The sequence below is a fragment of the Calypte anna genome, chromosome 2, assembly GCF_003957555.1.
Source record: "Calypte anna isolate BGI_N300 chromosome 2, bCalAnn1_v1.p, whole genome shotgun sequence".
Lineage (NCBI taxonomy): Eukaryota > Metazoa > Chordata > Aves > Apodiformes > Trochilidae > Calypte > Calypte anna.
Window position 1 is genome coordinate 127,000,579 of NC_044245.1, and position 72,089 is coordinate 127,072,667.

Here is a 72,089-nt window from a genome sequence, read left to right on the forward strand (position 1 = left end):
TGTGCTCCTGAGGCATGTTTTGGTGGTCACCCACACAGAGCAAACATCTCATTTTGGTCCAGAATATCAAAATTGAAAAATTATTATTATTTATTGAAACATTCTTTCTGGTTCCTGAGTCTTACTTAAACTCCTTGCTTCATGTCAAACATGAATTTTCTGAACAGAGCTCCTTATTGAAGATATTCCACCAGTAGTTATTGGCACCCTTGTTTATGATTATGCCTATTATACCAGATGTCAGTGAAGAGATGCATTTGTCTGCTTAGTGTATAGATTTGCAGTTAAGAGTTTACTGCAAAGAAAAATGAAGATTTTTTTCTCCAGTCACTACCTATTTGGAATAAACTCCAAGGACATTAAGTCTGTACTCTCCTGGATGGGTGAATTCACATAAAGAAAGAGGAAAGAAGGAGGTTTCTCTCTAGTGGGGAAGTAATAGTTCACTTTAAGGTAGGAGATAAAAAGGATTATGAAATTTTAGAAATAATTTCTTTCTTCCCTCTGGGCTGCCCTCATTTTGCCTATGGCATCATTCCTAGAATATCCAGGCTGCATGCAGAGCTGAATTGTAATTTTCTGTCATCACAGTCACACAAAGTAATATATGCATGCATAGCCCTCGTTAGGAAGAGTAAGGTCAGATCCTTACCTGACTGCTTTGAATGCCATTGCTGTATGACCTCTCACACCAAGGAAAATCAAGGAGGAATCCTTCATTCTGTATCAGACCATGATCCATCTCATGCTAAATTCACTGTTTCCACTAATTAGACATATTGGTGAACACTCCAGAGCACGCAGCTCACTTCCAGAGCCTTTGTACACACACAGTCCAGTTGTCAAGCATCTCTGACTTAGAGCACAAACATGCAGCACAGAAAGCACTCCAAAGACTCAGCTCTCTGGTAATCTTACCACTTCACTGAATGCTCTCTTCCTGGCATGTCCAAGCTGCCCTTTCAAATATTTTGGATATTTTTCCCCCCATCTGTAACTAAACTACAAAAATAATTTATTTGAAAGCCAAATACCTGCAAAACAAAGTGACAGTTTTCAGAGTTTGATACAGTAAATGGCTGACATGAGTGCAGGTTCTCCACCAGCATTGCTGAGGCACATTAACTTCTGTAACCAAAGGCATGGTAAGGCAAACCGATGCTCTCATCAGATGGACTGCAGTTCCTCACTCTGAATGATGCAGTCAAACATTTCTTACACCTCAATTGACTGGGAGCAACCCTCAGCACAGACCAGGAGTAAGGTATGAACTCGTGCCTCTGATCTAGAGAACAGTATTTGAGGCATTTCAATAACACTCCATACACACTGTAAGAATATTACACTCCATACACACTGTAAGAATATAAATTAATAATATCAGACTGAGGAAACAACACTCTGAGTTGAGTTTACTTCATGATCATTGCCAGCCTAAGAGAACTTTTGCTCTCTTGGACTGTTTCTGAGTAAGAAATTAACCTCTGAGATTAAAGTGAGAAAATGAACTGCATACAGGTATATCAAAAGAACAGGGAAAAGAGCTGGACAAGCATCTGGAAAAAATCAAGTTCACCCCTGCTTAGATTCTTCCAAAACAAGATTCTTAAAGTTTTTATTGGGCACTTGAGAAATGTCTCACAGTCATGTTTTTCAGCTGGTGGAAAATGCTGGAGGTGCCAGTTGCAGAATAGCCATCAAATCTATCACACCTATTTATTTTCTTGTTCTATAGGCAAATGGTGGATTGATATTTCTAGAGAACTCTCCTACTTGCTAGAAGTTTTGTTCTCTGTTTTGTGGCCCTGCATTTTCATTAGGACCGATTTTTTCTCTGCAGCACTGGCAGTAGCTGAGTCCTCTATAAGAGAACAGTTATGGACCATCCAGATACCTGAGTGATGCAGACATCCATGTTCTAACCCACTACCCCGTGCAAGGCTTCAGATATTGGACAGATCAGTGACATACACTGGCTGCCTATGAATTTCTGGGAAGAGATGTAGTTGCCAGAATTTAAAAACATTGTGCCTGAGAAATTACTGTGGTGCTAGTACTCCTTCCTTTCCCTCAGGTCTGCAGAACTTCAATGTGCTGGCTTGATCTCCCCCTAGCAATTTTCACTTTGAGTGGGAAAATCATTTCAGAAGTGCTTATCAGCCTCATCAGTTCACCATCAGCCTCAATCCACTTCCATTTATCATATACTGTCCTGACCAAAGATGTCTCCACCAACACCAGGTCCCCAGTCACAGAGTTATTCTGCTCATTTTATGTTAGTTTGGGTTGGTCACCAAGGTGTTTTTGTTTTATAATTCAACTGAGACACTTGAAGGCAGACATAAAGAACAGTTTTCAGACAAGCATTCTGGCGTGGCAGCCTCTATTCCCACTGAAGCAAAAGTGAGTTTTACAGATTTCACTGAAGACACAGATACACCAAGAACAAATACATCCAAACACCTCACCCGAGCTGTCTTGTCTTGTAGGTGAATGTTCTTCCCTTTAAAGAATAAGATTAAGGGGACTAAACATATACGTAAAGAGATTATCTCCTGTGGCATGTGTGACATCTAAGATGAATGAATAGAGGGTACTTAAATTGAAATTCAAGAAAGCATTGAATGACTCAGAGCAATTAATTCAAGGTCTGCCGGACCAGTTAGCCTATGACCCCTTAAACACTCAAAGAGAGGTAGACACAACATTTAAGTTAAATACTTATAATGGGAATCTTACTACTTCAATTGATTCTAGAGGGAACCACGGTCTGTTAGTCTAGGAAAGAAATCTAAATCAATCACTGGAATAGAGACACTGATGTACACAATCCCCAAAGATCCCTTCATCAGTTTGAAAAGTATGCAGATCAAGTTCTCACCTCCTTTACACCTTTGGCTGAAAGTCTGGGTCCCAGGAGATTTTACAGCTATAATAGAAAATAATATAAAACATTGCACCATTAAAACCACAGCTGCATCTTTTTCCTTCTGTCTTTTCCCTCTTTCACATTTTCCTTGTATTCTGTTTTAAAATACTGTAAATGTTTACACATGAAAATTTCATGGAGATTGTTCAGTTCATCTAATTAATTTTAGCATTGCAAATTAAAAAATAAAAAGATGTACAAATTTGTAGTGTATCAGGAAATCACTTTTATCTTCCTATACAATTCCATTAAAGGTATTTTTGGTTTCTGTTAGTTTGTAGCTTAGACTTCTTTTTTTCTCCAGGAGAGCATGTCCTAAATACAAATTGTTACAACTCAAGCAGATCCACAAGCAATCATCTAAAGGAAAATGTTTGCCTAATACATATTCAATGACAAACCAAAGTGTTCCTGTGTAACAGCTACATAATATATATTTCAATAAATTATTTAAGTGTGTTTTCATGTAGAGGTTCTGAACAGCAGGAAGAGTACTTCTCTGGTTCATGGATGGATGTCCTAGTCTGGAGAAGAGAGCAACTTGTAGCTTGGGGCTACAAGCTTCATTGTTTCACATCCTCTCCCAAAGACAGGTGGCTTCCAAGCTACTAAGGCCTGAGGATTCCTTGTGTGATGTTAGGACATTCCCTGCTCACCTCCTCACCACAATCTGTTTCCTCTTCCCTGTCTCCTTGTGCCAGGGTATCTGGCTGCATTGTCCTGCCTAACTGCCTGCATTATTTAGCCCTGTCATTGCACTTGGTGGTACACATATCACCTTCCATTTCTGTGCCCCAAACTCTTCCCACTATCTTTCCTATTTTTGTGACAATTAAACCATGCTAGATGTCAACACATGCCATAAGTAGGATGGTACAGACATTATATAGATTACAGAAGTTATCCAAGCTGAGCCAAGGATGTTGCAGCTGACCACATTTTAAAAATCATTAATAAACCATTTCTCTTCCAACTAGAACCCTTCCATGATTCTTTCCAGTCTTATGCTCCTCTGACTTCAGGTGAACAAGACAGGTTTTATGATTTAACTTTGCTTTTTCAACTTTTTTTTAACATCCAAATCCATGACAGATTTTGCATCTTTCTGCCAGTCCCTTCTCCATTATTCAACATTAGTGAGACAGATAAGACTTGTTAACTTAAATTGGTGCAGCGTGGAATATTTAGGTTGATGTATAGAGATGTTGCTCACAAAAGCATGCACAAGGCCTTGACAAAATCATGCAACCTGTTTTCTCCAGGCAGTTTAAATATTTTTCAGTTTAGCCAATGACTAGACTTATCTACTACTTTATTCATGAAAACAGTGTCAAAATGAGAAATAAGGGCATTCTGTTTCCTCCCCTAATTTGAAATATCATCTTGAATTGAAAATGAAACAGCTTAAAAGAAAAAAACAAAAAACAACTTACATGCCTCAAAACCGTGTTTTTGTTTTTTTTTTAAAGCAGAGATATCTAATTTCCTCCCCTCTTTCTAACTGTGATTTTTTAGACAAGTGAATTTTTTTTCCAAATGCCCTCAACTCCCATGAAATAGTTCCAAGGAATCCTCTCCAGTTATGTCAATCAGCTTCAGGCAGTCTGCAAAGAGACATGACATTTCATAACAATGACATATCAGACTGGGAAATGAAAGGTGGGAAATAAGCAGTTTTCTGAAAATAATCTCATTCATTTACACAACTTCATAATATATATAAAAAATGCTACCTTTCTCCAACTTAGCCAGGTAAAATGAAAAAAAAAAGAAAATAATAAAAAAAAAAGAGAATTAAAAATGGAAGGGCTTGCTACCTGGGAAAAGATTCAGGTTTCATAAGTAATGAGTGGGAAGAAAAAAAAGTCTGATTTCTCTGCTGCTCATGGATATTTTGATTGAATTTAACACATCTCAAGCTGCCAAAAGCTCATGCTACTCTTATGAAGCAGTACTGCTTCTCCAATTAAAAAGTGGAAGCGCAGCTGCTTCCAGGCAAGTGGAAAGGAAAGTTGGCTTGAGTGGCAGCAAAAGAAGAGGAAAAAAAAAAAAATGGATGTGCTAATTTCTTATAGGTAGCTTTTTATTTGGTTGCTTCTTAAAGCAGCTGACTGCTGTGGTCAGGAGAAGCCAGCAGGACACATGTGGAACGATTGTTATCATGCATTACCACAGGACACATGGAAATGTGAACTCCTTCCTTGTCCCCCCTTATTTTCTTTTTAACGTTTTTACCAGCTTGTAGCCTCACTCTTGTTTCCTCTCTCTTTTCCCTTCCTGCTGGGAAAAAATGTATATATTGGACCCTTGGAGTTCACTGCTTAAGAGTGAAAAGATGAACATAAATTTCTTTTTGAGATACCTCAGAAATAAGATATGTATATATTATGCATACTCTTCCATGGTGTTTGATCAAATATTAATATTTTAAAGGATGGAATCCAATCCATCTAGAGTACTGGTGTTTTTTCATCTTTACTGTTTAACTGATGTGCAGCCTAGATCTACTTGCTAGCTGATCTGTCAATATTGTACTGCAATTTGTATACAACATGAACTGTGAAAAGCAATAAATTTTTCTTCACTGCATGATAGTACATAGACACTCCTAGCATCCAAAACCAACCACATGTAAATTTTATTGTTCTGTTATTAATTAACATACCAGTAAAAGAGAATAGAAAGTAACCAGCTATTACATCTCTTTTTAATTTCTTTTCAGACTGCTGGCTTTATGTGACATAAGTAAATTTAAAAAATAAATAACACAGCCTAAAAGGGAAACCTGCAAACAATTAAAGATGGGTACAGACACAAGATTAAAACATTCTCAGATTCTAGAATATATGAGAAGCTGGAACTCACAAATTGCTCTGAACATTCCCAAATATCTGCAAATCATTATTGGGTCAAATTTTAGAACAAAAATATCTTTTCAAATTATTTGGAATCCAGCTGTAAGTTTGACTGTGCACCCCAAGGGCTGGAACATCCTTAGATTACTCTGAGTTGCCAGATCACTACACATTAACTAAGCCAAGTTATATGTGTACTTTCATTCTTCACCAAATGTGAAACTGTTTGAAGAGGTTTAAAATAGTCCCCATAACTTTGCAGTCTCCATGGCCTGTGTCCATATACGTAGAGTTTATCAACATCTACTAACTTGTAGGCACTTATGCTTTGACAACAACTCTGTTTTCCAAGCCTGAATTTTGAATTATGCATATAAATACCAAAATAGTCCAAAGAATAAGATCTGTACCAGATAATTTCTGGTTGTGGAAGATGGATCAGGTATTGTCCTACTTGACATGGGTTCAAGGTCTAAGAAAGCAGACAATAGATGCCCTTCACCTAATTGAGCTCTCAGATGGACTGAACTTTCAGAACTGCCTAAATCATACAGGAATTTACACTGCAGCTAAAAACCGTGGTGTTATTGTCCAAGAGACAGGGTTTTCTAAGGAAATTTGGCATTTAACATTGTAGATAGATGTCGAGTGGTATTTTCAGAAATGTCCAAATCCTACTGATATCAATGGGACTGAAGTCAAGTCCCACTGAAATCAATACCCAATCAATTCTCAAATGTTACTTTGCAGTGACAGGCAACCTTTCCAATAGCTAAATGCAGAGCTGAATTCTATGCTAGGTCTCTTATGCCAGTGAATGTTAAATATAAAATAACACAGACTATGTAAAAAAGTTAATTGCTATCTACCTCTTGATGGATTTAGAATATTCTGCTAGCATGAACTGGTAAGAAAATAAGTATCTGATAGCTTAGAGCTAGGCACATAGCTAAAGTAAATCATACTATTGCCATATCAAATAGTGAAATTAATTGTTATTAGAGTTAATATCTAGACCAAAGAACAATGCAGCTGTCTTATCCGGAGTAGTAAAATGGCAACTCAAGCTTTAGGTCTGCTTTGCTGTACCAAAAATTCAACAAAAGACTTCTGGATGAAGCTTTATAAAGTCAAAAGAATGAAAATGTCAAAACTTTTCTTCTCTTTTGTTAATTAGATACATATTACCATAAAAAGTCTCCATTAAAATATCCACAACCGAAAACCAACAAAATATTTCTAGTAGTGTTTCTGGGCTTGTTACTGCAATTCTACTTCTGTCATGACAACCAGATGAAAAAACAAGAGCAGGATAATAGTACTAAACAAAGTTATTGATAACCAATATATTCACCATAAAAAGAGACTGGAATTATTTGTGAATTTAGCTGTCATTCTGAAAAAAAAATTGTGATAAAAACCCAAAATCAACCAAACTTAAAAAAAAACCACCAAAAACCCTTATTGACCAGTATTGTGTTATAACTAGAGCTTTCAGCTCACCTCCCTTGATACATGGCAAAGTTATTTTATCAGCTGTAGGTTTTATTGATATTTTTATTTGCTGAAATGCCTCAGGTTTTCTTTGCCTTGATCTAAACCAAGATTCTATCCCTAAATTTTCAACCCTATTGCCAAATTAAAAACAAAACCATAACTATTATCCCTCGCCATTAACATATGTAGATTTAATGGAGACAAAAAGTAATTAAAAACACACATTTGTATACTATGAAAGTAATTGTTCACAAATCTGAAGCCTTCATTCTTAAGGCATTCTGTAGAAATTCTGCCTTGACAATATTTTATCTGAAACAGTGTTAGGAGTAAATTTTTCAAAATTACCTTGGTAAAGTGATGCCCAGACTTCTAAACAGAAGGCCCTACACCTTGAACTGGTTTATAGAAAGCCATTTTCAGTTAAAGGATTTTTACCAACTAGGGAAGCTCACTTTTGCAGATATATAATCCATCTATTGGGCTGTCAACGAAGCTTACTAGAATTGGTATCCTGACAGAGACATTTAAATTCAAACCTGGCTTAAGACCCACTTAGGAAATAAAAAGATTTCCTGGCAAAGCTCTATGAGAGACCTTTCCAGTGCAGATGTGATGAGTATTGACAAGTATGCCTCACCCAGCCCTTGGATGAGACAAACTATGCTTGCAGAAGGATTTGATGTTTCAACTAAGAGTATGCTAGAGAATCTGTCTTTGTAAAAAGTGTCATAAAAAATAAATTACTCCACCAGCTCACAGAACTGTATTAACCAAAGTTAAGAGCAGATCTGGCCTGTGCAGAGCAGAGGATCATTTGGGGAGGAGCAGGGGAAGTTATTTGAGATAACTTCAGGTGAAACAAAGCAGACCTCAAGAGCTGTGAGCCGGTGCTAGGCAGAGCTGCATGTTTTTTTCTCTCTGAAGCAAGAGGCATTAAGGCTTCATGCAACTTCATTAGTGCTGGGATTATGATCTGACCTTGCTCACCAGTCTGAAAGCCAGACCCAGACCCTCACTGTTCATCATTACAAGCAAGGTGTTATGAGATTTAAATAGGTACCCTCAAAGGAAAAGAAGATCAGTACATTAAAGCATTATCTCTAGTTTATTTAATGTGGAATGACCAAATGGCAGGCCTTTTTTATGTTTGAGGCTAGAACTGTAAGCAATTATATCTATACCATTGTAACTGATACAGCCAAGGCTGTGTACTTACCAGAATCTCTTTCATCCTGTTCAGTTTATATAGCATTATCACCCCTACGAGTTCACATTGCTTTCCCAGTTTTCTAATGCTTTATAGGCATATTTGGTATCTAGGGATGAAACAAGGAACAGAGAATTAATAGTCCTGTCTAGATATGGGTATCTGCCTTTATCTGCTGCTTTAACACTGCTGTGAATTACAGGGTACTTTTAGGGCTTAAGAAAAAATCTGTATCAAAGCAACACCAGAGTAAAGTGGCAAAAACAGTGCCTAATTCCAAAGTCCTGCTAAGCCAGATCTGAGAAGGGTACACTAAAACAGAACTAAAGAGAACACAACTGAAGACCTTCTCTTTGGTGCCCAGCTGTAGATTTATTTTCATCCCATGATTTGGGGAGTCTGCAGAAAGCAAATGTTATCCAGCTCCCATTCAAGCCAGCTCTGCTACCAAACCTGAGAATTTCCCTTCATTTCACTGCCCACCTGAGAAGTTATTCGCTTCCCTAGAAAACTCTAGGGGTAGCCATGGAAATGGTGCCTCTTTCCCCAAAGCTGTGTTCCAGCTGCAGTATAAAATACAGCCCCTTCCACCAGCTGTATTGCTCCTTTTGGCCCCACCAGGACTATCCTCCCAGGCAGGATGGATAAATGCCTTCTCTGCAGGAGCTGCTTCAAATGAGTTTAGCAAACCAGGCTTGTGGTACTCAGCTCTGAGCTGCTGCAAGAGGGAAGGGCACTCATGGGATGAGTAGCTCAGATCCCAGTGAAGAACTGCTCTTGTTTCCCCCATCACTTTTAGAAGCATTTCTGACATGACTGACAGTGCCTGGCACCCAAACTTTCTGGAGTATCTTCTTCCTGTCATGAAATGGAAGATGTTCAGGGAAGGAAATATGGGGAGTAGATAAAGTGTATCCTGTGGCTAGTGATGTGTTACCACCAAGTGACAGCCCCTTTTCAGCTTTTACCCACATCTCAGAGCTTTTGCCTGAAGACTTTCAGTTGAGGACTTTCTCTCATAACAGTGGTAAAATCACTTATTCACAGGAGAAATGCCAGACAGCTGGCCATACTATTCAATAATTTGGGAATGCATACCTCACTGTCCCCACAACAGCCTGAATGTCTCCTCAACAACACCATTCACAAAGGCTTCATTTGCCAGAATGGCTGAGGCCTGTGAATACCTTTGTTTTTATATACAGATGAATGTGTAAATAGTTCTTCTACTTAGGTGCACATCACTTGTTTTTGTTTGTTTGGTTCTGCTGTGTGACGAAGCTGCTTACTTTTCTTTATTCAAGTGATCCTGTCCTAAAGATTAGTGGGCCAAATAATGATTTTATTTCTCCTTTGCCTACAATTTCAGTAGGAGCTGTGGCTTCAGGATATGAATCCAGGAGGCTGCAGGTCTATCAGAAGCCAGTGCAAAGAGAAGCCACCCTAAGGCTGCTCTAATTTTTGGTGTAGAGCACTCATGGCTCTGGGACCTCTCATGAGCAAGAAGTTTGGTACTTTGCTTTCTGCCACACACTGTTCAGTCCCAGCTGAGGAGATAGAAGAAAGATCTGCACTTGTTCAAAACCAGCAAACAACTGCTTTACACCCTCATTTCATACCTGTTTTTCTATTTCTCATAGCCACAAAGTGGAAATTCACTTTTAATTGTCTGATTAAATTGAAACCAAATCCCCCTCTAAACTTCAGTGTAAGTTCTCATGCCAACAGGCATCAATGCGAGGCAAGCTTGTAGTTGGAAAACTGAAATCTGTCTGAACAATGTGAGAGCTGGAGTATCCAAACATACATAAAATAAGACTGTAAAAGTAAAAACCTAGACTGATCAGTACAGAGATCTTCAGATGGTTTTGTAAATCAATGTATGGAGTTGTACTTCAGAGTGAAGCGACTAGGAAAAGGAACTTTCTGTGGTATGCCTTGAAAAGCTTTTCAGTCCTGAAAAGAGTGTTGTTATTATTATTATTATTTATTGTTATTGTTAATATTAAAAGTAAGGAAAGAAAGGAGGTATGTACTTTTTTAAACTTTAAATGTAACTAGTGTTCTAGGTAAAAATGATGATGCAGGACATGTAACAATTAAAAAGTATTCCAAATAGCATTTGTCACAAATGATGTGTCTCCCATATTGTATGTGGGAGACTGGCAGGGACCACTCCATTTTTCTCAGAAATTAATGACCATATGACTTTCAACACAAGCAAGCACCTCTGCAGCACAAAGTAGCCCTCTGACTTCTTGCACACACTTGCTGACTCTGACTTGCTACACACCCCTACAGAAGAAAATCAGCTCTCAGTCACATCATTTTTAATGTACTGGTACATGGAGTCACACCAATGTATACTGTTTTTTAAAGCACTGCATAAGAGATGGGAAATGGGACTTTTTAAAAAAATACATGGAAAAAAATCAGGATTTTATTGACCCAGTAAATCTTTATTGTGGTTCTTATTCTTCTGTATTGGTTTAATACCATTAGCAGGCAAGCAGGTAGCAGGTAAGGTAAGTTCTGAAAGTTCAGAACATCTTTCCTGTGGCCAAATCCTCAGGCACCTAAGACATAGTAAGTGGCAATATCAATACTCATATCTGCCAGCTCATTGAAAGGCCTGATAAGCACCAGAGTTGATCCAATGAAAGAGGGAATGCTTTCATTCATAAAGGAGCTGGCAAAAAGGAGAAGGACCTCCTTGGCAACAGTGAACTCTTAGACTACCATAAGCTCACCCTCAGAGAAAGGAATTTAAAAAAATGGCAGAATAAACAAAACAGCAGCAAGGTTTTAAAGGTGGTGGTGAGAACATATTGATGAGGGAAGACAGACCTGGCTGGATTAAGATGTCCTGTTGTTATTCACCCCAGCTCTTGCACTTGGATGCAAAAAGGGCTGCTGAGCAGAGCAGCCTCAGAGGGAGCTGGGAGGAGGGGGAGAGGGAGGGAGCAGGAGGGGCTGCTCTGGTAAAACTGATTCTGGACAATTTCTTATATCCTTTGATAGAGGAAATAGCCTCTCTAGGGAAATATAGAGCTTTTGATATTTGATGAAAGTTCTTATGAATATTTTGGTATTTCACCCTACCAGTGACTTCTATGGGCAGGAAATGTCTTATGGGAAGCAGAATAAAGCAACTTTTAGAGCAATCATCATCATATTTCAAGCTGTACTAGCTAACAGGATTCTCAAGTTACTAAAAACTTTCCTCTGGCAAGTAGAGAGCCTATTAGTGAAGTATTATATTATTTGTCAAGAATGTTTTATAATACTGTCCATGCCTACCTACATGAGCTAGAAAACTAGAGTCAGCAATTTGCTGATTTAAATGCTGATTTGTTGTTCACAACCTAGGAAAATGGATTAAAGTGTTATGAAAGAAGACACAACCAAGCAACCATCCAGAAGCTGAGCACAGCTTGAGTGAACTGACAAGATGGTTTGTACTCTTGCTTCTGGTGACAGCTCTGAACTTGCAACAGTCACCTCTGGGGTGTCTTCATTCTCCATCTACTTCTCCTTCATGCCCATCTGTTGTTCTGCAACGTGTTCTGCTGAATAGTATCAAAATGGATGTCAAGGCCAATATCCAGAATATAAATATTTATTCTTCAGTCCAACCATCTCCCACTTTAAGCTTGTATACTTTTACTAAACTTGATCTTCTTCTTTCTGTACTGCTGGTTGAAGCAATGCTACCACACATATATCCCTATTGTTTTGTTGTTGTTCTCTTGTATATTGCCTCTCAACTTTTGCTTACAGGTACCAGGTAATGTAGCAATTTTATCACAGTGGCTCATCTTCTCCTATTGCATCTACAAAAACAAAATATGCAGCATTGGAGAAGTACAAGTTTTTAAACCCTTTTAAAGGTTTTCAGGATATTCTTAAGATTTATAGCATTAAATAAGAAAACTGATCAAATTATTTTAGCACTGTCACTCAGTATGAAAGCACATGAATTTTGGTTGCTTTATTAGCTAGTAGAGAGGATTAATTCTCTTTAGTAAGTAATGGAAGAGAATATGGGAAACTCAGATTCAGCCCAGGCTCTTCTGAAAGGACTGTGCTCAGCCAAGAGAGGGTTTGTAACTCTAGGATCTATTCAGGGGCCACCAGTTCAGAAAATAATTTTTCTGAAAAAGAAGGAGAGTGAATTAAAATACCTTTTAATCACACTGATTGCAGCACTCTGCTGCAAGGACAGCGGTGATACAGTCCCTGATCTAATTAGTGTTAAAAAATGTAACGGATCTGAAGAAATTATTAAGGTATTATTATAAGGTAGTATAATTAATGCCTATTATTTGTAGTAAGTATTAAGTATGTGGATGCTTTTGGGATGATGAAATAATCAATCAGGGATAGGATTCAGATTTTGTCTTCTAAGTATCTAAATTAATCATTAAAACTTTTCAAGTTCAGGTGTCACACCTGATTTTAGTCTCACTCTGTGGGTACATTATGCATTTTCCATACAAAAGGGAAAGTCCCTGAAGATCACCAGCACTGCAACATGCCCTCAGCTCACCCATCTGGGGCTGACAGAGCACACAGGTGTTCCCAGCTGCAGAAATGGTGGGACCTGACAGGGGCCTGGGTGCCTCTTTTTGGCTGGAACTCAGAAAGCACTGAAGGACAGATCTTGGGGGATATGTGGTGGGGTCTTGCTGCTTAGACATGAACAGGTCCAGATAGGCAAAAAAAAGAAAAACCCTTCACAACCAAACAGGACTTATCTGGGCAAAAGCACTCCAAGAGGCTGCTGAGACAGTTTGTTCTCCAGTGCAAACCTGATCCATGGTACACTCAAAGAAAAGGTGAAATGTGTATTTTTAATTTAACGTCAGACCCTTTTTACAGCAAATCACAGCTAAAAAAAGCTGGTGAGTTGCTTTTGTCGAAACACTACAACACCACAGAACATTGATAGAGCTTGTAAAGCTACAGTGTGACATCTCAAATGTCTTCACCAGTACCCAGCTTTTGATTGCAAGAGTCATAGGAAAGCTTTACAGAAAATTCAGCAGCTTTGGTGATGACTGCTATGGAATTCTGTAATTATTTCTGTGTTTTAACCCTCATACAACCTGTGGTCCCACTCAAAGTCTCATTGATGGCTTCCTTGCACAGGCCAAGTGTCACTTCTGGGTGTACAAACCACGTTGCCATGAGCCACGTGTGTCCTAGGTACCCCTGTGGAGCAACAAAGGGAAACAGCAACCCAATTTTCATCTTGAAAAGAAAAATGAAGTTGTTTTAATTGTTTCATGTCCCTTTTCCTGATGAAAGTTTATTTTTTTTCCTGTATGTCTGTTACACAGAACATGAGAAAAACATTTTGGAGAACAGTACAATCAGGACTGAAACTTCTTCAAAAACACCAATCATAGTGGTCATGAGTTTTCAATTGACATTTTGATAATACAATTGTACTGATATTGCAAATGACCAGCATGTTCTTCTTCACACAGTTTTGAATCAAACATATTCTTGTCAAGTGGCATGGAAGCATACATCAGCAGTAAATGCATCTGGATGTATTAAATGCTAGATCTTATTTATTCAAGCAGATTCCCTTTAATCTTAGGTCCAAATTTTGACAGAACTGAATTATGCATGAAATTTTATGTATATAAAAAAGTTAAATTGCTTTAAAGCTTGAGAATTATTATTTTTTCATACCTCCCCAGGTGTCTGGTTTGAGCAGAGGTTTAGATTTTGCCTCAGAACTGTTGTAAAATGTTAATTTAAGTGAACTGCTATATTCATGAACAAAGAGACTTTTTACACTCGTGACGTGAGTCATTAATTGGACATCTCATTCATCACAGACCCTTACCAGAGAAAACAAAGAACAAGAACTAAAACAGGACTCCAGCTTTGAAAAAAAAAAAAAAAAAAAAGTTTCAGGAATCTGCATTTAATCAAAATGTGCAAAACAATCTCCAGATACTGTCTGGCAACAAATTTAGGATTTGCAGAGCTAAAGTGTTCATTTGCTTGGCTATAAATATTATGTTGATGAAAGACAGTCCTAACTCTGTCTTCCTCCACTTCACTTCTGATAGGGAAGTTAAGATTTTATGTGTTTGCTTAGAAACCCATTAGATCTAACCTTTCCAGGAAAACTACAAAGGGGAATGATAAATGGTCATGTATCAGTTCAGGGGAGGGGGAGTTTTCATCTGGGGTTCTGCAGGGGTAAGTACTCAGTCTAGGCATATTTGATGTTATCATTCATGATCTAGCGTATAAATGAAAATTCAAAGATTATACTAAGGTGGGAGGAATTGCTAATGCTAGTAAGTAAAAAACTACAACATTTTAAGTGACATCAAGTAGTTCGGAAGAGGAGCAAGAAAATAAGATTAAAGCTGCAAAACTGCAAGATACCATAGCTGTGAGAAAACACTCCAATGAGATGCTTAGTGGGAGGACAAAAAGAGTAACACAAGAGGGCTGAAACTGAGCAGAATATTAGATATACATTTGCAACAGGGAAAAACAACAACAACAAAAGCTCCAAATGAAGTGATATGCATTTAAAGGTCTTACCTTATGAGCTGTGGAATTAGTAAACTTCTTCCATATGACTTGTCAGCAAAAAAATTTTAGAGAAAGGAGGTGATCTGTAAAGTGTGTGAGCAGAGTTTTGAGTAAGTATAAGCAAGTCAGAGGTTGCTGACTCTTGCTGACTGGTAGGTTCTGCATCATTTTGACAATAAAATTTCTAGCTATGCAAACCTTGCTTCAGATTCCTCCACAAAAAGAGATTAAAAGGCTGTTTAGAAACAGAGAATTTGAGATTAAATCTTTGCACAGTCCCTTCTCTTCCTCACTATAGACTTAAACCCTCAGCAGACATAGGAAAGAAATAAACCACAATTCACACAGCTACTAAAGTCACAAATAGTGTCTCTTTGTTCTGTGAACATAGCTGCATGAGCTTTTACACTACTAATTTTAATATATTGGACTAAAACAATATCCTTAGAGGAGAACACCATCAAATTACAGTTTTTAGAAATTGAATATTATTGTAATGCACATTCTTGGTAAAAAACAGGACAATAAAATGCCAAATTAATTTAAACAGTACCTTATTATGTAAACCATAATATTTTCTGAAAGAAACATCATAAACCAGAAGAAAGTAAATGCTAAAAAATCCAGGAAAACAAAACAAATAAAGAGATCTTTCAATTGATAACACCAAACCCATAATCATGATTATTGCAAATATTTGCATGGAATCAGAGCATTTGAAAAGCAGAATATTTAGAACACATACACTATTTTCTCCTCCTTAGCATTAGTGTCTCCTATAAAAAAAGCTGCATGAAAGAATAGTAATTTTTCTCTACTCAAAGATAAACTTTTATACTTGTCTAAAATTTTCCACACATAAACCCCTGGTCATATTTTATACCATGCTACATATTTAATAAGTACTCACAAGCAACCTGGGACAATAACACCAGTTTATCAGGAACTGGCTCAACTCTAAAAGATTATCAGAGAACACTATAAAACCACTGCTGCTTGTAAGAGACCACTAGGAACAGTATGCTATGCCCTGTAAAGCAACCAGGGCAGTTTTATTAAGGTCAGATGGCATTTGAAGACAGAATCATGAAGAAACATATTGAAAAGGCTTTTATAGAATGGTCCTGTTGTGAAAACACCTTAGGGACTTAAGCACATGCATACACATGTTTCTTGTTTTTATTTCCATGACTTCATGTATAGTCACCCAGTTTACTAGTCAAAATGTTTCTTTCCTGTCACTGCTGTCCTAAGCCTCTACTATACCTGGGTCCTGAAAGTATGTATTCCCTTCGGCATGAGCATTAATTAAATTTTTACCAAGCTTGTTGAATTAAAAAAAAACACAAACAAACTAAACCAAATAACACAGCACCACTGTCCCCAGTAAGCAACAAAACCAGATCAAAGAACAAAGTCTTGAAATACAGAGTAATTAAAAAAAAATTCTATAAATCATTAATAATTAACAAATAAATTAATTAATTTCTAGGGCATTCAGGTACAGATGTATTTAAATGGCCATCCTTTTGAAGACAGACACTGAGCCCAGCAATCTGGCAGAGCCTCCAAGGAGCTAAAAGAGCAAAACCAGGGAGCCAAGACTTGATGGATCAAGAGCAGGGAGTGGGGAGAAACACACAGCACTGCTCTGGCTCAGCCCTGCTCCCCAGCTCCTGGCTGGAGCAGACATATATTAGACATACATTGGTTCTGTAGTCAGAGGCAGCCTAGCAGGAGGTAAAAAATCCTGGTGAAGTCTTGGGCCAGTCCTCCACTTTTTTTAAGGTACATCGACAAACACACTTCTTAAAGCTGGTTTAAAGACACAGATGTTAAGGAAAATGCAATGGCAAAACCCTCCTTGAATTCTATATGGTTTCTTACCTAAAAATTTTTACTGCCAATTTGGTCAGTGTCCAGTGAATAACTGCACCATTTCTTATAATAGCTCTTATTTCTTGAAAGTTTAAGCCATCAAGTCATTTCCTAAAATTGCCTTGCTTTTGCTAAAAAGTTCTAGATTGCTAAGAATCACTGTAGTACAGAATTATTCCACCTACCAGGCTAATTTTGTACTGACTCTCTGAACATTTTCAAATGTGTCAGTTTGCTTTTTGAAGAATAGTCTACAATAATGGAATGACATATCCAGCATTAATCACAGTATGACTATCAATATGGCAACATCCTTCCACAGTTTGTATATCCCAAAGCAGCTTTACATCATGCTGGTAGTTCATGTAGAGCTGGCTGTTTATACTAATATCCCCTCCATCTTTCCTAGTCCAAAGGCTGTCACAGGCTTCTAGAAGGAAATCCTATTTTAAGACTGGATTCTTTGTTCCCAGAAGCATGACCTGAAATTCAGCTTTTATTCCCAAGAAACCTAACCTGGCATATTTTATCAGTCCCTGACATTATTTTCTGTGTACCTTTTACTTTTTAACCATTTGCTAATGTTACCAGGAATGTTTTTATTTTGCTTTTTCTCACCACCACTAAGAACACTGTATGTAGTCAGAGAACACATCCAAGAGTGACCTACTAGAAACCTCCTGTCAAACAATGATTTCAATTTGCAATTGCATATTATATTCCATAGGTAGCAAAGATTAACCTGCGTAATACTCGCTGTATGTATTGCATTTACTGTATTATGGCAAAATATTGTAAGAGATTAAGCCAGGCTCTTTACAAGTATTTGTTTCAACACACTTTCTTTATCAACCCAATTCACGAATTTATTAATCCAGTTTTTGACAGATCTATTTTCATTGAAACCTTGCTGTGAATGACATCAATAATTCCATTCCAATTTCTTTCCTTTTTGTTTTCATTTTAGGCTGGGTTGCCCAAATCAAAATTTCACAGGTCATGCTATTTACTTTTTTGACAGTAAATGAAAAGCAAAGAAAGAAACCAATGCATAGGTTAAGACAAGGAAAGATACTAGATTAAGATAAAATGAATGGATTTGTATTGAGGGGTTTTTTTTTAAGATATAGTTTTAATAGTAAGTTCATCTTCATTACCCAATACAGACCTCAGAATACTACTTTAGTACTACAGCAATTTATCTAGAACCAAAAATAAACTTATATTTTAGGGATTTTGGTGTTGCTGAGAAAAAATTAATATGTGTGTACATATATTATTTAAGTGGAAGGCATATATTATTTAAGTAGATTTAGAACATAGCATACATTTAACATGCATGTTCTTTAAATGTATTAATTCTATCAGAAAATGGAGACTGACAGTATTTGCCAGATGACAGTTTTAAATATGATTTTTTTGTGTTACTTTGGACAGGACTTAGACTTGAACTGCAACACACAGAACAGCACTGAAAATGCCTTTATTTAAATTAAATAATACTATTTGCCTGTTCTATGCACCAACTTTTTGGAGCATTCTTTGGAGCATTTGGAGCATTTTTTCCCTCATCTTTAAAAACTGTCTGATTCAGGAAGTCTTGTTTGTGATTAATAATTCCACAGCATCAAGAAATATGTTTACGCTTCATCACCTAAGCAGGACTGTCAGCCTTGACTCCTTTTGCTTCTCAGCAGTCTTGTGATGGCTGTAAATCCCTCAATAGTGTCATAACTCTGAATTCTAGCTGTCTGATGATTTTGTAGGGAACAGTCCTAAGTACAGAGTGATTTATACCAGCACTGTTGTGAGAGTCCAGCTGACTGAATAACATTAAATATTATTTGTCATGTAATTATTACAGAGAAAAGTTTATAAATAGTGAGAAAAAAAAGATGAAGTTTATGAAAATGAAAAAAAAAGGAAATACTTTTAAATACTCCTTTTAAATACTTGTGAAACAGAGATTATAATTTTTTCATTTCCTCCCAAGAAAATCTAAAAGCAAAGTTTGTACAAATATAAAGTTGTCAATATTAGAATTATACTATACAGTGTTATAATGCAAGAAAATCTATTATCACTTATTTGAGTTAATCACAGAGTTTTCTTACAGTGTTGAGATACAATCAAGAGAAAAAAGATGAGGACTTTGGGAAAAGAAGCAGACTGGAGCAAATTTGCCTCCAGTACACTCCAGAAGCAAACTTACTTGGCTGGACTTCACACCAGGACTTTACTTCTTTCAGCTCTGTCATTTGCAGTCACAGATCTCCATAGATTTAATCAAAGGATCCTAGGTAAAAGTGTTCTCACTGAAGTTACAAGACATAAATGTCACTTTGGTGTTGGACATAAGGGAGATCTCCTTGATGCAGGATCTAAAGAAGTCATCACTGCCTGAGGTTTGGTTTGAGCACACAGACACTGGAACTAAACTTGTGGACAAACTCTCTTTGGCAGCATGATGTACAGAACCTTAAGTTAGGTTTTATTCAGATGGGTGCACTGCCACTTCCAGTTTTACCCCACCTCAGAAAACTGCATACAGCCCACTTCGTCCTGCTTCTTTCCTTTGATGCCAACTTTGCACAGCTCATAGTCACAATTCTCTGGACACAGGCAAACTGCTGAATTTAATCTCAAACATACATAAATCCAACTGCAGGCACTTTGAGCAATATTAAGTTTTAATTTACTAAAAATTACATTTTCATAGAATCATAGAATCATATAATTGGCTGGGTTGGAAGGGACCTCAGAGATCATCGAGTCCAACCCTTGAACCACCATTGCGGTTGCTAGACCATGGCACTGAGTGCCACATCCAGTCTCTTTTTAAATATCTCCAGGGACGGAGAATCCACTACTTCCCTGGGCAGCCCATTCCAATGCCTGATCACCCTCTCTGTAAAGAAATTCTTTCTAATATCCAACCTAAACTTCCCCTGGCACAACTTAAGACCATGCCCTCTTGTATGAAATACCATTGAAACAATCATTTACTTAGGTTCAGCTGCTGGTATTGTCTTTAATCTCTTTATAACTTTCCATTGCACATGTGGTTTTTTTTAAATGATATTTGGCATTTTGTTAATAATACATGTATTATAATGTTAATAATACATGCATAATAATAAAGCATTTCTATAGCATTTTTCAAGTTCAAAGTGTTAATTAATTTTTTTTTTTAAGTATTACAGAAGCTATCAGTTCAGTAGACAGTTACAATTGCCTTACAGAGAAAGGCAGTTGTCTCACTCACTTTAAAGAGAAACTTTATGTCCTCTTGAAGAAAAAAAACTGCATTGTGAACAGATAGGACTTGCAAGGGATTCTGATGATTTAGGGGATGGGAATCTCTTGCCCCCCCAAACCAAGAATTTAATTTAATTAACAGGATAACACAATTTCCAACATTCATTTAAATTAAGCCACTGAGCCAAAAAAAATTATTCCAGAATCCTAATTGTGGCTTCTAACATACTTCCATTACCTGTGTTTATATTTTGTGTAAAGCAAGAACATGTGATTATAATCTTGATTTTGGTGCCTGATAAATGCATCCATAAGCAAATGAGGAGGCAGCTGACTTGATTAGGTGCTCTTCAGAAGCTGAACAAATCATAATTTCTGCAAAACAAGCCAAAAACCTACTCTACAGCAGCATAACGCTTGGAAAGTTACACTGTGCTACTGTCTCTTTGTTGTGGCTTGGGGTTTTGGGGCAACACCTTGAAACTGGCAGAGCTTTTATGTGGTGTTGGACCTGGGGTTCTCTTGTGATTGGTGTGTGTCTTTTTACCAGTGATGATGCTGGTACTGATTTTTTTTTACTTTTAGGGGAATTGCACCTATAATTTCACTAGAATCTGCCCTATTCTTTGTTCCTCTCCTGTTTTTCCTGTTTGCTTTTCACAGCACCAGAGAAAAACCTGCAAGGACAATGTTGCACTCTTTCAGGCAAAGGAGCCCCTGGGCTGCAAGGTAAAACTAAGTATTTCAAGTCAAGAAACCTCATTTTATTCCTGGAGAGGTGTTTCTGCAGAGACTTCAGGGGCAGGTACATTTGGAGAGGTACTTATACCAAATAAAGAAATAGTATCACTGTCAAAATAAATCCTCATGTTTTCTGAATCCATAACAAAATTTATCAGAGCTTTGAGACAGAAATATCTCTCAAGGACTTCCTGGAGTCTTATCCAGGATCTGCTGGGGCTCAGAAGGAAAATCACTCGTGAGTTTTTCAACAACACTCAAAAATTTAAAGTTTATGATAAAGTTTACATCAAAATCCAGACAGCAAAAGTATACTAATGGAATCTGGGGCTAAATCAAGTTACTATACTGCTGTATTCAGCATCTTACAGGACAGTGAAAAAAAACAGTTATTTGAATATTAAACTTGATTTCAGTTCCAGCATCAGAAAACTCAGATTTCTCACAAGATCTCTTCAGAAATTTTCATTTTTTTAATTCAGTCTTTCAAAAGTCTGCCACAAGACACATGTTGGGATGGAATAACAGAAGTTTTTTAAGGTGTATTATTTTTAATGGGATTTGGGTGCCTAAACTGTTTGGAAATCTTACTCAATATTCCTTGCATTAGCAGCATATGGTATTGGTATTTTATTTTTTTTTAATAATTACACTTCCTCAAATATTTATTCCCAGTGTGAGCATTCAGACAGCACACTGGATTTCGCAATATCATAAATAGCTGAAAAAAGGACAACAGTCAGTCCACAAAAACTTATGTCTTAGTGCCTTTTATCAAAAGCTTTATAATATACTGTAGATTCAAATAAAGAACAGCAAAGATATTATATCCTAGAAGGTTTGTTGTGAAGTCAAAACATGTTTATAATGCCAGTGAGCACTGAAGTGGAATGCAATCAAAGGATCCAGATATATTTTTCTATTAAAAAAAAAATTATTAATATTATTATATATATAAAAATAAATTAGTAATACTATATCTAAAGCAGAGTATAAGAAAAGTGTTAGGGGGGGGAAGAAAAAAAAAGCACAAAAATATTTACTGTCCAAACCAAACATTTGTCAGATTATTTCACAGTTTGGAAGCTGATCAGTCATTTCCAGTTTTGCTTTGTTTTTTTCCCCAGTTTTCCTCTCAGCATAAAATTTATAAAAGAGGAGGTGTAAAGAATGAAGTGAGGGAAACATAATCCTAGACACTCTGAAACATGCCCTACATCACATCAGAAGATTCATGGAAGGGGGAGAGGAAAAGGATACCTCTGAGACATATAGCATGTGTCTTTAAAAGCAACACTAAAAAGCAGAGGGCCTTTTAAAACTCATGAACACAGAAATTATGACAGCCTGACTTGGGCTTTCTCTGCATATTCAGATGTTACTTAGAGGCACACCAGCATCTTCTGCATCTACAAGATGAAGTGTATCATGATACACAGCAGCTACAGCTCAAAATATAAATTGATTTCAAGATCTGGACAATGTACAGAGAGAGATATGTACCAGCAACTGAACTATACCCAGATGTCAAGACTTCATGTCATAATCATTACACTTCCAGTGTCCAAACAAGCCAGGTGACTCTTTAGAAGAAATAACAAGTGTACAACCTATGCCAGACAGACACAGAAGGTTTGGGATGGAGGTAAAACATAGCAGCATTTTGTCTTGTTTTCCAATGACTTTATCACCAGTAAAGTTTGTTTAGCAGGGACTTCATCCACATTAAATATGGACACCTATATTAGGAGAAATTTCTTCACTGGAAGAGTTGTCAGTCACTGGAACAGACCATCCAGGGCAGTAGTTGAGTCACCATCCCTGAAGGTATTTAAAAGATGTGTTGATGTGGTACTTAGGGACACGGTTTAGTGGTGGACTTGGCAGTGTTAGGCTAACAATTGGACTTGATGATCTTAAAGGGGTTTTACATCCAAAACTATCCTGTGTTTCTATGAGTGCACACCAAGTGCTTGTTCCTGGGTGCAGCTATCCCACAGGGTCCCTGCCTGCCGGCAGAAGACCTCACCAAGCCTCTCTCCACCATTTATCAACAGTTCTGGTTAACAGGAGAGATCACAGACAACTGGAGGCTTGCCACTGTGACACACATCTACAAGAAGGGCAGGAAGGAGGATCCAGGGAACTGCAGGCCTTGGTAGCAGGGAAAATTATGGAACAATTAATCTTCATTGTGCTTACACTGAAGATGCAGAACAGCCAGGCCATCAGGCCCAGACAGCATGGGTTCAGGAAAGGCAGGTTCTGCTTGACCAACCTGATTTTGTTCTATGACCAGGTGACCCACCTCGTGAGCAAGGGAAAGGCTGTGGATGTTTTGCACCTGGGCTTTAGTAAAGCATTTGACACTGTCTCCCACAACACGCTCCTAGATAAACTGGTGGCTCATGGCATAAAGGGGTATATTCTTCACTGGATGAAAACTGGCTGCATGGTTAGGCCCAGAGAGTTGTAGTCAAAGGACTTAAATACAGTACTTTGGGAAAGGACCAGTTAGGCATTTAAATGATGTTGATAAACACCAAAATATGTGCAACACTTAAAACAAGCTGGAAAAAATCAAAAGGAATAATCTGTTCTTATTAGGATACACAGAATCTTTCCCACTAACTTCTTATTTTCCCTTTTAAACCCTTTGTGATTAAATGCATTACAAACAGATCAACATTCTTATTCCATTCACATTTTTAAAGTGTTAATAACCCTTTTCTCTTTTGCAAATCAACAAAATAGAAATGGTGTACAAAATCTTTCAGATTAAGAGATTAGGATGTTGAGCCTCACACTAACATTTGGTCGGTTGATCTAGCATTAACAATAATCTTTAAGAAACAATTTAACAGCCTCTAAACACAGCCTTGTAAGTATTCAGCGTATGTGTTACGTATTTCTACTATAGTTTATTTCCAAATAAAATATTGCTTTATTTGTACCTAATAGCAATAATAAATAAATTCTCCTTTTTAACAAACTAAGGTATCAGAACTGCCACAGAGAGAAAGAGGGTTCTTTTTCATCCCTGCCATTAAGACTGGAAGATTTCTGACATTAAAACTAACTGCAAGGTTACTTAATTGGAACCACAGTTTGAGAAAGGGTCTCTTGTACTGATAGAAGGGATCTCTTGTATTCATAATTTTTGTTATAAAATATAGACTTGACTATTACCTGAGAGAAGCTATTTTTAGATAATTACATTTGAGCTGGGTCTAAGGTCCCTAAAAGCCCACTTTAGGATAAGAAAGACAAGTCAGCTATTCTCCCCAGTGTACCCTCCTTCCCAATAATGTGGCAAATCAGTCCTTGCTTATTTTTTTTTTTTAAATGTAATCCTTGGCATTTTTCTAAGACATGTAGTTATGCTTTTTTCCAGAGTCAGCCTTGGCCCTATTCCAAAACCTGGAAGTTACTCATCCTCCCCAGACCCTCTGCCATCATCTTTAATGGCTCAGCCATCACCTTATAGGATGCCTATAGGATAAACACTGCAGATTGGATTGCATCAGTCTCAAAATAGTGTAAAAAAAATAGTTGCTCTCTACAGTTTTCCTACAAAAGTGATAGAAGCTAAAAAGAGGAGTCAGATAAAATGGTTTATGAGGTAAATATTCAAAGGTATATGGTTTGGTTAAAATGAAAGCATGCCCCAAACAGTACAGAAACATAGAAACTAAGGATCTCTCAAAATATATGGTTCGGCTCCTAAAATGTGTATGATAATTTATCTTCTCATATAGCAAATAATATGAGAAGGAAATCACAAAAGTTACACCAAACTACAGTGATGTGAAGGAAAACTAAGTGTAGTAGGTTTTAAATTATTTTAGCTTACAAGACTTTCAAATTTTAATGTGTTTGAGCGAAGACATGAAAACAACAGGGACAAGTTTAAGAAGTCTTGTCATAGCAGTTCTACGCTGACACTCATAGAACGGTTTGGGTTGGAAGGGAACTTAAAGATCACCTAATTCCAACCCCCCTGCATGGGCAGGGACACCTCCCACCAGACCAGCTTGCTCAAGGCCCCATCCAACCTGGCCTTGAACACTTCCAGGGAGGGGGCAGCCACAACCTCCTTGGGCAACCTGTGCCAGTGTCTCACCACCCTCACAGGAAAGAATTTCTTCCTAATGTCTATCCTAAATGTTCACTCTTCAAGTTTTAAGCCATTTGCTCTTGTCCTCTCACTTACATACTTATGTAAAAATCCCGACCCCAGCTTTCTTGTAGGCCTCTTCAGATATTGGAAGGTTGCTGTAAGGTCACTTCGCAGCCTCCTTTTCTCCAGGCTGTACAACCTCAACTTCTTTAGCCTGTCTTCACAGGGGAGGTGCTGTAGTCCTCTGATCATTTTAGTGGCTCTCCTCTGGACATGTTCCATGAGCTCTATGTCCTTCTTATGCTGGGGACTCAATTTTAGCATATCCATTTTCACAGGGCATCATGTTGAGCTTGATCCACTTACACAATATAAGACTTACATTGTAAGAGATTAATTCCTTTATGAAATCCCACCTCACCCACTGCATGTGGCAGAACTTCACCATTTGACTGAGTTTAAATCCCCCATCTCATGTATTTCTATGTGAACTACATTTTAAGTTGAGGAGTTACTTAGGAAAAGCAAGAGAAGCAAAAGTGTGCGAGCTCATTTAAATACAGTCTTGTGATATAATTTGCACGAGTATTCTGTCCTCAGTGTGGGAAAGCTGCTTCAAGTATTCAAACAGCACGCTAAAAAAGTTGTCACAGATGTTTTATGAAATAAAAAAAAAAAAGAGAGAAAAATTTATTCTTTCATCTTCACAACTCTCAGGTTGGACAGCCTATGATAGTGACTATGGCTTTCTAATGAGCATGTGAGATGTGCATAGATTAAATGAGATGTGTTTCTGACCATTGCAAGAATTCCTTGTGTGTGTTATGACCCTTGCTGCAGGCTCTCTGAGATGTGTGTATGATACTTGTGGGACTCTAACAGGATTAAATGGGGTGTCTCCATCTATCTGCCTCATCCACAAATCAGTTTCAAACACAGTGGCCCATTTGTACCTCCCACAATTAAATTATCTTTGTCAGATAATTACATAACATGCATATTCTGAGAGAATCCAATACAGAAAACATGCCCTGCAGACAACTTCCCAACTTTCTGCTAGTTCATAAATAAGTCTAGAACAGCAGCTCCTAAACTGTCATCCACAACCAGTCAGAATCACATCTGGTAATCTGGCCCACAGAGTGATGCCACTTTTATCATGCTTTTAAAATAAGTAACAATGATCAGGGTGCATGATACTTTATGGAAAAGATCTGGTTTTGTCAGGGGGCTGGGATTCCTCTACCTCCACTCTACCACATAAAACAGCTCCCCACTCTGTGCTGATGAATGTATCCAAGGGACTCAGTGATGGGTTTCATTCAAGGAAGGTATTTTCCAGAGACCTGTGGGATATGCCTCTTCCAAATTTGGCTGGCACTTGCATGCCAGTACAGCCTGGCTCAACTGCAAATGGAAGCATCTTGATGGAACATGCTGATGGGGAAAGCCTGCACCGGTGTTTTGACCTGGCTCACTCAGAACATAAAAATTCATAATCACCCCAGAGCATGTGGAATCCAACAAATCATCTCCAGAGTTAAAATGTCCAAGGCATTATAGACCTCACAAACAAATTAACAGACATAATCAGCCAGATCATCAGCTGGTATAAGTTGGCAGAAATCCACCACAGCAACGTAAGTTTTGTAAAGCTAACCTGAATCATACCAGCTGAAAGACTCAGTTTATTTTTCTGCCATTGTGCACATTGGATAACCTGGGTATCTTAAGACTTTCTTGCAGGGTTTTTTTTTCACTTGGTATTTTTGTATGACTCTTGTCTTTATATACACAGACATGCAAATAAATTAAAGGGTCAATTCTCCGTTCCATCTGCTCTGCAGCAAACCATTTGTTGCTCTTTAAATGACAGCTGCTTGGCCCAGGAACAAGTTTGGCTGCCACTGTGATACACACGTGTGTGCTGCTGGCACAGCAGCAGAAATCCCCATTCCTGCTGGTCTGCCCATTCCCAGTGCCTCCTTGGGGGGACACAGGGTTGGGTGTCACTGGAAGGTGTTCTTGAACAGGAAAGATTTCTCCTGGTTATTTTTTTCCACCTTCTATTAGTAGTAAGAACAGGAGGTCTTGGCTTAAAAACATGAATGTGTTACAAAAATAACAATGGTATAAGAATCACGTTAACAATGTCTAGGACTAGTTTATAGCTTCAGGTTTAGGAAACTCTAAAAGCTTTATGAAACTGTAGTGATGGTGCTTGCAACAGGGGGCTTATCAAGTTTCCACATTAGGAGTTTGCCACTAAGTTTTATTAATTAAAATTATCTGCTCTCACCTTCTTGAATTAATAAAAGGTGGCTGGCATTCATTGTAATATTACAGGCCATGGTTGTCAGGAAACTATTGTTGCTAGGATACTTTCATTATTTCATTGTCACATTATACTGGCCAATTAATTAATGAAAAAACACTCAAGTTACTTTTCAGCATATCTAAACACATTCCTGAGGTGTGACTCCCCTCATCTCGTGTGACACTTGTCTGCCCATTCACCCTCAGACCACAATGAGGGAAAATAAAAACAGTCACCAATTTGTAAACTGTAGTAATGGTGCAACTCTTCCACTTGGCCTTTTCTTGTCTTTGTTAAAAATGAGAACAGAAAGCCAGATGTTTTTTTCACATCCAATATTTCTCTGCTGAACAGACCTGAAAAAATTATGCTTTTTCAGGGGCTATTTCCCAAGTCTATGCATTATCCATTTAAAACTTTTTATCACACAGCCTCAGCAGTATAATGCCTATTCAAAAATGAGATCCTGCAAAAATATGTATTTCTCAAGGCAGTTATCTAATAAAGTACATGAGGTATTCTCATTAGCTACAAGGAGGCAGCCAAGGCTCTGGAAATACTCATTCCCAGAACTGAATTTGTTTGAAAGTCTGATGCAATCTGAAAGACTACAATGGAAACTCACCTTGGATACACATGCTAAGCATTATCCTCTGCAGGAACACAGAGCCTGTGCAATACAAAACTCCTGACACTTACAGTCTAAATGGAAATTAAATAGCAAGCAGGCATTATACAGACCTCCTGGTACACCAAATTTCACAAGCAAAGCAGAGCGCACCCTTCACATCATTCCCAGAGCAGGACTGGAAAGTTGGAAAATATTCTGGCCAACAAGCAGTTAGTGAACACCAAGAGGCAGAGAATAAAAAACAAAAGATATATTTTAAACTGTTTGACCAAATCTACTGCAATGATCAAGTGAACAGAGTGAACAGCTACTGACATTTTCAGACAGATCACCACGTCTAAACAGCTGATCTATAAATAGCCTGCTCACAGTATTGCAGCACATGCTGACCACACAGATGTGATCTTGCAAAGCAAGTACCAGAGACTGTACACAGCTGTTTTCACTTGGTTAATGCCTGTGTGGTCTTTCCCTCCAGGACAAAGAAATACACTCTATTTTTAAAGAAAAATTAAAACGACTGCTGCATGGACTAATAGATTTTATATATTAAATAGGTTCATTTTGTTCTGAAAATTATCAGTGGTTCAATAAGTAAATAAAAGCTCTCAAAGAAACTAGCAAAAGATGTTTTCATAAAACATTAGGAAAATATTTCCAAAGCACTCTAGAAATTTCACAAGATATTAATAATTTGTCATGATTATGTATGACTTGTTGAACACACAGCCATGCTTGAGCAGACAAGAGAAAACCTATGACTGCCTGAGAGGCACTATCTACAAGCAGGAGCCTGACTTTTCCGGGAGCTTTGTGTGAAGAAGTACTGAGCACCCCTGATTCTCTCTGAAACCCCGGGGAGCTGAGGAGGCTTGGGGCATTGCAGATGATGTGTAGGGTACTGCAGAAGATGCTCAGCATTTAACAGCTCTGGTATCTGGACCAAAATTTGAGTTATGCCAATCTCTTCCTGGAAGCCTTAAGAAACGTGGTTTCACTTTTCCCATGAATTCCAGGAGCAGCTTTAATACCCTCCTGTATCTATGCTGATGTTTGGCTGTTGGTTGTGGAGGAAAAACAGAGCCTGATGAGAAGAACCTCATGAGCCTCTCTGTGCTCAGAGGTTGGGGTGTGTTACCAGATCAATGGTGTGCACTGATCTGCTTCCTTCTTTCATGAGTCCCAGCCCATCAGCTTCGTCTGTCATGAGCTACTTCAGAATAGCCCCAGACCTTGTGCCCATGTACAGTCATGCCCACCATGTACCAGGAACATGGACTGATGATGGAGCATCCTGGCATAGGTGGCTTCCCTCCTAAGACATGGTAGAGGAAACCCACTGATTTCTGACATGTCCCAGGCCAAATCTCTAATCCTCTATATGGCTTCCTTTACTTATCCTTTACTGCATGTAATTCTCAAGGCAGTTATCTAATAAAGTACAACTCATATACTCATTTTATATCAACACGTAACAGTACTGGGGAGAAGGACAAAATAATGCCCTGGTGCACATGATAAAAACTTTATTGGCTAGCAATTGGCTTGTCTGTTTCTCTCCCAAATGAGAGAGCCCTGAGCAGAATATATATCTATCATCTCAAGCAAGTGCTGATTACAGATCCTGCAATGTAAATGAGCTGCACACATAGTTTGCTGCCTTCACAGTATTCCACCTCTTCCACTGGTCTGTATGTGCTCTTTAAGCTATTTGCATTAGGATATGTTCTCCACCTTCCTGTGGAGGCAGCTCTTCTGCCCTTTATTTATGTCATGCCCATTTTTCTTTCATCAGGCCTTAATTACAGCCTATGTGTATAACTTTCTGCCTTTGGCTGTTTACAGAATTGGTTTTCTGCCTGTCTCTCTCACACACACACTCCACTCCTATTCTTCTTTAGATCTCAAGTTCTATATAGTCATCACCTTTTGAAAGTGCAAAGCAGAACAATTAGTCATTGCAACAAGTTTTCCAAGGCTGGAAGGTCACATTACAATGCTTAAACTTCAGTGGTTTAGATGTTTGGAGATGCAATGTGAAAAATGTCTTTGATCTTTTTATTGCCTTGGTAAACTTTTTATAGGGCAATCCATTTACCTAGTCCATTAGAGACCCCAATAAAATATTCTGTGCACAAAAATACTGCACTTCACCAATTACGAATATATCTTTGTTTTGTAAAATTTACACTCTATGCAAAGTTCTAAAATATTTTATGAATATGAATTATTTCAACCTCATAACCCACCACTTCAGCAAATTAGTCACTACCTTACTTTCTCAGCACTTTTAATCCATGGTATTAAGAATCCAATTTTGAAAGTCATACCTCCCACTTACAAAAAAAATAAAGTCTTAAACCCAATGCTGGAACTGCAAATACAAGCTAGCTACTTATGTATGAATCCAAACAGATCCAGTGTTTCTCTGGTCAGCTCTTATCCATTTATAAGCCAAATTAACCCCCAAAAAGTGCCCATGATGTGCACTCACTCTGTTCTTAAAAACAAACTTCAGGGATTAGTCCAAACTCATAGCACAAGCTGAGGCTGGAGTCACCAGTTTGGACTCCTTGTTGCCAGATTCAATATATACATTGAAAGTGCAAATATATACATGATACTGGCAGTGTCATCTTCTCACACGTCCAAAATTATCTGCTCTTAAATTGTAGATATCAGAAAGGAAATTGCTGGCAATTACAGAACGCTGGACCCTGTTGACAGTGGACACTTTGGACACTTTAGTTCAGGTCCCTCTGTTTGTGCAAATTCAGTGGCATCAAGTAACTGCAAAAGGATCTTTACAGCTTTGGGAAGTTTCCTCTCCTAGTCTAAGGAGTAACCTCCCACAACTCCTGTAAGAAGCACAGAAATGGGAAGAATATGTATTACACCTTCTCAGAGTGTAGGAAGCTAAGTTTTCCTGCTCAGATGATTCCTGGGCCAAACAGAAGTTCCTAGGACTGGAAACAGAAGAGTGGTGCCAACATAGAAGAAAATTTGCTATTCCTGTTGCAAAGAGCAAGGTAAAGGTAGGGATAGGCACTGGCACTAGCATCAGGGTCTACTCACCTTCAGCTCCTTCAGTAATCATCACAGTCCCAGACAGCCAGGTCCTTTCCTGGTGGAAGCACCCATGGCAGGTCCAGAGAAGGAGTCAGGAATATTGCAACTACTTGGAGTCAGGAATATTGCAACTACTTTACTGCTTCAGCAATCACTTACTGTAGACAGGTACCTAATGTGTTTCTTTGGCAAGTTTGATGTGAACAGAAGGTCAATGTAGCCTCAGACAAATTCCTGATGACATCTTTAGGTATATATTTGAGTAACATACTGCCTGTCCAGGGATTGTTAAGGTGGCACCAAGGTGTCCTTGTCCCTGTTGTGCACTGAGGATCATTTCTTTGTCCCAGCCCAAGCATATAACCCCCTTTCCCTTTCCCTGCCACTGAGCTGATAGGATACTTCTATCCCATTCTTCCATCTCTAACTTTCTGCCTTTTCTCTACCATTATGACACCACTCCAGGACAGGTCCATTTTCATCTCCATCTCCACATGTTTTCTCTCCAGATGGGCCTCCATATCACCTCCCTGCCTCTGACCACTTTCCCCCAGCTCTCTTGAGCTCACTCATCCACTCTCTATCTGCTTTATAAAAGTTCAGCCCTCCTGGGTGGGGAGCATGGGACATGCAGGGGGTTTTGCTCCCTTGGCTTTTTTGCCTGGTTTCAGACTTACACTTATCTGTCTGCCTTTTCTCTTACTGCAACATATTCCCCCACCTGAGGTGCCTCCCTCCCCTTCACTTGATCTTAATCCTGAAATTTCAGTGTCAAAGAGGCCTTTTTCCATAAGCCACCTCCATGTTAAAGGCATCCATATGCATTCTCATTCGCACAGTTCACACAATATGTTCCCCACCCCTTTCCTTCTTCTTTCCCTGGTACTGCAGCATTTCACCTGCATTATAGAGATGTGTTGGCTGCAGAGGAAACATGGTGACACCAGCAGTCATTTAATTGGTTAGGTGAGAGGATGAACTGCAATTATTTCATGTGTCCAGCTAATTTTAGGAGGCAGGGATTCTATGGAAAGTAGGACACCACAGAAGGTCACAACAATTCAGTGTTAATGACTTAGATACATGTGATACTTTTATTCCTAATGCTGCCAGTATCATGAACTTTTACACAGATTTACTCAGCAAACAAAAGAAAATAACAACAGTCTAAAAAAAATACCTCCATTAAGAAATGCAACCTAACAGCTATAGCAATATCAGTGACCCAGCTCTGCTACTTAAACCATGAAGATGCTGTGGTACTGGAGAAACTGAACAATTCCTCAGCAACAGTGAACAGCAGCATGAAGCCATTAATTGAAAGCCTAGCTATGGTCCTGCAGTACACATTGTAATCCCACTAGGCATCATGTAAAATTATTTTTATAAAGTCAGAAAAGGATTTGAAAAGCTTAGAACAGCAGGATATAAATCTAAAATTACAGGGTGATATTTTGCAGTACTCAGACACTACATAAATACAATTTTAAGGCCTCTGAATGTACTCTCTGAATTATATTGACAGTATAGGAATGGATGAACTCATTGGTTTCAGAGTTTAAATTCGTGTTTTCTGACAACAGAAAACTAAGCTCAAACTGAATCTGAAGAGATAATTCTCTGTATCTGTGAGTACCACACTGTATGTGTACCAGATTTATCTTCAGTCCTCTTCATTGACAACATCCATGTGAGAGATACAGGAATTGCTTACATTCACAGGTGGCATCAACATTTTATTTCATATAGAAAGAGTCTGTCAGTCCCAGTCAGGTGAAAGATCTGGCGAAGCTGACCAGTTTATTTCAGACCTGTGAAACTGATTTTTGCCTGTAACTTACCATCCAACACTTCATGTTAGTACTAAAATACTACTCATCAGACCTTTGGAGAAATGTACTGCCAGTAGTATCACTAAAATGTGAGAAGATAAATTAACAAGCCAGTAATCCTTACGTTCTGATTGTGTCTGATGTAATAAGAGATATAGAGGGGTGTGTCTTGATCTCTTTTCCTTCAAATCTGGAGCTAAAGAAGTCATAATTGAAAAAAAAATTCTGCTTCTCAGAGTGTGGAGTGCCTGCAATACCATGACCCGAGGAGGTAAGAGGCAAGTCCTGTTCTCTGGCATCACACTGCAAAAAAGAGATCCATGCTTTTTGTACATATTATGTTTTAAACAAATATTTTATTTCCCAGCTTAAGTAATGTTAATGCAAATATGAGTTCTTCTGGAAGTCTGTATAGATTTGCAGAAGTCATTGTTAATTCTGAATGCTATTCACCAAAATTTGTTTTGTTTTTGATCCTCAGTATGTATTCTTTCAGTTTTGCTATGCCTGCACATACATCTGGAATAGTGGAAAGATGCACAGTGTGTCATCTCATTTAATCAGGAACTAGGACATGAGAGGTTTGTTCTGTACAATGTTCTATGTCATACACTCCAGGAGATCTGACAATGAGTTAAATCTGAAGCACAGACATATATGTCAATGGTTGCAAGAGTACAGAGCATTGTGGTGTGATCTAGCACATTTCTTGGTCATGTTCTCATTCCTCACTGTGGCCTTGAACACTTGTCCCCACTAGCACACAGAAATAAGTTTTTGGTCTTGGTCTGAGATCTCTCCTAACTTGGTCAAAGCACAGAGATGAAGACGCCCTTGTTAACATCTTCCTGAAGAAAACAGACAAGTTCTTTAACCCCTGAATGGTTTAGAGACCATGGTATTTTGGTAAGGATTTATGAATCTCCCCCTAGTAGTATTGATACAGCATGAGGAAACTGGCTTTCAAAAGCCAACACAGATCATCTATCCAGCTCCACTCAGTTTTTCCCCACTGGGTTGCCCCACATCAAGTCTATTTATAGTTCCTGAGACATTATTCAGTCCTAACCCTGATGGTTTCTTTTTACCACATCATCTTTCCAGTGCAGACTCCCTGTAAATAACACCTTGAGGTACCAGATTTAAAAAGAGAATATCTGAAAAAGTTTATATCACCATTTTCCCATCCATTTCAAGCCTCTTGCTGAACTAAAGATACACTTTATATCATCCAGGAGACATGTCATCTATCCCATTATGACCCCCCTGACACCCATTCACTTCATCTGAAGGGGAACTCTGTGCAGGGCAAAAATGAATTTCAGTCCCACCCTCATAAAGATATAGCACATCCTGGGATGTGGTGTGCATGTATTTATTGATACAGTAATCACAGCGAGTCACAGTCTCTTTCTTTGTATTTAATGGAGACATTATTATTCTGCCCCCTTTGCCTCATTATAATAAAATTCTACCTTGGATTTAATAACTAAAATAAATCTTTTTGAGTCAGGCCAAGAGCTAAGTTAGTATTCTTCCTAAGGACCATCTTAGCTATGCAATGGAGAGATGACACTCTACATCAGCCAACATATGATAACCTATCTTTAATTTCTCTCTGCTCTGGTGCTATTATCTCTCCTCTGCCACAGCTGCATACTGCTATTGTCAGTGGCAAAGACAAGACATCTCTAATTAGAGGGCAGGATAAATTGCTTTTATCTACTTTTAACATGCTTTTACATGGCACCTGGTACACAAGTCTTAGCTAGGCAACGATAATTTGAAAAGCAAATCACTGCTTGGAGAAATATGATACGTTTTAAAAAGAAAATTAAATGTATAGAATAGCAGAATCAACATATTGGAGATTGCTGAGCTTTAAAGCTGTCAGAAGTCTTGTATTCTTATGTTTTATATTGAGTTAAAATAAGCAATCACAGTCTATATACCCAGCAGTTTCTCCCCCTCTGTCTTTCTGGATGATCCAAAGAGCAAGCTGTGATCTTGGAACTATACATGAAACACAGCAAAGACACCCTTGCCATGTAGAAACTCTGTCTTCTCTGATGGTAAGTCCAACTGAACAGTTTTAAAACATGCTCTACAGGATCAGCATTGACTCATGAATATTTATCCCTGGAATAAACTCTTCTTGTGTAGTACAGGTCTGTATTACTGTTTTATACAAAGCTTAACAAAAGAATTTTTAAAAAATCCACCAAAAAACAAAATACCAAATATTCAATTTTTATAGAGAAAAAAACTTATTAACAATGATTCACCTGTTCTAATGACCTACCTGATACAGAAAAACAACAATTTAACCACTATGGTCCAAAAATTACTGATCTTTGGCTAACAGCAATCATCAAACACCAATCTAAAAACTCAGCTGTCCATTACCTCTCTGAGTTCAGTTCATACAGCTGGCAGTGCACAACTGCTGTACTAAAACCACACTATTAAATCCCTTTACTCATCATCAGAAAGTATCAAGTGCTGTTCCATGAAAGGCATCGCTACAGGGACATATATTCTTTATAATGCACTCTCGGTTGGCTTTATCTTTACTCAGAGTCAGGCAGAACTCATACTTCTAACACATCCTCCAGGCTTTTGATTACACTTTCTTAAAAATCTGTTGAGCTTGTCTGATTGTTAGGAGCTTTCTGAGACTTAAAACTTCATAGATCCAAATGGTGACAGGGCCAAATTATTTTATTTGCTATTTACTGCAACTTAGCAGTTTGGAAAGTCTATAGAAACATCCAAGAGCGACAGCTTGCAGAGAGAAGCTCAGTAGAGCTTCTGCTGTTAGCTTAATGAAAGGGAAATCTCTTTGCCTCCAGACTATGATTTCTGGCCCAATTTTCTCCTGTGGTGGTGTGCACATTGCTAAACACACTGAAAGAGCTGCAGTCTGCACCATTCACCAGTTGCTGCCCGTCAGAATTCCAAGTACAGCAACTGGTAAAACAGGGTCAGGGAAAACACCTCAGGCCTGAATAGAGCTTTAGTCATGCTGGATGCATTCACCTAATGATAAAGCAATAAAGAATCTTGTTTTCCGTAGCTCATTTGCAAGAAGAAATCCCTCATTCTTTTTTCCCCTTAATGTATAGCTCAGTAGCCTTTTATTCAATTCCAGGCTGAGTCAGATAGAAAATAAGCAATTTCACCAGTGCATACTGTTCACCTCTTAAAATCGCTGCAAACCACAAGAGAGTGTGCATGCAGTGATGGGTGATGGGAGAGTCAGTGTTATGGAAGCAGTGGTCTAAGGCAGTGGGTAAAGATTTGCAGGGAAAATGAGAATCTGTTAATACCTTTCCTCATACTTAGGAAAGAGTGAAAAACTTTAGAAAACAAATTTTTCTATGGTCTTGAAAAAGAAAGGATAAACTAAAACAATAGGTTGAGAAAAATTTCCCCTGTGATAACCTCCATTAATATGTGAGGTAAGAAATGCCTGACTGGGGTATTCAACATGTAGACCTGGTGCTAAGCAAAACTATGAAGTGTAGGTGACAAGATGCTTATAACAGCGTTTCATGACTTCAGTATAAATCACAAAGCTGCAAAAGTGAAATTGCAATTGTCTGTCTCTAATACAAGCAAAACATTTTCAAAACCAGATGCAAGATATAATTTTGGTTAGAAAGTCATGCATTTAAAAGTTAGAGAATGCAGTTTTCTGTAGAGAGTTTAGTGGTACAGATAACTTCATCAGAAGCCATTTTTGCATGGTATCCTGATTTCACTTAAGGAACAAAGTAGACCGTGCTTACTCAGTTAATGACCAACTACCCATTCTTCTTTTTCCTGTCCTATTTGCATGCCCCTGATGCATACTATACAAACAACCTTCTAAAATCATAATGATTAATGTTTCTCCAGTGCTCATCACGACGTTATCCAAATCTTGTTTAATCATACTTATCTTCTTAACAACCTTGTGAAATGACAGAACGGATACTCTATGTTTCATCTGGGGACACGAAGCATAGATAACAATTCTAAAAGTGTCTACTGATGCTGGGTGCCCAATCTGAGACCCATGGGACCTCCTTTTTTTATTAGATTGCTTTATCTTGGTCTTTCTATGGCCAAAACGAAAGTACCGTTGATGTCAGATGGAGCATTGAGTTCTGAGAACTCATGAAAAATCTGCCTCAGATCAAACCCCTTAAAAGGCAAATTAGTGCAGAAGCCCTGCTTAGTATATCTTCTTCAGGATCACCAGGGGATGTGTTGTAGAGCTGAGAATAGAATCTGCTTCTTTACATAGGTGTGCAGATTTGAGTGCATTGATATACACATACATATATGCTAATGTATGCATATATAATAGTCAATTGATTTTTATGAGGAAGGAGATGAATTACGCTGTTATTAAAAACAATAAGTACTGAACAATAGAAAATGAAAATGACAAGGATTTCCCACATAAACATGGCATGATTTTGGTGTAATGTACTCTTGCTTTGGGCTAATTTTAAATTACAAAGTATTTCCCTGATTCTCAGTTTGTTTCTTTTAACATATTTGGGAACATACCCCAATTGTCTTCAGCTGATTTTGTCCTCCTTGAGGCTTTATATTCCATGGATACACAGGTGAACAAAGGGATCAGATTAGATGGAGTAAGAAGCAAATTGAGCAATAGGTAGCAACAAGCACTTTGCAGTACTTGACATCAGAGAATACGGTCTGCATCTTTCCTAGCTCAATAAGCACACGGAAAACCAATGTTAATACATGGATAAACTCAATGGACTCAGTGCGACAGACAGAAAATGTACCATTTCAAGGGTTTCCAAGAAAAATCCTGGCAGAATCTTCTTTGATGGAATAAAACCTTTGTTCTACTTGAAGAACTTTAAGTACATCTTCCTCATCTATTTGGACTAGTTTTTATTTGAAATGTATAAAATTGACCAAGCCCTATTTGCAAACCAGAAGCTGATATTTATGCTAAAAAAAAATAAAAATTATATATATAATGTATATAATGAAGGGCTTAATTTTTTTCTCCATGTTTGTCATGTTTTAGGATATTGTTTTCCTTCATTAGTACCAGATGCACAGTAAAGGAATGTTTATATTTCTTCTGCTTCAAGATATCTAATACATAGTAAAGTAGCATACACACGTAACTTGCCGGTATCTATGTGCCAACCTAAAAAGGCCCATCATCCTTATTAGATTTAATGAGATCCAACTACAAGAGCCAATTAAGCTGCCACTTTAATATAGAACCAAAGCATTTAGATCAAATATGCAACCTTAACTGAAATTAGTCAGTCCTAGTTCCATTTTTTTCCTAAAGAAATTGTCCTCCTCATTAAAGAAATAATTTAGTTTAGTTTGAACTTTCACTAATTCACTGTGAATGCTAAAAATAAAAATAGAGAAGTGCAAAAAGAAGATGTTGGGAAAAAGGGAACATACAATGATCTGTATTATTTGTGAGTGACTAGGGAGAGCAGGGAAACAGGAAAGTTTGTACTAACAAAATCCCTATAGCTTATAAATATCCTGAGCTTTGAGAGACAACAAGGATATTTGTTCAGTTGAAACATACATATAAAAGCAGTCAGAATAACATTTCTAGTCAATTCACAGTATAAAAACTTGTATAAAAGCCTGCAGCAGACAAAGCATGATCCAACAGACTGTGACTTTTTAATGTAAGAGTGATTCTCATGGGAAGTCCACTCAGAGATTCTTTCTGGCATGGCAACATATTCACAAAGTAAGAAAGAACAGCAGTTTTAAAAAAACAGAATTACTTCAATCCTAGCATGGTTCAAATATATCTCTTGGCTTTCAACACTAGTGTTCAAACTGAATTTGAGCTTTTTAATAGAAGTTAACATGCATGGCTAGCAAGAAAAAAAAGGATACCTGGCACATAAATATATCCATCCTTCTATATACTGCAGATTTTAGAAGGCACATATCCTCGTTGGCTATGCCGATGAAATGACCCAAAATATAAAAACTGAAAAATAAAGAATAAAAACACCTACTGTTTCTCAAGTTAGTAAGGAGTCTCATTTTTTTCCTTCTGGGTGGGATCAAGCATTTGGTCATGGAGTGCATCCTGAGTTAAAATATGTATCAGGCTGAAGATTCACATTCTCAAGGAGCACTTCCATGAGAAGACAAAAGTACAAGTGTTAAGGTACCTGCTGCCACTTACAGACACAGTGATGGTGGACTCTTGGTGCTATAGTTCACACTGATTCAGCTTCTATGTTACTGACATTGCAAACATGGTGTTCAGATCAGGAGGAAGCTTGAATACAGAGATAACAAGTTTGGAACTGGCCCCCACACATAAAATTTTATACAAATTTTCCTATGATAGAGAAGAGTGTGTTTATTTAGCTTCAGCTTTTTACAAAAGAATAATAAAAATTCAGGTCAATACCATTTCAGCAAGACAGGTGTAAAGGGCATTGCAAAGAAGAGAGAAGTGTACAGATTTGGAATGCTTTCTTTTTTTTTTTTTTGTTTTGTACCCTTCTCTCTATATAGTTTCCTGACAAGGAAAAGATGTCAAGAAGTGCATAGAAAGTATTTATTTCTGGCTGAGCTTTTGAGCCATACATCAATCATTCACATGAGTCTAATCTAGGAACTCACACAAGTGAGGGAGCAAAGGAACAGTACAAAGTGGATGAGGAAAATAAAAGAATCTCTCTGACAATATTTTCACCACATAGTCTGGTATTTTAAATCCTGTAATATCACAATGAAAGATTATTTTTAGGTATAGTAAAAACTCTAGCCAAAAATCTCCATCTTCACTCTAAAGTTTTACCTTTTCATATTTCATATTTTTTATTTTTCATATTTACCTTTTCATATTTTACCCCCACTTCAGCAGGTTCTCTAGATGCTGTGAATCTGAACAGTTACATCTGGACCTGGTTGCTTTAGGTCCTCTCTGTCAGTAAGCTGGAGCCATCAAGTGCCTTTTATGCACCTCTGAATTGTCTTTTCCACTGTGAAAAGCATTTGTGGTTTTCCTTTTGTTGGTCTGTGTCACAGTGGATATCCACCACAGCCAGTGCTGGGCAGCAGCAGATTTACAGGATAATGAACCCATGATGTTCCCTCTCTGAAGCAGGACACACCACCCGAGCCTGGGCTGCAGACTGAAAGTTGGTCCATGCTTCTAGACAAGGGAATCTAATCCCTTAATAACTTTCCCAGGGCTAGACAGCAGTCTCAGTTTTTCCCTGTTAGGTTTCCTTGAGAATAGTAGCTGAGTAGACAAAATAGCAGAAACAGACAAAATTTTCTGTAAAAATATATGTACATAATAAAAATTATAACAAAAAAAAAAGTCTTTCCAAGACAAACAACCCACAGCCATTACCTTTGAGAGTTCAGGTATGTATTGTCCTACATAGGTAAATCTGGTTTGCAGCTCTGAATGGCTCACAAATTAATGACTTTAACTGTTTTAACAAAATTGTAAATTTCCATGGAAAGAAGTCAATTGATTTCATTCTTTCCCCCACTTCTTCTAAATCACAGAAATGAAAAGCTCTAACATTGCTTCATCCAAGAAGGTTTTCTTTCCTGAAATGAATATTAGAACACATTTATTTTTTAAAAGCCTCAATTTTTTGAGACTGAACTTGAACTCCACTTACTGGCAAGTCTGCATTTACAAGGCTGCCAGCTAAAAATAACGTATGAAGAAAGAAGTCATGTGGAACAAGCCAGGGCACGACACACACATTAAGAAATAAAATTCCTTGCAATATTCTGCAGTCACACAGTAAAAAAGTTAAAGTTCATGGTCACAGAGGAAAAAGCCTATAAGCAGTCAAATGCAGTATACTAACTATTGCTGTAAACTGAAGCACAGCTTACTCTGAAACATTCTTTTCCACAGTAGTCTGTAAGTGTGACAATGTAAGCAAAGCTGATCAGGTGAGGACTTTCCTATATAACCTGCACCATGCTTCTGGCCATGCAAGGATTTCCTGGATTTATACTGGGCTGGTGTCAGAATTTGCAGATACTGCTAGAGCTGTGGAAATAATAATTTTTGCCACAAATAAAACTACCCAGATTTGCTTAGAATGAGCCAAGATGCATTAAATGTTCAGAGTGAGGTTGAGGAGAGGTTTAGAAATAGTTGATATGATCTGAGTTCTTCAAAGTCTCCATAAAATCAATATGATAATAATTACCACTAGACTGTAGCATAATCCATTGCTTGCAAAGTACTTTGAAGTGTTTAGATAGAACTTGATGTGTAAGATATTAAATAATCAACAACTTATTATTATTTGAGCTTATTAAATAAGATCAAAGTTTGCACGTCGAGAGTGTTTCAACATAGATGCGTGTATAACATTTTTACTGAACTTTTGATGCTGAGAGACAAAGACTGACAAGTGAGAGTTCTGTGCAATCTTTCACCTGGTATCTCTTCCCTAAAAAGAAATAAGTCATCACTGTAATAATATATATAGATTGTTTCCAGTATTACACATAACTATGCCATAACTATGCAGAACTCCCCTTTAAACATTTTTAGGAAGATGATTCAATTTCTGGTAGTTTGCTAATAATTTCTATTTCAAAATAGAACACTTAGTTTAGAATCATCTTTGCCATGTGGTTAAAAATTCTGCCTTTTACCCATTCTTTTTCAAGATAAGTATGTTAAGGCTTTCAGACTGCATGCTCAGAAAGAGCCATGTGCTGCATTGTGTAGCTGACTGGTATATACATAAATAACCACAGATTTGTGAATGGACCTAATCGTGTGCACATGCAAACCAAGAACAGTGGCCTTTTATACTGCTGCTTGTGCAACACAAGGCAGAGACACACAAAGCAGAAAAATGCTTTTTCTGCCTCTGGGCTACTGAGTAGCTATCGCACAACAATTTGTCTCAAATTAAATGGCTTCAGAGATTCAAAATAAGCATGTCATTCACCTGCCACTGCTTTCTTCACTATGCCTGATGTTATCAAATCGCATCCTTCCTAATCCTCCTCTGTGGGTGCGGTGTTTGTACGACTTCTGCTTTGCCTCTGACTGCATCAGTAACACTGCGACTTTTCTTTCAGCAGAACTGCTTTCATTTGGCAGCATCGTAACAGCTATCACAAGAGCTGAGAATGAATCCTTTTTCTGCTCTGCCAAGATCTTGAAGCTCACCTCCTTGTACCATGAGTATTTTTGACCCTAGCTAATGTGATTCTTGACCTGTCTAAGGACGCCAAGAATCAAACCGCGGTCTCTAGGGAGAGGCAGGTTTAGCAAAATAATCTCAAACTCATTGAATCACCATGGCAGCAGAAAGAGATACAGCTTTCCACTGAGTGAAAGGATCTACAGATTGGAGGCAAGGACACAGCTACTCCCCCCACCCTCCTCCTTCTTCTCCTCCATCAACACTTCAGAAAGCAGTCCTAGAAAATAACAGGGGACTGCAAACCATATCATGGTGGTTGGGAGAAGTGAGAGCCATCCAGAAAAGGTGTCAGGCCAGGAGGGAGCCCAGGGGAGGTTAATCAAAGGACATGGCAGGGGATTATCCATGTAGCTACTTACTGCCTGAGATCCCTATCGCCCTTGTTACCTCAGGTATGTTAGAGAGCAGCTCATACATCTCCACTGGTTTGGTTCACTAATCACTCAGGGCAGGGTTGGGGCACCCTCATTAGCACATTTAAATCAGGCTGGGGACATAAACTGCACAGCAAAGTAAATAGTGAAAGAATTTGGGCCATTATCATCTCTCCTCATTCGTAACAAAGTATTATTTGACAAAAGCTGCAGTCTGGTAGAGTTTGAAAGCAGACCTGCTGTTCTCTTCATAGACAATTAAATAAAAACATGAATATTCAAAAGTCAGTCAAGAAAAAAGGTAAGGCAGCAATGGGGTGCCCTCTCCCTGGGTGCTCAACAATGTGAGATCTCGGGTGGAGGGCTGCTGTCCTGTGCATCAGGTCTGCATAGGAATTGCTACACAGTCTTTATTCACCCAGATGCACAACCTGCTTCTTGCCAAACACCCAGCATCAGTATTAATGCATTCCATCAAAATTCACATGGAATAAGATGATAACCTAAACACAGAACTGGGAGTTCTTGACACTTGAACTGATGCACAGGAAAGAAAAGGGACAGAAAACACCTGGGGATACCAGTTTGCCTTCTTTGTAAAGAGATGCCAATGACACTCTGAAACATGAATGAGGGCTGCTGTGGTTGGACTTGATGATCTTAGGGGTCTTTTCCAGCTGTGATAATTCTGTGATTCTGTGTGATTCTGTGATTGCTGGTCACATCAGGGGGAAAAGGCAGAGGCAGAAGGAGGGCACAACTCGCAAAGGAAGGAACACATTGCAGTTTTGTGTGGTGAGCATGTTCATTTTAATTGCCCGGGAACAATGCTGCTCCACACCACCCACGGCTTGGGCCTCTGACTTAGTGGCACAGTCTGTCCCTCCACACGCAATATGGCTCACTTGTTTTTTATTATTATTTTTTAATATGACTTTGCAACGAGCAATTTAACAGTTTCCTTTCCTGCTTCAGAGTGGCATTTGCACATTGCTTTCGTGGTAGCTTTTTGTAATTTGAGGCCCAGATTTCTCTGAGCTGTCACACTTCCCAGTTTGGGAAGGAAACCAGAGATGATGGTTTTGCTGCCCTGAGCTGGTACCTGGGGCAAGTTACCTACTTCGCCTGCCTTTACAGTCAGTCCCACACTACTGTATGATTTAAAAGGACTCTTTATGAGTAGGGAACACATTTATGGTAAGTTCATGCTATTTTTAAACAATCACAATGAAAACCACTGTCACATTTTCCTTGGTGCTGGCATGCTGCTGAATGTTACGTATGGTTCTCTCTCTTGGAACAATTTTTTACTGATCCTGCTTTGTTTAAATTGCTTTGGTGCATGATTTGATGGAATGTGCGGAGCAGAAGGAAACTTTGGATTGAATGCCAGATGCCTGCTTCATTCATCTAACCTACAGTGTTATTAAAATATTACCAACTGGTTCTCAAGATCTTTCCACTGCAACAACTTAAAAATAATTTTGATATCAGGCTTTTTGCTTACTGTTGTGTTGTGATTGTTGTCTCTGTTGTCACAAGTATGAATATCAGGTAATGGGTACCATTCATTTTTGTAGTTAGTAGTTTTCCCAGGGTGCTAGTGACAGGAGAAATGTATGCATTAAAACAAGCATGATGGAAAGCAGCTCTCTTTATAATTTCAGCCCAGCTGCTGTATTGATGGATACAATCTTTACCACATGCTCCAGGTGGCTTCTAATGCCTGACTCCCTGCAGAAACCTCTATTTGCACATCTTAAACCACTTATTGGATTTGAACAGGATTTTTCAGCCTGAGTGCAGTAACAGTGTTCACTTATATAATATTTGTAAATCCTGGCTTTACATTTCACTCACCAGACTATCTTCAGAGGTATTCAACAGGTCCTTTATGTGGTCTGATTCTTGCTTTTTAGTGACATCCCGTCAACTCTTATGGCTACAAAGCACATTGCTAAATTTATTTTCCATCATTGTCGGGGTTTACAATGAAGTGTAACTCAATTAATCAGCCCTTGATGAATAGTGCTTTTCTTTGTCACCAGATTTCATATAAAATTCATCTGAAAGCTTTGTATTCAAAGTTCACAAAGGTTAACCTTTATTCAGGGCATGCATCTCCAAAGGCTCTAATCAACTTGTCTACTGTTGTTTAAAACTTCACTTACTACTGTACCAGTTGCTTTGAATTATTGTGCTTGAGACCTTTATTTGGTGCCTGAGTGACTGAACTGGCACACTGAAGGCTGCAAAATAAAGGGCTTTTATAATTATGGATGGATGGGTAAAGCAGTTACTAGGAGATATATATTCCATCTTGTCTTACCCATTACAACTGTCCACCACCCAGACATTTACTGTACACTTTGTAGCCATGCAATAAAACTTCAAGTATTCTCATTCCCCCAGTAATTCTGTGCACAGCCCAGATCTTGTATAATGTTTAAGGGACTTAATAATAAGTTAGTGTACTAATTAGTGGAGACAACAGCAGACACCCATGATTTATAGCAAATGCCCAACAGATGATTACACTGCTGAACCACAAGTAAATCTTTTCAGCAGTGAGCCTTTACAATTAATTGCACATCAGTATACTTATTTTGTTTCTTTAGAGTACATGAAAAAAAAAGGAAAAGATGAAAATGTTCCCTTTGAAAGGTGGACCTTATGGTCGCTGCAGGTGTTTCTGCTGATAGAAGGCATTGGTATGCAGAAACAGAACCATTTTCAGATAGGATAAACTTCTATTCCCATCTTCCTTTGTTTAGTATGAAATATTATTCTCCACTTGAGTGATGTTTGCATTCCTTTCCAACACAGTTGGTTTGATTTGTGACCTGAATACAATGAAATACATACCAATGATCCATTCCGTGAACCAACATATTTGGGATTCTTTAAGGTGGGAGTGCAGGGGGAAAGCAATCTGACTATATTATTTCTTTGAATTTTGACATCAATTGCACATCCTTATTTTTTTCATACTAAATTCTTGTAAAGATATTAAGCACATAAATTTGAGTTCAAGGCAGATGGACTGACACAATCAATCTAAGGAAATGTTAGTACTCAGATTATTGACCCAAAAGGCTGCAATAAGGATTAGAAAGTCAGACTGTAACAGTGCTTCCAAGCCTTTACAGTCTTCTGGGTCCAAAGTCAACTTTGCACAGCTTCCCGAGTAGGGAATCTTCTCCAAATGAACATGTTTTCTAAAATACCTGCTAAGCTACAAACCACACTCCAATAAAGCTGTTGGGGTCCATCCATTGAGTGTTAGGTAAACCAGAAGATAGAAAGGACATAACAGAGAAGCTAGCATATAGTAGTCTTTAAAATGAGCCATCAGAACTTTAAATACAGTGGTATGCAAACAGCAAAAGTATTCACTTGAGAGATTGTCCAAATCTTGGGCAAACAACACACAGAATATAGATTATGTTTCACATTGAAAGATTATTTTGGGCTAATTGTTATTAGCTTTAGTATAGATTTTTTTTCTTTTTTGCAATTACTACCGTATAAAGAAGAATAAGTTTGATTTTTATATTTTAAAAAATAACTAGCAAAACAAGGATTCAAATTAGTCATCTGGCCTCTCATGGCATAACTGATTTTTTCTTAAGTTTCGCTGATGTAAAAATGTCCACGCCTTTCATCTTAAATAAGGCAAACTTGGCATCCTAAAGCAGCTTTTAATTTTCCATCTGGAACGTCTTCCAAAGCAAAGATGGCCATTGCACTAGCAAAAGATAAAAGAAAATTAAAACTACTTTTAAATTCTCTTCTGGTTTTCCTCATTTTAGTTGTAGTGTTCTAAATATTTTCTGAGGCCAACTAAAAGTTATGAAATCTAAAGGAAGGGAGGAGACATGGAATCTCACAAGCTAAATGTAATGGAAATTCCTTAACCACTTTCTTTTAAAAAAATAAAAATAAAATATACTTCTCCTTCAGAGAATTAGTTTTCTCCATTGATATATTGGAAAATGAAAGACTATCCATGAAAACTATTTTTCAACCAACACTACTGTAATCACAAGGCTGCTAATGACATGCTGCATAGCTTCATGGGAAATCAATTAATCTGAACATCAATATCTCCTTCTGTGATATGACTATAATAATTCTTTCCTTTTTCTTCATTAATTTGTAATATTCTCTCTCCTTACTTGCCAAGTGCCCATAGCATTCATCATTAAAGACTAATTCCAGGGAGCCAGAGGGGCTGACCAGCAGAAAGGCAATGAACCCACAGGCAGAGGTCTAGTCCAAAGTGTTCAGAGAAGTGGGGGGCCTCTGTGAGAGGAAGGTCTCTGTCCTTTGTATTATAGGGTAATGCCATCCCAGGGAGTCCTGGGGTGAGACCTTCCAGCACAGCACCCAAGGAGCCCAGTCTGCTCCTGCATTTTGGCCACCCACCAGTGTTGCCCGCCTGTGAACTGGGGAGTATTTTGCCCATCATTGGCTTGGAGAGCATTTATTCATGAGGCTGTGCAGGGCAGCTCTGACTGGATGTAAAATGTTTTATTCAGGATGACCTTAAAGTCTGCCAGATGCACAGGAATAAGCAGGGTTAGGGTCTCATGAGGTATCAACTAAAATCCCACCACAGCTGATGGGCAGTGCTGTCACTGCAAATGGGGCCCGCAGCTCTTCCAAACTATTATAGCCAATTTTACTTGGGAGCCACCTCTTTTAGGAGTTACTTATCAGTCATGCTGCTGGCACATTGCTGTTACAGCCTAGTCACAGCCCCTGTTACATGACAGTTGCTTTAGAGCAGAGAGCAATCCCATCGCACTTACTTTATATTGACAGTTGTGCGTTGCCACTGTCATATCACAGATATTTCCTTGTCATAACTTAGCGACATTGTAGTCACACGACAGATACTTTTATAGAGCACGCTGAATCTTTTGCATGGAAAACTCTGATAGCAGCACTCACTGCTTAGTTATCTCTTACCTGTAGCTAGGACAAAAATATTTTCTAGTGGACACTTCCATTAGGACCTTGGACTGTCACACAAAGAACCACAGAAAAATCACTGTTGCTCACTGAAGACCAATTCCTGTGTCCTTAGATTCACTTTTATGTAAAATTAAAGCAGGCGTTAATTATATTTACAGCCCAGTCCATATTTTATAGGTGCTTCTTCATCCTATTGTTCAAATACTGTAGTCATTTCCTCTGAATTTTGATTTTTTTATGCATATTAAATCTATGTGAATAATTAAGCATATAATTCTGATTGCCTGTTTTTCCAAAACATTTTTTTTCAAAAGCTTATGTCATATAATTTCTCATTATAATTTTGTAGCCATTGTGTTGTACGTATTTAATGACCAGTATTAAAGATGCATATCAATATAATTCTAATGGCATATTTCTGATCACTTATTGACTGATGAATCCAAGGAGAAGCTAGTGCTGCTGTTAATGTTCCTTTAGGCTTTTTGAGGAAAATGCTACACTGGAAACTGAAACTGCTTTTAAAAGACATTGTATCACGTTTTTAAAACGTAATCCTTTTTCAGATATTACAACTCAAGGATATTTAGAGAAGGAAAGTACCTCTATACAATCTAAGTGAGAAAGTTTAAACCTTTGTATCTATTCAAATTTTGCACTATTTCTGTTACTGCATATTTAGCAGTTACAAGCATGTTACCATAGCTTTTTTCCCCTGAATTTGCATACCTGCACACCAGAAATGAAATTCTGTCCTAATTCAAGCCTGCATCAAAACTCATCATCTTGAAGTCATTCCATCCCAGCACCAGGTAAGTCCCTTCTCTGGTCATATAAAATCTCCCAGTACAGAACAAAGAATAATAAAAGAAAATCAACCCTACCTAATGATTTTCTCTGTCTTCGATACTGTAATGAACTATTGATTCTATGAGTAAGTGTTCCATATTCCTGTCCAAATAATCTTGGGACTCATTATATGAAGACTGGCCCTTGTCCCAGGTTCCCAGCTCTACAGGTGGACTTCATTACAGATCCTACACATTGCAGAGTCTTGTACTTCCCCTCAAGTACTGACCTGGCTGTATCAGCATGATTAATTTTTAGCTGTCAGCAATTTTTGCTGAAGACAAATCTATATTTCTTTCTGAATTTTAAGACTTGAAGAAAAAACCTGGCTTTAGGTCTTTCTTTTAACAGCTTTCTCAGAAAGCATTACTACAGCTAGACATTTATTTTTGTTAATTTCAACATTTTTCCACCTTGGCTTCCCAAGTACCTATTTGTTTGCTTTAAATTATCTCACAGGCAAGTGCTGCTCCTCAGGGGATGTTTCTGTATACTCAGAGCAGAATCTCATTGTGATGGATGTCACACCATAGTATGACTGTTCAGAGAGGGAGACTGACAGGCTGTTACATTGATGCTCTCTCCTCAACACTATTTTGGCTTTATTTTCTAATTATTCACCTGGTCTGTTTGGGATGCAATTCTTTAAGTTCTTTTGCTGCACATCTCTCCCACTGATATGTTCTTGTTTTCAAAATGAAAAAAATGCAAAGACAAAGAGTGCCCTGGAAAAAAATACCACTGGTATCAGTGTTGGTAATATGGACCTTGGTGGACTTGACCTTGAAGCCCAAATTTTAAAATAATAATCAATCTGATTTTGATAGGGATCAGAATTTATCATGACAATGTCAGTTGCATGAAAACTTGTTTTTTTTAACAGAAAAAATTCCATTTTAACAGGCAAAATCCCATTTTTACATGCAAATCCAGAAGAAACTGAACAGGTTTTGTATCTGGATACCTTATAGACTGTCTACTTGTGCCAGAGCTTAAAAATTACATATGTACATGATGTGCCAGTACAAAACCACATGAAACAAGAAACCTGATGTTCTACTGATAATCTAACATTTACTCTGGTTGATACCCTTAACACTTGCACTCATTTTCAGCACTGCATCACTAAAATATCTCAAAATAAAATTAAAAATGAATTAATCTTGGTGCAAAGTCAAATTTGAAAAGAATCAATAAGTATTAACATTTTAAGAAATAACCAGGGGGGAACTAGCAAATTATCTCACAGAAAAGAGATTACAATAATACAAATGAATAAGAAGCTAATCAAGAAGAGAAATCTGAACACCCACAGAGGAATTTGCAAGCTGTCCTAGCTTTATTTTGTTGTTATGAATATACAGATATCTGTTGAAAAAATGAACAGAAAAATCTAAAATCTACTTGTACTGCTATATGACTAAAATCATAAAGAGCCAGATGATGCAGAACTGCCAAGTGAAAGCTTCCAGTCATTTCCCTCCTCACAGTACATTACATTCTTATATGGCAGAAGTACTCAGCATGGAGGAGATCTGCAGTGGCCCCCACCTTCAAGATTTCTCCCAGGAAGTAAAATGCAACAGATGTACATACAGTCTTGTTTTGAGGCATTAGACTTTGGGGCAGATTTTGCACCAAATAAAACCTATGTTTTCTTGGGCACCAAATACTCCTCTACAAAATTCAAACTTGAGCCTGTGAACCTCAATGTGGTCTATCATGATTCCAAAGGAATTGCTTAGGAAGTAAGCTATCTCTCAGAATGATCCATCCCTAAACACAATTTTCCTAGCATCTCAAAACAAACATATAATTTGTCTCACTTTGGAGCAAAAATGGGCTGCAAACATCTGTTTTTCATGCCGTCACACTTTTTTAATTTAAAGAGCAAGATCAGAAATATATAGCGGAACTAATACGGGCCACAGTCTTTTTACACTTATGTGTACTATCTGTAACTGAAGCAGTAAAACTTTCAAAAACAAATGACCTTTTTTATGTCCACTTTTATTTGTCTACCGTTCAAACAATAAAGAAAGTCTATAAAATAGCTCTACTCTGTAACTTGTGAAGTTAAATCCAACTTGCCAAAATAATGAAGGAACAACGCTCTTTAAAAATAGATCCGGTTGTAGCTTAATTAAGTAAGTTACATGCATTCCTTTGCTATGAGGCACTTCACAGAAACACACAATTTATTTTCTGGAATTAATACCTGGGTGAAAAAATAAAACTTAAGTTCAATGTTTACTGTTGTGGATTAAAGTAGTAGGAGTGTAGGATTCTACCAATTTATTCTGTTGTTATTCTTAAACCGTGTTGCTTAGTTTCAGGCAATTATACGCAAATACAAGGAGCTGCCTGCTTGGATTCTTTTGTTAATGCAGATAATTTCATTATATTTCTTCTATGCCTTTCAAAATACAAAAATAAGATAAAATATCTGAAGTCAGTATGCTTTCATTGTTAAAATGTTATTACTGAATAGTTTCCTTTATGCGTTGAAAGCACCTTGTATCTGGGTTGTTCTCAGCAGTTATTTTACTTACCATCTGGCATTACATGACTCACATATGCAGCATTTATTGTACACTGTTCAGGTGAAATATCTATGTAGAGGGCCAGTCTAACTGTTGAATAGTCTACAGCAAGGAAATGGCAGGCAAGAGACTGGATAACTCTCTCTAGGAGCACAAACACCATGGCTGGCCAGCACACCAGAGGTTTGTATGAGCCCATGGGACATCAGGCCCAGCCAGCCTCTGCCCATGCCACAGAGCACACGTTGTGTCTGGAATAGCTGGTGAAAAAAAGGTAATTTCACAGGTCATGTGGTATGCAGACCAGGCTTAAGTAGTTTAATAAATACAATTAACTATCCGTGAGTGGATGCACAGACTGTGTTCATGGTTTCTTGGCTACCAAAGACTGCTGACTAAATCTGGTCACAATTCCAGCAACACCAAACAACACTGCATGTGCCTAAAAGCAAGATTAGGGAGGTTTGTTTGAAAATTTAACTTAAAAATTGGAGGTGTCTTCCTTTGCATTATTGTGATACGATGCCTGTGCACGGTGGAAGGTTCATTAGTTACATACACAAAAGGACATATACAGATTTTTGAACAAGACAATGCAGTGGTTTAGTCTTGGTTTTCTCTCTCAATAGAGAAGAAGCATAAGGTGGATCAGAGAACTCCGCTGTGATTTTTATTCTTTATAGTTTTATAAATATAGGTGAATTCTGAAATAACAAAGCATCTGGAGATGAGAAAGAAAAGTGCAACAGGGAACATACCAAAAGGTATAAGCAGGATCTACAATGCAGATTTTAGATCCATAGTGGTACTGTACACAGAAAAAACTAGCAACTGTGAGTCCAAGAGGAAATATAATGTTAGTGAGGCAAATGTGCCAAGATGGAAATAATCAAAACAGAAGCTGTTATGCAGTAACTCAATGCAGAAATAATTCAGTGCCTGAAAAAGGGCACTTCCATTTAGTATTGCAGAATCACAGAACACAGAACCCCTGAATGGCTGAAGTGTGAAGGGACCTCTGGAACTCACTTAGTCCAACCCTTCTGCTCAAGTAGAATGATAAGTTGCAGAATGTGTGCAGTAGAAAACCCACAACCGTAGGACCTGAGTTACACAGGAAATCATTGAACTGAAATCTCAAGAAATAGCACAAGCATGACAAATTACATGGCAAAAACTCAAGACCAGTAATGGCTGGTGAATACAGATGATGTGTCATAATGTTTTTTGCCTACAGAGAAGGACTTCACTGTGCCAACATCTACCTTCCAACTTCACCAAAATATTCATTGCATTCCAGCAATACGTGATTGGATTGCATAAAGGTCACGACTATCTCCTGAGCCAAATGGGAAATGCAGATGAAACACCAGTTTCCTTTGATGAGCCATCCAGTAACATCATTGAAGAAATAGGCACAAAATCCGTCATCATCAAAACTTTGGGGAATGAAAAAATGTGCATTACAGTAATGCTGGCAGCGTTAGCAGATGGTATAAAATTGCCACCGTATGTGATCTTGAAGCGGAAAACAATGCTGCAGGACCAGATGCCTACTGGAATAATTGTTAGGTGTCAAAACCAAGGATGGATGTCTACAGACTTAATGAAGGATTGGCTGAACATCGTTTGGAACAGAAGACCAGGTGTGCCAGTATGCAAAAGGAGAATGCTTGTCCTAGGTACAGTCAAAGGATATCTAACACCAGCAATGAAGAATATCCTTGAAGAAATGAATGCTGCTATTGCAGTAGTACCAGGAGGAATGTCACAGCTGCAGGTGTCTGATGTAGTAGAGAACAAGCCCTTTACAGAGTCTTTGTAGCCCTTATGGCTCTTGGCAGGGGATCCTGCTGTAACTCCTACAGGGAAGATAAAGAAATCCTAGTGCAGCTCTGCTTTGTCATTGGATTAAGACAGCATGGGACCAGATATATCTAGACATTGTCTCTGAAGGGTTTAGGAAATACTGTATTTCAAATTCCATGAAAAAAGCCAATGATGCTTGGAGTTTAAAGAAGAATCTGCAAGTGGTGAAGATACTAAAAGTGGGGTGATATTAAAAAGATGGTGAAGAGTGACAGTGATGGAAATGATGAAGGGGTTCCAGATGAAAAATCTAAACTGCAGTACTAATAAGCCATAACAGAAGAAAATAGACTAAATTCAAGCAAATAATTAGTGAAACGTTTATATCTTTAATATATGTTGGTTACAGATATGCAAAAAAGTTCTTTGTTTATAATCTCTTTCTTTAGGGATGCTATTTTAAATTCATCTTTGCTGTCCCTGAGTAATGTGAGATACTGTCTGTAGCCTGAAAACTCAGGAGAATAATTTTAATAGACTGTATTCTGAGAAAGCACTATTAGATGAGAAAAGCTGAGGAGCTAGGGAAAGCAATTTCTCTCCAAACTATTTACCAATCTGTTATGTAAATAGAACATTTGTCAAAATATTAAAAAAATTTTAAAAAGCCAACAACAAACAAACCACTTTTCAATTGGTGCTGCTGCTGGACTCAAGCACAGAAAAGACAGGGAGGAGGATCTGTTGTGAATAAGGGTTCAAAATCTGTCCCACTGCTTTTATTTCAGTGTTGACGTTCAGCAGAACCCAAGAAAAGAGCCCAGATATTGCTTTGGCAACATTTACAGTGAGACATAAAAAGCAAGCCAGCCTGGCTCTCCCCTCCCAACCTCAAACCCAACAGAACTGCCCTTGCACACCTATATTTATGAAAGTCTGTAGACCTGGAGAATTATAGAGATTTTCACAGATTCAGCTGCTTCGGAGACAGCTGGAGAAGGAAGTTACCTCCAAGGATTTGTTCCTCATTGGTTCCTTGCCAGAAGAGTTCCAGCTTTTGTGTCTTCTCTTACTGCAACGAAGCTGTTGTCCACAAGGAGCAAATCTAGAAGGTTAGAGCTGAAAGCTGTGAAATTCTGCCCATGGAAATCTATAGCCAAGGCACATCCCAAAGCTGTGCTATAGGAAAGTTTAAAAAGTCAGTGTCCAACTTGAAATTCAACACATATCTGTGCAGGGAAAGGACTTGTGAGGCAGCCTCCTGCAGCAGAGAGTACCGTGAAGTTTTCTGAAATGGAAAAAACAAGAGCCAGAGATACCAGCAACAAGGTCAAGGAAAGGGAGACATGATTCAAAAAAAATCTTTCCACTGGCTTCAGTGGGTTTTGGATCAAGTCCCTTGCAAATACTTTCTGTCTCAAAGGTCAGCAGTGGAAAAAATTGATGTTTATATTATTATTTTTATTTTAAAAATATATTCTCAAGCTAAAGATTTCCAGGCATACTATGCTTTCCTGGTTGCTGTGTGGAGGAGACCAACAGCTTTTTAGTGTGAAACACACTTGTGTTATAATGAGTTCCCCATTACATCTCTCTCTTCAGCTATATATTGTCTTATTTATCCATTCCTATCAGTTTTTCATTTGTTTTTTCTAAACATTGGTGCCGACTATACAGAAGCCAAGAAAATTCAAGGCAGTTTCCAAAGCTGATCATTTTTTTCTTTCTCTTTGTAGTGCAGACTCCAAACCAGCACCAATGATTTAAAAATGTATGTCTACAGTTTATAAGTAAATCGACTTTCCTGCTTTTTCTGTGATGGAACCTTAGAAATCACACAATGCCTGTCACTATTTTTCAGATATTTAATAAATCTGGTTCAATGATTTTCTGACAATTCTCCACCAAAACTATTCAGGCAGCCTGGGTCCCTCTTTGGGAAGAAAAAAAGAAAAAAAAATGTAAAGAACAATGCTGTATGGATTCAATTTTGAGTCAATAAATTGTTGATTAATCTGGCTCATGGTGTGTATAAACTCAGGCTTAGCTCTAATGGTAATCATCTCCAGAGTGCCATACAGCTGCATGCTTTCATTTCACACCAAGGGAGCAAGGATTAAATCCCTAATGGAGAAGACATATAAACAGTTCTAGTCTCTGCAAAAAGCACAGTCCCCATGGCAGCATATCTGTGTATACAGCATGTGAATGTGTGGGGAGGAAGGTGGAGCTGGTTTAAAAAAAAATAATTAAAAAACAATAACCTTCACAAGGCGAATGGTGTGACATACAGGACAACAGAAATGGGCTGAGTGAGAAACCTGTGTGGAGCAGGGCAGTGAGTTTAGCAGAGTGCACTGCTGCTTGTTAGGCACCTACAGCAGTCACACTCAGGTGGCGTGGCATAAAATATCTCTCCTGCTCTGAGTGACAACATATGTAGGGTGACAGTCTGAGACAGTGAGCTGTTATTTGCAGGCTGCTGATTGCCATAAACTCCTCACAGCTCTGTGTGTTCATTAGTATGCCGCCCTGACCATTAAGTGGTTCTGTAAAATGTGTTTTCACCCAGGCCTTTATTTTCCACCATACAGTCTTCTCAAAGCTGTCCCAAAATCTCTGATATAGCAGCGTTAAACGCAATGTATTTATCAAGCTTTATTTTTTTTCTTTAGAGAATTTTAATCCCATTTATTGGTAACTAGCTTTTAAAATGACATTTTTCTTTGCTGCATTTAGCTTAGTCCAAGGGGAAAAAAAAAAAAAAAGATGCCAGATGTCACAGGGCCAATAAGCAGGTGGGCCGAAGCTTCTGTACCAATTCAAACTGGCACCGCATCAAACCTGGTGGGTATAACCTTTAATTCAGTGCTTCCCTGGCACCAGATCTACTGCCATCTGCTTAGCTTTGCTAAGCTGTGCTTGTTTCTGTGCAGGGACGATGCCAACAATGCAAACTGTCTCCTACATGTGCAGGGAATCATCGGTGCAACTAGTTTTTCAAGACCCATATGGTGGCATCTGCAAATGTACACTGTCAGCATTGCTACTCGTACCACCCTTCGTGTTTAAGAATGGAAGGAGAGAGCTCTGCTTTGCAATTCACATCAAACTGAAGGGTTATTCTCTTCCTTTATGCTCCGGCTCTTAAGGGCAGCTCCAGGATGAAGAGAGGATGTAGATTTTAAAGAAGATGCGGCTTAGAACTCAGGCATGGGAACCAGGGGAAATCCAGAAACAGTTGGGGGAAAATTCATGATTTTATGGAAATCCTCTTAAGTCTTTGACTGAAAGCTTCCCTGATGTAGTTACAGCCAAAAACATCACTGCATCTTGGCTCTTGGGGCTATGAAACAGGTTCATTTCTCATCAGTCACCCCAAGACATGGACACTTCTACTAGCCATAATGCACATCATCCTATTGACTCATCTCCATGAGGAAGCCACATCAAGAAGAGTACAGGTCAGAGGAACAGGGTAGGTAGAGTCTGGCTTCAGAACAGCTGCTTTTGTGCTTATTCCAGGCATTAAGGAGAGTGTCTATTGACATGGGGCAAGGGATGAAACAATGAACCTAGGGGTGGACTTGATGATCTGAGAGGTCCATTCCAACCCAGCCAATTCTATGATTCTACGATTCTAATGATAAGGAAACCCAGAGTCATTAAGCTCTTTTCAAGCTCTCTAATTTAAGATTCTCTATGTAAGACAGCAGCCAGATCTCCTTCCAAGTGCAAGGATGGGGAAGTGCATGGGGCCACGGGACCCAATGCCACCCCCTTCCTTCTCCCCTGCCTGCCAACACACGTCCTTGAGAGCAGCAGCTTTGCAAGCATTTTGCAGGGCCAGCAGGTGTGTGTGGCATTTGGGAGGGGAAGGGCAAGAGGCACCATCCTTGCTCACACCTCTGAGCACTGGCTCAGTATTTTCCATTCTGATATGTTCCCACCTATCACCAGGGTAAGTAAGCGAGATCCTGACATGCTGCTCTGCCAACCATCATCAAAACACCTCTGTGCAGTCAGGAAAAGTACACATTGACCACAAAGAGCAGCTCTCCTTGCTGTAAAATGATTAATTCCTCTCACAGAAGGACAGAAAAATTTACATGGAAGAGTTTGAACAAAGCCACTTTCTTTGGATTGCAGACCCTGCGGTAGAATGGTTAAATAAAAACAAAAGGGGTTTTTTTTCCAGTGGAATAATTTTCCACATTTGATTTCATGGAAATTATCTATTGATCTATCAGTCTTCAAAAAAAACACATTTATATAGACCATAACTCTACCTGACAGTGTGGCTTTAAAGCAAATCCTTCTTCCCTTGCTCCATGTTCCTCTGATCCCCAAACAGTTCTGTAATATTTTTAAATAAGGAAAAGGTTAACACAGCAGCTGGGGAATTCTGAAGCCTGCTGCCATTTTCCTTTGAAACCTCAAGCAATCCTCAATCCCTACAATAACATAGGCTGCCTCTTCCTTAACCCTCAGTGCCATTGCTCTCCAACTGCATGAACATTAAAGCCCTCTCTGGGTCAAATTCTGCTTATAGGTCAGAAAGGGGGAAAATTATTTTAATTTGCAGAAAAACTATGAACCTTCATTAATTCACGGTTTGGTTTCAAGATGTTCAAGTAGAACATTTAATACATCATGCCAGTACTACTTTTTTAGTTTTAATTCTACCAGCCAGGTTGTATTCCCTTTATTTAGTGTAAGATAACTGATCATGACCGAACACAGCTACAAGTCATGTCACTGGTAATGAACAAGGACCTTTTTGATGCTGCTATGAATTCGCAGATAGCTTTTCACTGTGACCTTTAAATTACACTAGTTCAAAACTGCTCTTTTTTAAATTTTTACACTCCACATGTTCCTTTTCTTGACATCCTATCTTGAAAAAGTTATAATTAAAGATTACAACTAATAGAAATTAAAACTTCCTTTAGAGAATGACCAGTCTCTTCTGGGCAAAAGGATATAAGTAGAAGAAAGATCTATGTATTCTTTTGATACCTTAATAAGTAATTTATGCCAAGATTATCTGGCTCTGAGTATTAGACTTTAATTTCTCTGTCTATAACAGTTCACCATGACTGGTATACAATAGGCATGAAATTTCTGATGGCCTCCTCATCGTGTGCATTTTCACAGCCTGATAAATAAGAAAAAATTTACACTTGTTGCAAGTTTGATATGGATACTGCTTGTGCACTGTAGAAAACAGTTAATTGCCCAAATCCACTGCTTACACTGTTTAGCAGCATTTTCATTTTTACAAGGAAAGATTATTTGCAAATACTCCCTCTTGTGATCAAAGCTAGAAAACCAATGGAATTGTTTCCCCCTGGTTCAAATCCTTGTGACTGACATTGTTCAAGTGTTACAAATAGCCTGCATACAGCATTTTTCAACCGTTCCATTCTTCGGTCTTGTAAAAGTGATGGTTGCCTTTCAGAAACATTAAAATAAGGCTCATTTGACTCCCGATGAGGCATTGCATATGCTGAACTTCATATTTCATTTCAATACTCATGTGAAGAAGACATATTTAAATGGATGTATTCATTTCTACTTTCCCATTTAATAAGGAAACATTCTAAAATTGCAAAGGTTGGTGAGTCTTCAAGGAAAGGAGGATTTAAAACAACAACAAAGTTCCTTTTCTTTTATCTTAGTGTCTTCAATGAGTTAGAAGGATATTTATTTTTTTTTACATAAATCCCTTCAACTTTGAATCTCACCCACTGATCAAGGGTAACTGCTGGACATTTTGAGGTTAACAATACAGCACCTGCTTTATGCAAATATTGAAAAAATAAAATTGCAGTACATAATCCATGTTTAAAAGAACTGTTTATCTGCCTTTTTTTGCTTAGCCCAAAAGAGCTGATGACCATCTTGACCCCAAGAAATCCCACCTAAATCTCATTCAGAAAATCCAAATTTGCAAAAATCCAGCTGTATCTCTTAATTGATATTTATTTTTCACAAAAATGTTAATTAGGCTCCTAGGTGTGTCTTGTGCAGTTTTAAGTCTTAAATTGAATGTTCTGATGTTTCACTGAGGGTTTATCATGAGTGTGTTACTCATTCCTTACCTCACTGCCCACCTGTCGTGCTCTGCCATTAATTTTGTTGTGTCAGTCACTATGGAAGAACAAAAACGTTTTGCAAACCAAGTAGTAGGCTTGATGGAGTGTAGTGGAACAAAGCAATCAGATGCCTCTGATTACTGAGAAGTGGGTGTGAGACGGTATCAAATCCACCTGTGCCCAATTAGGGCAGGCCCCCTATTGAGCATGTGCAAGACCAGGGGGCCAATAAAAGGTGAAACTCACAGCCACAGACTAGCTCACTCCCGAACACTGTATTACCTTTACTGCACCACTAGCGCTCATCACCTCCAAGGTGAGGCTCTCGTGGCGCAGCTGGTTAAGACCCAGTACTGCAATGCCGAAAGCCCTGGGGTTCGAGACTCCACAGAAAGCCTCACCTTGGAGGCGATGAGCGCTAGTGGCGCAATAAAGGTAATACAGTGCTTGAGAGTGAGCTAGTCTGTGGCTGTGAGTTTCACCTTTTATTGGCCCCCTGGTCTTGCACATGCTCAATAGGGGGCCTGCCCTAATTGGGCACAGGTGGATTTGATACTGGCTCACACCCACTTCTCAGTAATCAGAGGCATCTGATTGCTTTGTTCCACTACAATGGAGAACAGTTTTGGCAAAGAAAATTGTTGGTTAGAGACAAAAAATGCTTAAGGAAATTAGAAATTAAATATCCAAAATTTTACACCTTCATGCAATTTTACTACGTTCTGGTTGCCATCTCAAGCTACCTGAGGCAAGTTGAAATAACCCATGATCGCTTATGTATTTCTGTGTGGTAACCAAAAATGTGAATGCACATGGATTTGCTTCTGTTTCTAGCAATCTCTGCATGAAATGTGTACTATTGCAATCAGTAAAGAGCCTCTACTCTGAGTTGTGGTAGACTGTGTTTCTGAAAGACCCCAGCCCTACCTGTCACTCTAATACCTAGAGCCTGCAAAGGCTTCTGTTCATGTTTAACTTCAAGGAGCTCCAACACAGGCCACTGCCAACTCTTCATATTGATTGCTCAGTGCTATTTGCTGGGCATCTCCTCAAGCACTCTTATTTTTTCCCCAAGATATTTGTATTTATTGTTTTGACTTAACTATTTATTCCACAGTCCTCTCCTTGCAATCCAGAGTCACACAGTCTGGAATAAGAAATGATCAATAGGACATGCCCCCAGTATTTTTATTCACCTCACTTGATCATGTCAAAACATTCATATCAAAGTTTTTTTTTTTCTGTCAGTACCAACTTAACCTTGGTTTGTCTTAGTTTATAAATGAAAAAAAACACACCACAGAAGCCAAGGAGAATCAAGCAGACAAGGAAAGACCCCTTTGGTCCAAACTGTGCTGGTGTACCAGATTGGCATTTCGCAGTAAACCGTGGCCAAGATAAAACCCTTTAGTGTTTTTCACACTCTGCTGACTACTGTTCTAATGCATTTTCTTCAGGGGCATTATAAAGTACATGCAAGAAATGGTCTCTGGATTTTGGAGTTCAGAGAACTGCAAGGCTGGCTCTCTGAAAGCTGAGCTGACCTTTCCAGAGCATTTATTCTGATGTACCAGGAGCTGAATAATCTGAGAGACAGACATGGAGCACATATAAATAAATGAATCACACAGAGGAATATGAAAATTCCCATGCAGGATATGCCTTTTGCAACATATTAACCCTTTCTGCAAAGAATTTATGGACAAAGAAGTTGTGTTGATAGCTCCAGTCATCTATGCTAATTCTGCCATAACTTTATCCATGTGGAGTGAACTATGTCTTCAGCAATGTCTGGAATGTTCCCACATCTTCTTAATTTATTTCAGAAATGCCAGCAGTGTCACAAAAATGTTCATCTGCGCAGGCTTGTACAGGGTCTCAGGCTCTAATAAATATTACTACTTATTAATCAGTGACATTCATTTTTGTATGTTTAAACAGATTAAACACCATGAACAACAACCGAGACAAGAAAAGTATAATCCCCACTGCTATTACATTCCCATTTAAACAGATGTTTCCTTGTTTCATAGACTGGAAGAAGTAAATTAGTTGCAGAGTTTGACAACACATTTTTTACAGCAGCTTACAAACTATTTAAAATCACTAAGCAGGAGTATTAACGTTGTATTTGCTCCGGGGCTACCACGGTGGTGAAATAGGCTTACAGGCATTTCCCTAAGGCCTATGAATGATTCAAACCCCTTTATATGCAAAGTCACATACACGCCTTCTCTTAGATATTATATTCCATGCTTATCTGGGGAGAGGAATACCCATGAGCATCTAAAGTTTACTCTTTTTTCTATTGAGCAGAATTCCAGCTCTGAGAGGGGTCAGTTGCCAACCACTGTGGAAATGTATAATCGCTGTTCTCAAAGATATTATATCAGGATTGCAAACCAAAAGGCAAAAGGAAAACAGAGCCAATGAAGAACAAGAATTCCAGAAAACCAAGAGAGGCTGCAGTGTTCTGGCACATGAGGTGTTTATCCTCTATCATTTTTTAGACAACCAGGTATGTATTGTTGTTATCAGTGTATGATTACACTACTGTCATTCCTAGTTGGCACAAACAGTCCTTTCTTATTCAGTTCATAAACATACCTCACACTGGCATGCTTTCCATCACCACCCCAAAACATAAATATTTATGCCGTGTGGGAAATATATCGCACAAAGAAAGTGGAGTTTTTGAAGTGCAGGTGCACTCCCAAAGTAGCTTAGACAGTTATTGAAAAGCACAGACTAAACTTACTTCTATGCAAGGTAGATCCCCATTCTTCCAAAAACCACATCTTTTGAAGAAGAACACACAAAACTTGCATTTAATTCCTGGCCTCACATGCAGCACACGTTGGGCTATGTTGTGTCAGCAGACTTTGAAGATGGAGGACCATTAGTAAATACATAAAGGTCAGGTCAGTCTGTAGAAGGAGTTTGTACAAAGGCAAACTGATTTCTGGTATGCATGAACAGGGAAAGATTTGGGCTGAGGAAACAGCAAGACACAGCTCTTTTGGAGGTGGTTGAAGCATTATCACAAATTAACACTCTCCTGCTTTTCCTGCAAGTTACAACCTCATGACCTTTGGTGAAGAAAGTGAAAGGATAATATCCTGCTGAAACTTCACAACCCTGCTGCATGATAGTAACACTGTTAAGGATAGCAAGGATGAGCTGGTCTATCACCCTGCACACCCCTATGCTGCAAATATGCTTTTTGCTTAAAAGATGGAATCGAAGATTAATAACATTCAGTCTGCACACATCCTGAAGCATGTGAGGTAAACCATGGCATTGGAGACAGATCATACCAAAGAGCTCCACATTGTGGAAGTGGAATCAATAACGTTTTTTCCCCCCAGCTCATAAATTTGCTACACTGAGCCATTAATGCCATTTTCATTGCTTTTTTCTTTCCCAACTTTGGAACTTGAGGAAGGTCTCAAAGAACACACAGAGGAACAGTCTCTGCATCACAGGTAAGAGTTTATTCAGAGCAAGAAGAGACACTGTGGAAGTATAGCAGGATTATTATGTCTCAGAGAATTCTTCAGGCAGTGAGGAAACTCAAGTTGGCTAAACCTGTTGGCAAACACACTCTCTTTTATCTACATTGGCAATTGTACTGCTTGGGCCCATTAGGGGAATGGTCTCAAAATCCACCCTTCTGTCCTACCTGCATACCTGAAGGTCTGCATTGACCCTCTTAAAATAAGCTTCTGAGGAAGATGCAGGAGGCAAAATACCTGTTCCTCACCAACAGAAGTTTCTTATCATTGAGAGTACAGCTGCAGGTTGTACTGAGCGGATGATGAATCTGGAACACAAGACATATGCACAGAGAGTCAACAAGCTGAAGTCTGTGGGACAGAAATTCAAGAGAGCCCCTGCAGGACAAGAATGTCGTATTACGAGACAGAATTGATGAAAAACATGATTGAAGTTTCAACAGTAACACAATGAAAATAAAATACTGGGACATATCATGCAAACCAGTACACTGGTAAAAATGTCTTGATCTATACCAACTCTGGATTTAAACTTGGTATTCAATCCAAAAGAAAGAAAAAGAAAAAATAGCATTTCATTGGTTTGAATGAAAATATAATACTCAGGAAATTAAAGTAGAAATCTGACTAAAAAAGCCTGACTGTCCCACAGAAGAATATATATAGACCACATACCTGCAATTTAAATTTCAGCCCCCAAAGTGACTCTAGCATTGCTGGCACAGGACCTGAGAAACCTGCTAAGTGCTCTATGTGAACCTTTTCCATAGCTCTGCAGATTTGTATTCAAAGAGAAGCAGCAATGAGAGGAAAAGAAAGTTGACGTACACTGTGAGTATAGTTCCAAGGCAGGGCCAAAACAATCACCTGTAAATTATTTTTTAAAAAAAAACTCCTCCAATGTTAATGGCAAAACAGGAAAAGAAATTGAAAAGCAGTTAAGTGGTGCACTCTGAAATGTCTCCGCTGAATTATGATAAGTACGTATTAGCTTCAGTATGTTTATCTATGTCCACAAGAGAGGATTAGCTGCAAACATTCTTCTGAGATAAACCAGAACTATTTGGTGTTGGCACTGTTAAATTTTTGTGATATGCAGGTGTTTGGAGTATTTGTGCAGCTTCCTGATTGGTTTTGATCCAGGTATTTCCACTGAGAGTATTTTTACGTACTAAATGTGATGGGATGCATAGAATAATGGCAAAAGCTCCATGCACGTAGCAAAAATAGCTTTATTCACATTGAAGATTAAAATAGTTTTGTGTGTTAAGGGCAATAAATGTAAATACTAATTTTGTCAGAAAAACTTGGGGTCACTGAATTTCACTGTTTCTAGCTGGCAGGCATCCCCATAGGCTCCATAGCTTGCAGATAGATGAGAACAAAGCTACCCTGTTTCTGATAGCAGAGAGGACGTGGTGTCAGCAAGGATTTAGGGTGGCTGGAAGATGCCATCCTGGGTAGATGGGTGAGTGAAAACAGTCCTCTGCAGTGTCTGGTATCTTTGCAATCCACTTGTGCTGCACCAGAGCTCTTCACCCCAGCCCACTGCCATTTCCATCCTGCTCTAAATGGCCCCATGCCAGGTCAAGATCTGCTCTTCGTCACCTCCCACCTTGTCTTGTTCCCAAGCTCTTCATCTCCACTATCCTCCAAGGGCCCAGCTTTCCTAACCTTCTTGATGAGACAGGCCAGTACGATTTCTTTAGCAACTTTGAAAGGTACCCACTTCTTTCTGGTTGGAGTCTTTTCTGATGTTTACTGCATCATTACTGTCACAGATAGAGTAGCTGTAATTTAGCAGCAAATGAGGTGTTTATTTCAGAAGTGATGCTCTGTGTGACATCCAAAATCTAGGCACAATTTTGATAACTAAATTCAGCAGATGGGATGTCAATTTAGTGATCTGAAGAGGAGATTAGGTTACACAAAACCCCTGCAATTTTACAAATGTGCATTTTTAACTTCTCCCGTTATTCACTGAAAAGCAACAATTCCCAGTTAAAGGATCTTTCCAAAATAACTCCTTTACCACCTCAACAAATCCTCCAACTTCCTCACCAGCATTCCATTCTGTCTAATGATTTATTCATGCAAATTGTGCATCTCCTGAAGTTTCTAGTGTCCCATACTGTCTTGGTCTATGTTACACTTACCTAAGATGTGAGGACAGCTCTGCAGCCTCAGATGATTCATGTGGAAGGTCACTGTATGCTTTTATCCACAGATCACTCTTTGGCTTTAATCTTGTTGCTCTTGTCTAGAAAAAAAAAAAAACATGTTCTTAGCTCCTATGCAGTGTAACCTATTTATTTTCATGTATTTTTCCAGTGTTTCAGATGGTTTTGTTTTGCAATCTTCACACACCAGTACTCCAGTTTCCAAAATTTATCATTATGTTCTACAGTACAATCCAACACTTTGAAATCTCCAACTATTTAGCTATATGCATCCTACTCCAATGCAATTGCAATTCAGCATGTGAACTCCCACTGAAATCCTGTATTATCCTTGAGATATCATTGGTATTTTATAGCTAGTAACCCTGAAAGTGCACTTTTCCAAGCCTCATATTTAACATCTCATTGCAGTTCTGTAATCTTCCACTGAGTCACCAAAGATTTTTGACACTAACCTTGAGATATAAGGAAAGTTGTGTATGCTTTTAAATGTTAAGCATTACAAATTATTGATAGGTGCCAGTGGACTATGGATCTGCTACTGTATCACTTGAATCAAGCAGATTTTTACATCTGGTTACAGCTGGAAGTCTGTATGATTTTCATTCACTGTAAAGCTGGAAGCAATGAAAAAACCAGAATACTTTCCATTGAGTAATGCACCTAGTCAAAGTGGACAAAGATTTACCCACACTATTAACACAGCAAGAATATCTACATATTATCATTTGAAATCAGAGGTCTGAAACACTTAATCTGTTCATAATTAAAGGAACAGATTTGCCATTGCTGCCACAAACTGATGGTCACGCCACAGAGAGGATTTAGATCTCCCTGACTTTTATGTTGGATTCCATAAACAAAGCAACAAAACCCCAGATTTCAAATACACTGCATAAAAATAGAGTACTAAAATGTTCAGCTATACATCAAAATTTACAGGGTAGGATAAATTACTCCCCAAATTAGATAGTTAAGTGAAACTAAACTAGCAGCCCAGACTTCTGTGAGATTCTGATTCTGCAAACTATTTCAGCGTGTTCTTTAGCCTTTCCACATTAAGCACAATATTTTAACATACAGTTAACTGTAGACTCTTGCCAAGTATTTCAGTGAAAAGGAACAGATATCAGGGTTGAGATCCAACATAACCAAACAGCAAAAAGAAACAAGCAAATACTCACTCTGCACAAGATTTTGGGCTATCAAGACAAAGAATTATCTCTTATTCATTTAATCAGTGCTAAAAAGCCCTCTGTAAGGCATCTTATCAATTTGTCAGGTATTATCAGCTGCTGTGACTGAGAACCACATCATATAAAGTGGTTTTTAAACTTTCAAAATATTTTTTAAATCTTTAAAACTTAATTAATTATTTTTTTAAGCTCTTGTACTGCCATGATGACTCTCAAGTGCCAGGAAATTTCAAGACTTTATTCTCTAATAAGCAGATATTTTCCTTCCCACCTTTATCTCCCAAAAGGCCTTTCACGTACTGTTTTTTTATTTCCCTGCTAGACAGTAAAACATTTCCTGCCAGTCTTTTTCCCCATGAAGTAAACAAACCAAGATCTTCCAGTCTCTTCTCATACAAACAATCCATCTTTTCCCACAATATCAATATTTCTCAGTACTGGTCAGAACTGCAGAAATTTCTCTGCGTGCTCCTATAACATCTTTAGGCTGAGACATGAGGCTCAGATGATGTATCTGAGGACTGGGCTTGCCAGGAAGCATCCCTGGGGTAGGTGAGACATACCCTGAAGCAGATGAGGGTGTCTTGGTTCCTCTCCTCCTCTGCCATTTCCTGCCATTGAGCTTCTCAGAGAAGTTCTTTCTAGTTGACCTTCTAAGTGACTGACCTTGCACATTTTGCTATCAAGTTACAGCATTTTCTCTACTATTTCAGTCCACTAGGTAACACAGATCTTCCTGCATTATGCTTCGATCGGCTCCTTATTGACAAAACTTCCAATTTTGTCTCATTACCACACTATCACTTTATATGCCTTTGTCATTACTAAAGCTATTAAAGAAAGGTATGGGCAGGGGAACTGGTTACAATCACTGTGCAGCAGCTCACATACCTTTAGTGCACACTCACACCTCTAGTGAAGGAGAAGAGAGGCATCCTATTTATCTTGGGGGGCATATGTGTGCAGAGAAATGGCTACTGCACTTAAGCTGTATACTCACAGCCAAGCTCATGGCAGTCATGACAATTGTTAGGTGTCCTTAATCAGCTACTAATGATCCCCCAAGACTTCAGGATACCTTCTTCCAGCTTAATGATGCCCTTTAAGCACAAGCCATTGCATGATTTTCTTGCCTTCAGTCAGCTCTTCACCTATTTAACAAGTTCCTTGCTAATCTGCATCCTCTCTAGAGCCATTAGTGAATTCCAGTGGAGAGCTGAGTTAGATGCCCTACTGAAGTCCAAGTAGATTTAATCTACCTTTCTTCTTAGTTAAGTCAGCTATTTTACTGACTGAATGGTATCAATTTAGTTCTAGTAGATACAAATTGCATTTTAGCTCACTTAACTTCACATTTTTCTATATTTTCCTTCCAAATTTTTCCAAACTATATGCGCCATGGAGGTAAAACTCATGAACCTGTAATTGTCCACATCACCTTCTCTCCCTTCTTAATATAGGTTTATATTATGTTAGGCTGGTTCCTTTGGTTGTGGCTGAAATCTCCTGTAATGACTCAATGCTACTGTTCTGGCAACGTTTCCTCTATTCAGTGAGCTGTTTGTCCATTTTGAATCTGAGTGTGATGATTACCACTTTTACTATTACTGCCACATGGAAAATAAGGTGTTTATTAGCCTTCTCAAAACCATATTTATTCCAAGTGTGTTATTTTGAGCACTCTGTTCTTTCCTAACATCTTAACACATTGTTAGCATTCAAAGCCTTTCCCTACCTTTATTTTTATTTTTAAATTTTTCTTCTCTGTCCACTCCCATGGATTATCACATTTGAAGGCCAGGCCCTCTTTGATCAGTTTCCTTTATTATTGCCTTGTCTTCTTTCACAGTCTGTGCCAGGGAACTGTACTTGTCAAGATTCCTGCCCAGGCAGCTGCAGTTATATTCACATATTTCTTAACATTATTTCTTTAAAAAGGCACACAGTTTCCCAATAGAGAGTACCATATTGACCCCAGCTATTTCAACTGCATAAATGGTCCTTTTGTTCTTCGTGCCCATTCTTCTAAACTCTGGTATGTCTTTATCTATACATCCAAGAGACCACCATGCCCATGAGAAGAGATATATATTTGAATCAGAGGGATGGAGCATCTCTCCTGCAAAGACAGGCTGAGAGTTGGGATTGGTCAGCCTGGAGAAGAGAAGGCTCCAGGGAAACTTTATAGTGGCCTTCCAATACCTGAAGAGGCCTACAGGAAAGCTGGGGAGGGCCTTTTACCAGGGCACATAGGGATAGGATGAGGCAGGAATGGCTTTAAACTGGAAAAGCTAGATTTAGGTTAGACATTAAGGAAAAATTCTTCATTGTGAGCGTGATGACACTTTGGAACAGGTTTCCCAGGGAAGTTGTTAGTATCCCCTCCCCAGAATTGTTCAAGGGCAGGTGGGATGGGGCTTTGAGAATCCTGGTCTAGTGGGAGGTATCCCTGCCCATAGAAGGGGTGTTGCGTCTAAAGGTGAACTTTTAAGGTCCTTTCCTACCCAAACCATTCTATGATTCTTAATAAATGACTATAATATAATTTACTGTAAAGCTTATTCACATTTTATATTCAGTTCATAGCCTGAAAAACAAGTCTCTGTGATCAGAAGCTCTTGCTCCAAAACCAGAATTTGTTTTCCTCACATAAATTACTTATTTGTCATCAGTATTGCCAGCAAACTAAGTACACCAGAACAGCAGCTGAACATAAACAAAACACAAAGTTTTAGTTAGAAAATCACAAATATTGCAAATATTTTCAGAAGTATTTTCTCAGATCTGTTATTTTTATATTTATCTCTTTGTATCCAGCCAACATCCAGAATGCACTGACACTCAGAAACAGTAATGAAAAAAAAATTCTGCAGCTAAAAAATCCAACATATAATCTGTTCAGAAAGAATGATGCATTGAAGTGACTAGAGTTAGAAACTATATTCTGTCTATTTTCTCTAAATGAGTTGGACACATTTATAATAAAATAATGCTTTTTTTTCTGCATTAAATTAATTTAAGTAAATTAATTGTAAAAAAATTATCTGAGGTTTTATGTCATGTAACAAGTATCATTTATATGCCAGTTGTATGCAAAGAGAGAAAAGGTTGCCCCTTTAATTTATTGTAATGCATGCACCAATGAAACATGATTTAATTGAAACAAAAGACAAGAGAATAAAAAGAAACTTTTTTCTTTTTTTTTTTTTTTCCTGAAAAATCCAAAGCATTTGCATGCAAGGCCTTGAGGCATCTCCACATTATAAATTATATATATATATGTAAATGGACTTCTGGCTTCTGTCCATAATATTTGGCAAATTGTATGTTAGATTGTCTCTTAATATTCTTATAGATTTCTAGGGGTTTATATACTCTAAGCTACATGCAAATATAGGAGCTTATAACAAAATGAATGCATCTGGGAGCTGCCTACTCCTCATTTGAAAAATAAAGTGTCCCATAAATGCAAAGTTAATGTGGATGGTCAAACCTTAGGATCAAAGCCAACCTTGGGTTTTCCAGTCTCAGAAAAAGATTCTTCTTTAAAAAACTATCTCTTTCATGCTGGTGTGAATATATAATGGCTCAAAATTAGTTTGTGTGGCTTGGAGGAAGAAGTGCTAAAGGGAAAGAAAAATCCTGGTGTATTTACAATATCCCAGAGACTGACAGGAATAACCTAATGACTGAGTAAAGTTGTGATCTCTCATGCAAAATGGACACAATTGCAAGAGGGAAGGAGATCACTTAAAAGTAGCCAAAAAAGTCTGGCTTTCTCTGAAATCCCAGACTGAATGCAAGAAATCTTTCCTGAAAAATAAATTCATACTTTCATAACTTCAAGATCAACGAATTGCTTACTGTCAAAATTGTTTTGTCAGGAGTTTCCTGACCAGATCCTAATTATTAGCCTTATTTCATACCCATCAGTAACAATCAGACTGCTGGAAGGACAAGGGGTTTAAATGACTCGATTCTGACTCCAGAAGACAACTCATCAAGTTTAAGATGACTTGCTATAAGGCCTATAACTTCAATATCAAGGAAATGTAGGAAGACATACAGCAAGAACACACTTTTTTCTGCTTATTAAAGGTAAAAGAATCTATTGCTTAATCTTTTATTGTCGATGGAAAAGAAGTCTGAGGAGATGACAATAATGTGGGAATGTGAACAACAACGAGCTTGGTCACTTTTTGATGTTTTGCAGAATTTACCTTTAACTACTTCCCACAATAAATAATTTATAAAATATTGATTTTCTGGATTACTGAAGCATGGTTTCTTGCTTTACTTCTGATAAAATCATTCCTTTAGGCTGTTCTAATTTGGGGTTCTTGTTTGAAAACAAAAGAGAGAAAGATTTTTCTTTGCTTAGAAAATCCTGGATCTCCACCTAGGGATCTCAAGTTTCAAAGGAAAAACTTTCTAGGTGAACATAAAACCCCTTACTCCGAGGCTTTAAAAAAGCAAAACAAAACAAAACAAAAAACCCCCTCAACCAAGGTTTTCTCTTTGGAAATGCTACTCCAGCACTTTATAAGAACTGTAGTTAGACACCTTATGCTTCCATTTTTTGGGGGGCTAGAATATTTGGTTCCACCATGTTACAGGTAAGAAAGCAGGCATATATTGTAGGACAGCATGGAAAAATCCAAGCAAGACAAGTAATATACAAGCAATACAAGTAAATGTAACATACAAGTAAATGAAGCTTTACAGCATGTTATCCAGAGAGATTCCCACACTTTTCTGGAGCCTGGGCCACCTCAGATAGCTTTTGCTATGTCTACAGTGCATCATGGCAATCCATGGAAGGACCAAGTTCAAGGAGACAAAGGGGAGACCTTATGGCTCTGTACAGCTACCTGAAAGGAGGTGGTAGTGAAGTGGGGGCTGGTCTCTTCTCCCAGGTAAAAAGCATCAGAACAAGAGGAAATGGGCTCATGTTGCATCAGTAGAGGTTTAGATGAGGTATTAGGTGAAACTTCTTCACTGAAAGGGTAATTAAACACTGAATAGGCTGCCCAGGAAGATCACTGAATAAGCAGCTCTGGAGGTGTTTAAGAGATGTATAGATACAGTGCTTAGGAACATGGTTTAACCGTGGGACGTGGTAGAGTTTGGTTATGGTTGGACTTGATTTTAAAGGACTTTTCCAAGCAGAATGATTCTGTGATTTTTATTTCACAGTTTGGTGGTATAGATACACAAACCTGACACTGAGTGATAGAGCTGATACTACAGCACTCTAGCAGTAAACAGGAAAAAATGTTAGTTTGGTGTCACATAAAACAATATTTTGCACATACCAAGTCTGATACAAAGTCTGTTGGTTTCCATATATAGATTTTTAGAGCATGACTTTATAAAATACAACCACTCTTTATTGGATCAGTATCAAAGAGTTCTATGATATAGTTTTACAGCAGAATTTAAGGCAGCAGTAATTCTCCTTTTCAAATGTTACCAAATGTTTCAAGGGAAAGGAGATCTTGATAATGACTTAAGATTAAAAAGAAAAGGTTCTGATTTTAAACTACCCCTTTATATACGGGGGCATGTATTTACTTCAAAAAAGGGGCTTGGCTTGTTTGAACAAAAAACCTTCAGTGTGTTATAAAAAACTGGGGGTGGGTTGTATCATGAAGTTCAGCCACAGTAAATCTGGACTCATGTTTTAGTACTGTGATGCCCATAAGCTCAGAGGCACAGCTGATCTTCTTCAATATGGAGTCCCTCCTGGAGTGTTAGTAAATAACTTACTGTTCCACTCAGGCAGGTGCTGTTACAAGGCAGATTATAATTACATCTACACTGTGGTAGAAGAAAAAATGCAGTGCCTCAAAAATCTTAAAATTAGGAATGACTTTGGTTTCAACAAGCTTGGTTTAAAATGTGGACAACATAAAAACTAGAAAGCCCAGTAAAATAAAATATCACAGTCACCTAGCTGTAATTAAAGCGAATGAGCCAAATGATTTACTGGTTAACTGTGTAATTCCCCCTGGATGGGAATACATCTGATCTGTAGCCAGCACTGCTACAAACATTGCTCCTCTCTCTGGGATTTGAAATAAATATCTCTGTTGATATTTGAGGGGGTTGCAATCTCCTTCAGGCCAGTAGGTCACTGTCCTCTTCATTGTGATACTAAACAGAAGAGGTGAAATACTGTCAATGAGAGTTTTGCTATTGATTTCAGCTAAGCCAGGGCTTCATTCCATCTGCTTCACTCACTCTCAAATTTTAGTAACACTTTATCTTATCTATCCTAAGAAATTTCGACAGCAAAAAAACCCCCAAAACAACCAAAAGAAACAACCCCATAATTGACAGGCATGTAAATCTGGAAGCTTGGAATTTGGGGTGAAGGGAGATGAGCTCTGGAAAATTGGTTCC